This window comes from Staurois parvus, unplaced genomic scaffold (genome assembly GCF_062004578.1).
Source record: "Staurois parvus isolate SC_StPar_1 unplaced genomic scaffold, SC_StPar_1.0 ptg000025l, whole genome shotgun sequence".
Taxonomy (NCBI): Eukaryota; Metazoa; Chordata; class Amphibia; order Anura; family Ranidae; genus Staurois; species Staurois parvus.
In genome coordinates, this window is record NW_028317821.1 from 24,321,166 (window position 1) to 24,393,254 (window position 72,089).

Here is a 72,089-nt window from a genome sequence, read left to right on the forward strand (position 1 = left end):
TGTGTGCAGAATCCAGGACAGCAGCCTGTGTACTCATATCTGCAATAAGACTCTGCATCAGGGGTGGAACTGACTTCTCCTGAAGGCTAAACAACTCAGTAGTACTAACACCCACTGAGTCAAAATCTGCCGGCATCCTGTGAGTGGACTCAGCTGAGCTCCACATCACTCATTACCTAGGAGCTCTTACATCAGCTTAGACGCCAGAACACTCTCCGCTTCACCCTCCAATGGACCCGCCTCCTATGGTGTCATTGAAATTTTGTCGGCTGTTCAGTGATTCCCAGCTATCTTTGGCTCCCCTTGCCTGCAAGACAGAAGGGTTGTATGCACGATGCTGTCGACGATGCCTCTTCTCCAGACCAGGCAAATCACTGAGAGCTTGGGAAGTTCCACCTCTTCTCTTCCCCCGTTGACAATCAGCCAGTGCACTTCTGGGCCATCATCCACTTCTCCATCTTCTCCACTGACACACAAAGAAGCCTGCTCCTGGCATCCGCTTTCATCTTTGGCTGGTCCCTCCGCCACCTGTCCCGATGGCAAGGCACTGCCATCAAGCAGCTGCTGAAGCAAAGTCTTCATGTTGCCATGGAGGTCTCAGGGATCAACTATAAGTATTATATCTCCGATGCTGCTCCTCCATGGTCCACCTCCAATGGTGACTGGCAGAAAAACTACCACATGACCTCATTTATATAGCCCTGCTCAGAGCTTCCAGAATATTCCCCAGCCACCTGCCAGGTTTCAAGGCTCCCCTCTTTTGACAGTTACAAGACCCCCCAAATACCTCAGCTGTTCAGGGGATCTTGTAACTGCCTCTGCTACAATCCCATGTGGAAACGGAGAGCCTCAAAACCTGTTTTTCCCCCATTTTCCTTATATTTCATTTGTACTGGGGAGTCAGTCTACATTATAGCTGACAGGGTCTGCCATAGGGGAGTTGAGATCACATGAAATGTCATAAAATACTTCTTTCTTGTCTCCTCCTGAAACAGGATAAAAGATCAAGTGCTTTTATGCAGGATACTAACATGTCCTATATATTGTTTTGCTATAAATGTTCTATTTTATAAAAATATTGCTTTGCTGTAAATATAGAAATTGTGACACTAAGAACAAAAACTATTCCACAGTATCCAAGAAACAGCAGATCTTCATTTATCTTGAGTAAAAGGATAAAATGTAAATGTTACACCTTGTGACCTTGCTTATACTTTCCCCTTATGCTATAACACTGATGAAAAAGCTTTTATCATACAGAAGATTGATTTGACACATGAAGGTCAGGTCACATATATGAAGGCAGAAGCAGTAGATAGCAAATACTTTTTAAAAATGCTTAACCTTTAAAACATTCCTAAAAACAGCATTTTTAAAGACATGTCGTGATACATCTACAGTTTGTCCTTCTGAAATTATCCTTGATAAACTAAGAGGTTTAGTTTATTAGGCTTAAAAGAAATCTGTATACTGAATCGATGCCTGAATGCAAAACAAAAAAAAAATCAAGGTGTTTTTGCTTTTTTTGATCTTTGATATTTAGCAGCTAACTAAAAGATTTGTATTCAGGTTTACATAAATGGCATGTTCTCTACAATCCTTGGTAAACTTTTCCTGCAAAAATATAAGAATTATAAAGTGTATTGTCTTCATTCGGCAAACACTGATTTTTTTTCCTATGTTATTAAAATATTTGGAATAGTGAAAAGGTAGGTTTTTTATATTCATTTTAATACATTTTAGTCCTATTAGGTATTTGCGTCAGATACTTTTCTTAATATTTAAAGTGTTTAAATCTCAGGCATTTAACATTGGGGAATTTTATAAATTGTGGCCTGGAGCCACCTATGGTTAAAGACAATTTGTAGAAAATTGAACTTGCTGAATAGATGGCCCTTTTCATTTTATCTGTCGCCTAATACATAAGAGAAACTGAAAAGAAAAACACTTTCAAGTCTTTCTTTTTAGAAACTGCAACAAGATATTATACTGCAAAATGTAAATAATTCCACTAATTATTGTTGGGTAAATTTCACAAGCTGTGTAAAATGTTTTTGCACAATAATTTTATATTTTAGATGATACATTGTACAGTCCTTTTTTAGATAAACATGATTAACGTAATGTTAGCAATTACGTATATCAGTATAATTTAGGGTCCATTCACACTTGGTTTTTTTTTTCTTGTATAATATCTTTTTATTTTCCAATATAAATTTACAATATAAATTGACAAATACATATGTACAATATTATGTATGGATAAATGGGGAAGGAAAAAAGAAAAAGAAAAAAAGACACTTGTTTGCTTTGATGCAGCAAAACTCATGCATTTTGCTGCATGAACATGCATGTCAAGTAGAAATCCTATTCTTTATTATGTGGCTGGTTTACATCTGAGTGCTGCTGTTTAATGTAAAAAAGAGAGGGAAACTATATTGGCCTATTCACACTTAAGCACACGTGATACCATGTGCACTGCAAAGCACACATGAATCCAATCTTAATGTTTTAAAAGAATGTTTACGTGTATAATTTGTAATTTTAAATATACATGGAACTCATGCATACGCAAGCTCCACTTTATGCTTTACTTGCTTCTTTTTGGTGTATCAGGTCTTGTTTGCATAAGCTTTAGTTTGTATAAGAGTACTGGGTGCAATAAGCTTTGGCACAGCATTTGCAACGCTTTTGGCAAGCTGCTAGCAGGTTTCAGAAGGTTTCAAAACTACTTAAAGTGTTACTAAACCCAGGACCCTGCATTCACTACAGTGGCTCTAAAAAGTTTACACACCCCTGTTATAATGTCAGGTTTTTGTGATGTAAAAAAATGTGACAAAAATAAATAATTCAGAACTTTTTCCACCTTTAATGTGACCTATAAACTGTACAACTTAATTGAAAAACCAACTGAAATATTTTATGGGGAGGGGAGTAAACATAAAAAAATAAAATAATGTGGTTGCATAGGTGTGTACACCCTCTTATAACTGGGGATGTAGCTGTGTTCACAATTAAGCAATCACATTCAAAATCATGTTAAATAGGAGTCAGTACATACCTGCCATCGTTTAAAGTGCCTCTGATTAACCACAAATAAAGTTCAGCTGTTCTAGTAGGTCTTTACTGATATTTTCTTAGTCGCATCCTACAACAAAAGCCATGGTCCGCAGAGAGCTTCTAAAGCATCAGAGGGGTCTCATTGTTAAAAGGTATCAGTCAGGAGAAGGGTACAAAAGAATTTCCAAGGCATTAGATATACCATGGAACACAGTGAAGACAGACATCATCAAGTATAGAAAATATGTGACATTACCAAGAACTGAACGTCCCTCCAAAATTGATGAAAAGACGAGAATAAAACTGGTCTGGGAGGCTGCCAAGAGGCCCACAGAAACATTAAACGAGCTGCAGGAATATCTGGCAAGTACTGGCTGTGTGGTACATGTGACAACAATCTCCCATATTCTTCATATGTCTGGGCTATGGAGTAGAGTGGCAAGATGGAAGCCTTTTCTCATGAAGAAAAACATTCGTGCCCAGCTAAATTTTGCAAAAACACATCTGAAGTCTCACAAAATCAAGTGGGAAAATGTGTTATGGTCTGATGAAACCAAGGTTGAACTTTTAGGCCATAATTCCAAAATATATGTTTGGTGCAAAAACACTACACATCACCAAAAGAACACCATACCCACAGTGAAGCATGGTGGTGGCAGCATCATGCTTTGAGGCTGTTTTTCTTCAGCTGGAACTGGAGCCTTAGTTGAGGTAGAGGGAATTATGTACTGTTTCAAATACCAGTCAATACTGGCACAAAACTTTCAGGGTTTTGCTGGAAAGCTGGATATGAAGAGGACCTTCATATTTCAGCATGACAACGACCCAAAGTATAAATCCAAACCAACAAAGGACTGGCTTCACCAGAAGAAGATTAAAGTTTTGGAATGGCCCAGCCAGAGCCCAGACCTGAATCCGATCAAAAATTTGTGGAGTGATCTGAAGAGGGCTGTACACAGGAGATACCCTCGCAATCTGACAGATTTGGAGTGTTTTTGCAAGGCATATTGGCAAATACTGCCAAGTCAAGATGTGCCATGCTGATAGACTCATACCCAAAAAGACTGAGTGCTGTAATAAAATCAAAAGGTGCTTCAACAAATTATTAGTTTAAGGGTGTGCACACTTATGCAATCATATTATTTTATTTTTTTAATTTTTACTTCCCTCCACCTAAAAGATTTCAGTTTGTTGTTCATCTGAGTTGTACAGTTTATAAGATACATCAAAGGTGGAAAAAGTTCTGAAATTATTTATCTTTGTCTCCTTTTTTATACATCACAGAAACCGAACATTTTAACAAGGGTATGTAGACTTTTTATATCCATTGTATATCTGATCTCTCACAGTACACAGAGCATGGAAATGCAATTATTTTAGTAAATATAAACTCTTAAATACCTTTTCTCATCAGCAGTTAACAGTCTTGTGAGTTCTATCAGTGTGCAGCAGAGCACTGGTTAAAGCTTGTAGGGGGAGTTTTCATTCTGCTTTAGGAGGACGCAGAACCCCCGACCTCTGTCTGGACAGTGCTGATTGGTCCTGTGCTGATTACATGTACTCTTCCAAAAAACAAAAACTCTATAACAATACCCATCAAACTTAGCATGTGCAGAGTGTCTCCACACATCAGGAGATAAGAGGGGGGCACTGGAAGAAGGGGAGGATCAAAGAAGTCAGGATCAAACGGCATTTTTACACAATGCAGAGGATTAACCCTTTAGGTTCCACAGTGAGTATTACAAGCACGCTTTATTGCATATACAGATTGATTTCATTGTTGTGGGTTCAATAACACTTTAAAGCTTGTTGAAAGCCTACTGAAGCCATCTAGCTGCTTGTGTAAAGTGACAGTCACCATTCCCATTAATATGTTTTACCTCCCCATGATGAAAATGACATTTCTTTTAAAGGCTTCAAAAAGGCAGCTTGAAGCTGGCATAATGTTTTACAAATGCTTTGCAAAAGCTTGCTCTACACACTGCTCTCTAACAGGCTGAAACCTATATGAACAATACCTTACTGTTCCATCTCACTGTGCAAAGCTGGCTTCCTGAGTTGATGATATCTTATCTCAACAGGAAAAGAGATAGAGTGATTATAGTTAAGTGTATTTCCATATTTGCAGTGAAATTTGAGAAAACCTCACTGTGTTTGTTTTGTATTCCTATTCACAGAGCATACCTAAATATTATTATCAAGAAAAAATTCTTATTTTTCTAGGTGTTTATTTGGAGCAAACCACAGGCAGACTGCAAGCTACACTGGACAATTTGAAATGAGAGGAAACTCAATCTGTTCCCCCTCACAAAGAGGGAAATACAGAGTTTCCTCTTATAATCATATAGTGCAGAGGCCAATGCTCTAAATATGTAACCCTTTGTTAGTAGTGTTCAAATCTGGTCTGCAATGTATGAGATTTGCCAGCTTAGAACAGACCAGTTTAATTATCGTAAATCATAACTCCCCATCTCTCAATACAAAGCAGAGAAAACCTTCAAGTGATTATAAAGCCAAAAGCAAACATTTATTATATTTCAAGTTACCAATTCTTAGATGTGATGGCTGCATTCATTTTCTTTTTAGTCCTTCTTTTTTTAAAGTGGTAGTACACTTGTTAAAAAAAAAAAAAAAAAGTTTCCTGCTGCAAGGTAATAGCATCATATGCTAGTTATGCATTGCATAATAGCACATTATGAAAGACTTACCCTCGAGCAAAGCCTTCCAGCAGCACGCTCTCACTGCTACAGAAGGCTTACATCTTTGCCTGGTCTTCCTTCCAGGTTCATGGGCTGAGGCCGCTTAAATGGCCGAGCCACCAATGACTTCACACATGCTTGTAGGAGTTTCAGCCTTGGCACACAGCTCTGAAAGAATGGCTTGGGTATTCCATTCTTTCAGAGCGCTTGCTCTGGTAATGTCACTGGCTGCTGCTCCATAGAATATCTCCTAAATGGTGAATGTTTAGGAAATATCCATTTTACCTACAGGTAAGCATTAATATGAGCTTACCTGTAAGTACAAATATGCAAAGTGACTTTAGTACCACTTTAATTTTTACCTGGTGATCTGGCCAGTAATTCTGTTGTTTTTCAACAGAAGAAGCTGTTCTGCAGATGTAGCAGTTACACAATGCACTAAAATACTATTTTTTTTTATAACTAATTTAATTTGTGGCCATTTCAGAGTAGGCCCAAACTTGCAGGGAAACCATGACGGTGGTACAGATATACTAATGTGAATGAATAAGCCACCCATCATTGCATCAGTATTTCTAGGATTAGGAATTGTCATTTTGAGTATACAGCATTGTCACCTGCTAATGAAACTTGCTAATAAAACCTATATTTCAGTTTTATTGTTCATATGGAATACTGGTCTATGGGCTTCATGTCTGTATTAGTAAATAGTAGCAATGGTAATGGAGTCACCAGAATTTTGCAGGAGTGCTGATGACCTCATGAACAGAAGAGTTGAAACTGCTATAGCTGCAAGGGGTGGACCAAGTCAATATTGAACCCTACAGACTAAGACTGGGATGCCATTTAAAGTTCATGTGCATGTAAAGGCAGGAGTCCCAATGTTGAAATTTTGACATGATTGACACTTGTTAGTTATCTCTAGCATCCATCTGATTGTAACCATAAAGAGTGAAGGAAATATACATCCTAAATTTGTGATCAGCAGAACAAACAGTTCACAACTGCTAATAGCTGGAATAGGAAGGTTCTGTCTTTTTATCATAAATAGATTTACATTGAAACTAGAAATATTTCATTAAAAAGGCACACGGTAACTACTGCTACCAGTATGACTGCAATGTGTGTTGTCATTTAAAACGCCAAACATGTCTTTGCTAAATTTCATTAACATTATTTATGTTTGGTTCTTTCAGTGGGGATTGATGTATTTAAATTCAAATTAAAAAGTAATTAAATTAGTTGTCCAGAATCAGCATGTTAGTTTCTGTTTAGAAATGGAAAAAAAAGATTAAGTGTAATGGGAAATAGGAGAAATGTATCATTAAAGCAATGTTGGGTTAGGGTAATGTATTTGGCAAAAACCTTCAATTTGCCTTAATAAAGGCAAGTATTAATAAATTTTAATGAACCAATTTGAACACCCTTAAAACCTAAGAGTAAAAAAAATAAAATAAAACTTTGCCCAGTGGTAATTGCATTACTTTAACCAATTTGTGCAGATATGTCTAATACTGATGCAAATAACATGCAAACATTTTAAATGTAATTCCTTTAGGACAAGCAATTCAATGAAGGAATGAATGAAGGCATCTAGAGAGATTTTCAATTATATAAGGTGAGGTCCTTATATAAATAAATATATTAAAGCCTAAAATGTACTAGAAAGGATCTTTAAAGCTATCAATGATTTTGCATCAGAAAATAAAATCAATTTTGTATATTAATTAGAAAGGTTATTAGTTATATTACTTATTAGTTATTGACTAGCCTGAAAATGCATTGTTTAATTGGGCAACTATTTGGCAAATGAGGTTTAATGTTGATAAATGTAAGGTTCTGCACTTGGGGGCTAAGAATATGCATGCATCATACATACTAGGGGGAGTACAACTGGGGGGATCAATGGTGGAGAAGGATCTGGGAGTTCTGGTAGATCACAAGCTTAATAATGGCATGCAAAGCTACAGTTTCTAAAGCAAGCAAAATCCTCTCTTGTATTAAAAGAGGTATAGACTCCAGAGTGAGATATCATGCTACCCCTGTACAAATCATTAGTAACACCTCATCTGGAATACGCAGTTCAGTTTTGGGTACCAGTTCACAAAAGGAACATTGGGAACTGGAGAAAGTGCAGAGAAGGCAACCAAACTGACAAGAGGCATGGAGGAGATCAGCTATAAGGAAAGATTAGAGGAACTGAATTTATTCTCTCTTAAAGAGGAGATTAAGGGGGATATGATCAACATGTATAAATACATCAGTGGTAAATTTAGTTAACTTGGTGTAGAGTTATTCACCCTGAGGTCATCACAGAGGACAAGGGGGCATTCTTTACATCTGGAAGAAAAGAGATTTAATCTCCAAATACTGAAAGGTTTCTTCACAGTAAGAGCTGTGAAAATGTGGAATAGACTCCCTCAAGAGTAGGTTCTGGTCAGCTCAGTAGATTGCGTTAAAGACCTGGATTCTTTCTTGGATAAACATAATATAACTGGATACTAACAATTTATACATTTATCCAAATGCCTCTCGTGGGATCAGGAAGGAATTTTTTCCCCTGCAGGAGCAAATTTGATCATACTTTGCTGGGTTTTTTTGCCTTCCTCTGGATCAACTGTCAGTATAGGATTATAACTTGTGTTTTTTGGGGGGTTTTTTATGGTTGAACTGGATGGACTTTTGTCTCTTTTCAGCCAGACTAACTATGTAACTGTGAAAAGAGATTCAATGACAAAATAAATTCATAAATGTATCTATGCTATCATCCACTCCAAATCTACAATATATTAGGAGGTTTTTGGGTTTCCCTGCCCTGCCGTTTGCTTTTTTTGTAAGACTTTCTTCTTTTTCCTGCCCTTGCAGCAATCATTGGGTTATATTTCATTAAACACAAGCTTCTATATAAGTTCAAGGTACAGAATACAGTGTTATTTTATGCTGGATAATGTCAGACATCAATACTCATTGCCCCAAATTGTATTATCCTGCAAGAGAAAGACTGTGAGCAAAACAACAAGCTTACCCTCTTCTTCCTCTTACCAGTCTACGTCCCATACCCACACTTCATTATAATCATTTCCATTACTATAGAAAGGAGGTTTCACATCATATAACAATATCATTTTTTATGGTATAACCAAATGCCTTCCAATGCTCAAGTGTTATGCTCTATAATATATGTGAAGTGCTGTCATGCTGTATTCAGTCTAACAAGTTTGCAGAAAAGAAGGTGCAAGGCCAAAAAGAAGCTGGAGTATTCAACTAGACCAGCTGGCCTTTCCCAAATCAACAATGTGGTTACAGCATTAAGAACATCCCTGAGGTGACATACTGAGGAATCTGAGGAAGAAGGTATCTATTGCCTTTGAAATGCATCTCTGCAAGCCCCAGCACTCTTGACAGCTTCTGCTCGGAAGTGTACTGAAGGGAAGACGGCTGTTTCTCTAGTGGCCTGCAGATTGGCTACAGTGAGGGATCCCTGGCTGCAGAAGTTCTCATAGGTTTCTATCCATCCTCCTTTCTGGGCCCTGGATCCTGTGCACCTTCCTGACTGAGACATGCCCATGTACATTGAATGCGTGTGAGTGCAATTGTATTTGCTTTTATCCCATAATTAAATCAATTGTTACAGTATACTTCTGCCTGGTGCCCCCTCTCTCTCCTCTCTAAGTTTGCAGAAAAGTAGGTGAAAGGTCAACAAGAAGCTGGAGTATTTCCACTAGACCAGCTGGTTTTCCTTTTCCAAATAGGCAATGTAATTACAGCATTAAGAGCATCCCTGAGGTGCTATACTGAGGAAACTCATAAATGCACCTTGCTTTGTTTATATTCTGAATTTAGTGGTGCACACATTTCTAAAAAAAATAAACTACCAAATCTAGGGCTGGATAATATCTTGGGTGTGGCCAGAAGAGTCAGCATTCACTATAGGAATTTTTATTTTACCTAAAAAAAAAGCCAGAGAACAGTCTACTTGTTGAGAAGAAGACCTTCAACTGTCCAAACTAGAAAAATGTCACCATTCGCATGCTTGGTCTTCTGTAAGAGCAACAAAAAGAGGTTGATTTACTAAAGGGAAATTCATATTGAAAGAGAATTTACATTTGCATGGGGAATTTCCCTTTAGTTTAGTGAATGAAGTGAATCTCTGTTGACCATCATTCAGTCATGTGCAAACAAAAATATTGTTTTTTTTTTAAATATTTTCCTTGCACATGACTGGCTATTCTTTGCAAAGACTTTCACCAAGCTAAGGAAACATTTCCCCTACAAAGTGCAAATGCCCTTTAAAAGTGAATAGTCTATTTGCTTTTAGTAATCAACCCCAAAATTTTAATTTTCGACATAATCTACCAGCAAAATATACAGCGTGTATAACTTTCAACCTAAGCAACACAGCTGAATAAGGATTTGTGTCAAATGCTGAAGCCCATCAATAAGATAACCAAGTTCTTAGGTGCCCTCTGTTTCTTTAATAATTCTTATGTAAAAATGTAAATGAACATACCTCTGCAATAGCTGACATTTAGAGTCTATTTAATAAATATGTTGGATGAATGTTACAAGCCTTGGCCTAGCCCTGATGAATTTTGGCTGTATATTCTTTAATACTGTAGATTGAATTCCTATAATGGTCATCTCCATCTAGTAGCAATAATGTGATTTATTTCCGAAATATCTCAATCAGAAAAAACACCTCATTATGGCCAATAGATGGAGCCGATGTTCACAGGAAATCATACTAATTAAGGAAAATAAGGTCAGAATTTGTCAAGGCTGGGCAATGCTCATCAAATTCATCCAACATTTTATTTTATAAATAGACCCTTAAGTAATAATTGAAAAGCAACCTGATTAATGTTTTCAGTTACATACTGTAATTAATGGTCTTTCATTTACTTCAAAATTAAGCTCTTTTTTCCAGGCAGTGTTTTCATTATGTTGCCTACTCCTGTATTTTACATCCAAAAGAACAAAGCAGAATAAATATTTGCTACAGAAACTTATTCTAGACAGTTGTGTAATATGAAAGTATATTGTTATATGTTAGGGTTGTAGAAAGGCCAGCTAGTTCTGAATATCTACAGTTTATATTTTGATTGTGTGCCAGTAAATGGTATTAAATGTCTTTGTCTGTCTCTCCTGTATAGAAACAAAATGCCTTACTGAATATAGTAATTATTTCAAGTGAATAGACAATCTGTACTTCTACTTTTGTAGAAGTTGAACATACTGATGAAATTTATCAACTTTTTCTCACAGTGCAAAACAGGAGCTGTGAGATTATGAAACTGATTTACTATAAAATTTTTACCTATTTCCAATATGCTGCACACATTGAAAACATGCCAATCTAAAGAGGAACTCCAGGCAGAAAGCTACATTCACAGTTGTAAAATATATTGTATAGGTTTACTGTTTTATCTGTCAGAGGGTTTGTTACACCACCTTTGTTCACATACCCAAAGCCAGCTATAGATGGATTGAAATTCAGCTGGCTCAGCAGGGACTGGCCTATTTTCAATCCATCTATAGGCAGGCTGGAAGTCAACTTCTGTACAACCAGCCTGTCGGGGTTTTTTTCGCTTGAGCAGTGTTACCAGCTATAGCATCATTGCTAGATCGTTGTATTCTAACAGTGGGGAACTCTCCACTGTCAGAATACAATAGCTCAAAGGAAGGGATTCCCCCAGCAGCAGTAAGTGTGTTAATAGGGGAATCCAGTCTTTTTTTTTGTTCTGGTTGGAAAAAAAAAGATCAGCTATGGCCTTCCTTAGACAGGTGACATCCATATTTCCTGGTTCTGCCTTGCAGAACTATATTTCACCCCTCCACATTTTTTAAGATTTTTTGCACTCTCCATGTCCATGTGGCCATATTAGGTCAATTATGTCACCAGCATCCCCACCCCTACTGAGTTTGATCCGTACCTTAGCTCATCTTTATAATTGATCCTCAACTAGATCTGCCTGATTTCACTTCCTGTCACGTTTTGCACATATTTTTAAATGATAAAATCATTTAAAGTTTAATTGATTGGTTTTTGGGATATAGCCCTCCTTTAATACTTCATTATATCTTATAGAGTGATCAAATTACCTTCTCAGATTACACAGCACACAGATTACACAAAACATGAATTCTATTCAAAGAGGAGATGATGATGATGAGCTCTTGAAATGTATATCATTGACCAATAACTTCAGATTCTTAGTTGATTAGTGAATGCTCAAAAGGAGCCTAACGTACATTTCAAATTACTGCCATGGATACATTTTTAATGAAATAAATCTATTAAAATCATTTATATTGTTGATCAGTAGTCTGAAACTAATTGGAAAAAGATGAATGCTGGTGATTAAATGTATTAAATAGTGCTCAGCTTGGCCAAAAGGGCCTAGATAAATTAACAATGAGGCACAAATCTGTCTGGTTTACTTAATAAATATCCCTTGGTATTGGGTACTGATAACTACTAACTACCAATTTAGATAAAATACCCACGGTATGACATATTTTTACTCTACAAAATATCATCTACAGGCTTAAATTTAGTCAAAGTGGTTACTGAGGATTGGACTATTTAAAAACTGAAAACTGAAATGTATTTCAACTCAGTGTAGAAAACATTGAGACCCTACCTGCATCTGTTCTATTAAAATTTAAACCCTACCAATGTAGTTCCTATAAACTTATTGTAGGTTTCAGTGTTAAAAATAAGTATTTCTCTAGCGATGGTCAGTAATGGGGAATTGTCTGTTCACTATTTTTCATTTTCTCAAATATATGAGTGTTCATCTGTCCAATCTGAGTAGTAATATACAGACACATAATATAGTAATCCGGGAAAGCACAACATATGAATTTTATGAATTTCTGTAGACTGAAAAATATTGTACAGATGAGATGTATTAATGATTAAAAAAATGCGTGCCGGTCATTAATTTGTCTGGAATCCATAAAAATGAGTTTCATCCATAGATGAACTGCTCTGATTGTCATTAAACAATTAAAGGTAAACTAGATCAAGTGGGTAAAGTTCAGCTAGAGCTTTGGAGCCTGCAAATAACAGTTTTATGTTTTCTTAAAACTGGTTATAAATACACTATATTGCCAAAAGTATTGGGACACTCCACCAAATCATTGGATTCAGGTGTTCCTGAAGCGCACAGTATGTAGAAGTCTACAACTGTCTGCAGAGTCAATAGCTAAAGACCTCCAAACTTCATGTGGCCTTCAAATTAGCACAACAGTGTTTAGAGAGCTTCATGGAATGGGTTTCCATGGGCGAGCAGCTGCATCCAAGCCTTACATTACCCAGTGCAATGCAAAGGGTTGGATGCAATGGTGTAAAGCATACCGCCATTAGACTCTAGAGCAGAGGAGACATGTTCTCTGGAGTGACAAATCATACTTTTCTGTCTGGTAATCTGATGGATGTATCTGGGTTTGTCGGTTGCCGGAAGAACGGCATTGTGCCAAGTGTAAATTTTGGTGGATGGGGGTTTGGTGTGAGGTTGTTTTTCAAGTGTTAGGCTTTGCCCCTTAGTTCCAGTGAAGGGAACTCTTAAGGTGTCAGCATACCAAAACCGTTTGAACAATTTCATTCTCCCAACCAGGGGTGGACTGACAACTCATGGGGCCCCCGGGCAATAGGGGATCATGGGGCCCCTCTGTCCTTGCCCAAACTCAAAAAAGCCTATGAAAAAGGTACCAGGGGCATCTCATGGGGCCCCCTACTGACCCCGGGCCCTCGGGCAGTGCCCGAGTTTCCAAATGGTCAGTCCGCCCCTGCTCCCGACTTTATGACTGACTGCACACCAGCGTACAAAGCAAGGTCCATAAAGACAAGGATGAGACAGTTTGGGGTGGAGGAACTTGACTGGCCTGCACGGAGTCCTGACCTCCACCCGACAGAACACCTTTGGGATGAATTAGAGAGGTGACTGCAAGCCAGGCCTTCTCATCCAACATCAATGCCTGACCTTGCAAATGTGCTTCTGGAAAAATGGTCAAACATTCCCATAGACACACTCCTAAACCTTATGGACAGCCTTCCTAGAAGACTTGAAGTGGTTATAGCTGCAAAGGGTGGACCAACTCATTATTGAACCCTACAGACTAAGACTGGGATGCCATTAAAGTTCATGTGCGTGTAACAACAAGCGTCCCAATACTTTTGGAAAATATAGTGTAAATATATTTTTGTTAGCTTTTTTCATGATAATCATAAATTAAGATGCAAAATATGTACAAAATCACTAAACATTTCCATTAATGCTTACACCTAGATGTGGGAAAAGACTTTGTAAATTGCAACTGTCAGCATGTAGTTAGTACTGCAGTATGCTTTAGAAGAAAACAGCAGGAACATGTTACCTTATAATAATGAGCTTTTTATTCTGATTGTAGTTCTCATTTAAACCAACAATCTGATTTTTAATAGGCCCTAACCATCTATATTTTTGAAGAATAGTTCAAATTATTGGAACCCAAAATGGTTTGCTTTCTGCAAAATGTGATGGCGGTTGTAATTTCTGGCTTTTAGCCTCTGAGTTGATACCAATTTTACGTGGTAGGGTGAAAAACAATAAAACCAAAAGCACCATTCATTATTGTTTCCAATATTTGCAAACCTGTGGGTATAGCCCTAATAAAGGCAATGGGAATACTGAAAGTTTAGGATATATAAAATTATGTGGTGTAAAAGGTATGTGACCTTCATCCTTGTTATACTATTTCTGTATGACCTCTGAGAAAGCCTGGTGTTTTGGGTGTCCTATCTATATATAAGTTCCTAGCAATAGGCAGAGTTTAAAAAAGAAAATGGAAGGTGTAAAACAACTCTTAGTAATACAAAATGTTTGGTGACAGGTTTAAACTGGAGCATGGAGCTGGAGTTAGTAGGGTTTAGAAAGAGTTGGGGGCTTTTCACATGAAGGGTCCAATCAGGTCTGCCTGTCAGTTTTTCAGGCTCACTTGAACAGACCATCTATTCAGTCCTATGGATCTACAGGTGTAAACGGACTACATCCAATCCAATCTGGTTTAATGAAAAAAAAAAGAGGAAGGGGAAGGGGATCTGTTCCCCTCTGTCTAGGTGGATTGGAATGAAGGTCAGTCGGGTTGAAATGGAATGCTGTCTGTTTACACGCGGCTGCTCATAAAGCAGAGCGGATTCTGTTTCAGTCAGTTCCGCGTAAACTGAGTGGACATGGACCTGTCATCTGCCTGCTGTGCTCTGATCAGCAGGGGATCAATGGACAGATCCCCTGGTGATCATAATGGATCCCGCCACATGTGAAAGTGACCTTAATAGGAACACAGTCAGGTGTGGCATTAGTAAGAGCAGACAGATTGCAAAAGAGAGTAGGACACCCCCAAAAAATTTCTTCAAGTATATTAATAGTAAAAAGGTCAAGTCTGAGCATGTAGGCCCTTTACAAAATAATCTAGAGTGGCTGACTGGGGACAAAGAGAAGGCAAACTTAATGTATTAACCAGTTCTCACCCAGCTTATAACAGATTGACAACCAGGCGGAACTCTCCGCCTTCTGGATGAATTTTATATGATGTCCTCCCGGTCACGCCACTCATGCATGCCCTCAGGGGGACTCACAGCATGGCAACCGGTGGTAAGCTGCGTCCCCTGAACACAGTCACCAATAAGAGTAAAGAGCCAACGACATTGGCTCTTTACCATGTAATAAGCTGTGTCCAATCACAGATGATTACAAATGTACTGTAAACAAACAGCGGTAACTTCCTGTTACTAGCTTACCCTCCCCACACACTAATCCTGTGTGAGGAGGAGAACCCGGGAAAGTGAGTTACTGATTTTACTCCAACTGTACTGTGCCCACCCATACCCTGATTGCCCAGGATTAAAAGCGCACCTGTCACACCAGCCAGTCAGTGTACCTCTCAGTGTAGCCCATCAGTGTATCTATCACAGTAGCCCATCAGTGTACCTGGCAGTTCAGACCATCAGTGTTCCTGTCAGTGCATGCATCAGTGTAGCCTATCAGTGTACCTGTCAGCGCATGCATTAGTGCAGCCTATCAGTGTACCTGTTAGTGCATCTATCAGTGCAGCCTATCAGTGTACCTGTCAGTGCATCCATCGGTACAGACCATCAGTGTACCTGTCACCAGTGCAGCCAAATCAGTGTACCTGTCACAGAGCCACCATCACTGCCACCCATCACAGCTGTCCATCAGCAGATTACCCTTCATATACCTGCCATGTCCAAAAAATATTATACTAGTGAGGAGCCATTTCAAATCCTCAGCATGATAAAATTCCAATTTGGAATGTGAGCCCATCAAAAGTAGTAGATCAGTGACTGAATCGGAGGAGAAAGCAGTCCCTCCTAAAGAATAATATGCTCTGAAGACCAAGCAGCCACCAGCAATGGTGAATTGTAAACACCAATTGCCAGAACCCTGGATAAAAGGCCTAGTACCAGCACTGTAATATCACATGAGACCTCAAGAATCAGCGCTCAAACATATCTTCCAGAGAACCTGGAAAAACCATTATGGCTGCCTTCCAGCTCAGCATCAGCTACAATCCGGCTTTCACTGCACATCCAGGTGTGCAGGCCAACACTGACATTTTCAGAAATTGATTTTTTAAATGTATTTACTCTGACAATTTACTTCAACTCATTGTGGACAAGACTAACATTTTTTCCCAACAATATATTGAAAACAACCCCAATTCATGTTATTTGAATGGAGACGTCTCACAGTGGAGGAGTTTAAATTGTTTTTGAGCCTTATGATCAGCATGGGGCTTACAAAAAAAAATTAATTACATGCTTACTGGTCCACCCACCCTATTCATCACATCTCAATGTATTCAGTTGTAATGTCCAGGTCATACTATGGCATGATCATGATCTTCCTGCATTTTAATGATAATTTACAGCTCCCTCCCCGAGATCAGCCTGGCTATGACAAACTATACAAAATCCACCGACGAATTAATTTTTTTTTCTAAGAGAGCTTTATGTCCCTGACAAAACATCAATGTGGATGAGTCCATTTTGTCCACTGCTGGCTGAGAACACTGTTCAACAAATTTTTATTTTTTGCCAGTTTTGGAAACAAAAGGATCCATTTCTTAATGAATTTCACATTCTGAGTTCAAATATAACAATGAAATTTGTCAATTGGCTCTAGTTTTTCTGTAAACGGAAAGTTTTCTACTATAGGCGTAATGACTACATAATGCACAATAATTATATAGATAGATGTCTTTCCACAAATATAAAGCAAGTGATATTGACTACATAACAAAGCCTAAATGGCATAATATATTGCATAGGATTACCAAGAAAAATTATAGCCATAAGCTAAGTTGAATCATTTTAATACTTAGGATTCTCACTAGTTTTGTCTTCAGTTTGTGTCGGTTTTGCTTCTCTTGGCTTTTCTCTTGTATTCGAGGAAAGGGCTATCTCTTACAACTGTCCAGCAATAGTCAGCAAGCATTGATGGGCTCCATTTACCTTGATATCTTCTTTCCATAGCTGCAATGTCTTGATGGAAGCGCTCTCCGTGTTCATCACTCACTGCTCCACAGTTTGGTGGGAAAAAATCCAGATGCGAATGTAGAAAATGAATTTTTAGAGACATGTTGCAACCCAGATTTCTGTAAGTCTGGATGAGTTTTTCTACCACTTTCTTGTAGTCTGGTGTTTTATTGTTTCCAAGAAAATTTGATGTCACTGATACAAATGCTGTCCAGGCAGCCTTTTCCTTTCCACGCAACAGAGAAAGAAACTCATCATCATGAATAAGTTTACGAATCTGTGGCCCAACAAAGACTCCTTCATTTATTTTTGCAGCACTAAGTGCTGGAAATTTGCTAATCAGGTACTTGAAACCTGCTTTATTCTTGTCCATTGCCTTAACAAAGTTTTTCATTAATCCCAACTTGATGTGTAATGGAGGTAATAAGATCTTATTGCTGTCTACAAGTGCTGGATAGTTAACATTTTTTTCTCCAGGCTGCAATGACTGGCGTAATGGCCAGTCTCTTTTGGCATAGTGCATTTCTCTCGCACGACTGTCCCACTCACAGAGGAAGCAGCAGTACTTAGTATATCCACCTTGCAGTCCAAGTAGGATAGCAATCACCTTCAGGTCACCACAAATCGACCATTGATGTTCATCATAGTTGATGCACCTTAAAAGCTCTTTCAAGTTTTCATATGTTTCTTTCATTGAAACTGCGTAAGCAACTGGAACTGACGGCAGCTGATTGCCATTATGGAGCAAAACAGCTTTAAGACTCGCCTTTGAAGCATCAATGAACAGCCTCCACTCATCGGGATCATAGCATACGCCGATGGCTGAGATTAAACCATGAACATTGTTACATACAGCAATATCACCTTCCTGGACAAAGAATGGGATCAGATCTTTCTGACGATGACGGTAGAAAGACGTACGAACATCACTTGTTAGGAGATTCCACTGTTGTAGTCTTGACCCCAAAAGCTCTGCCTTGTTCTTCAGAAGATCCAGGTCTCTGATAAGATCGCTCAATTCCACTTGTGTAATGAGGTGTGGTTCAGTGGGTGTGGATGGAAGAAAGTCTGGGTCATGTGAGGTTGACGGTTGATGACTACACGCTTCAGGTTCTTCCTCACTTGACTCAACCACGAAGGATTCTGGTGCTTTAGGAATTGGTAGCCCCTCTCCATGAGGAACTGGACGTATTGCCGATGGAATATTTGGATAGTGCACAGATAACTTTTTCTTCTTATTTAGCCCTTTTGTTGGAGGCACCATACAAAAGTAACAATTACTAACATGATCTGTTGGCTCTCTCCAAATCATTGGCACAGCGAAAGGCATAGATGCCTTTTTTCCATTCAACCATTGCTCCAGTGCCGTCCCACAAGAATTGCAGCATATATGTGGTGCCCAGCTCTTGTCCTGGTCTCCTATCTTGCAGCCAAAATACAAGTTGTAGGCGTTCTTAATCATTCCTGTTATCCTCCTTTTTTGTGAGATAAAAGTTATTTCACCGCAGATATAGCAGAAATGATCTGCTTTATTCACACAAGTTCGAGGCATTACTGAGTAGCCTATATAAGCATAAAACGAAATGTAAAGACGCTGTCGAACTACAATCAGCTACAGATACTGCAGCTTTTATGCAGTGAAGTGATGCAATTAAAGGCTAATATTGCATCATCTCAGTATACATGCAATTTTCTATTGGTCACCAGTATCAATTGCGCAATATGCAGCTGAAGTTGCATCATAATTTTGAATGGCTTACGTCATTAGATGGGTGAATATATCATGGAAACTAGAGCCAATCAACATTTTTTATGGTCTTTTTCGTTTTCAGCACCCCAAAATTATGTAAGATTAGCTAATTTTATGCCCAAAACTTTTTACCTGTTGATCAGCATGGGGCTTACAAAAAAAATTAATTACATGCTTACTGGTCCACCCACCCTATTCATCACATCTCAATGTATTCAGTTGTAATGTCCAGGGCACACTATGGCATGATCATGATCTTCCTGCATTTTAATGATAATTCACAGCTCCCTCCCCGAGATCAGCCTGGCTATGACAAACTATACAAAATCCACCGACGAATTAATTTTTTTTCTAAGAGAGCTTTATGTCCCTGACAAAACATCAATGTGGATGAGTCCATTTTGTCCACTGCTGGCTGAGAATCAAGCAATACATTCCCAGTAAAAGCACCAGGTATGGTTTGAAGCTCAGCAAGCTCTGTGAAAGAGCCACAGGATATGTACATGCCCTCCTTGTGCACAAAAGGCAAAGGCGCCTGGCTCCAGCCCCCTGGGTGCCCAATCTCCATCGACACAAGTGGAAAAATTGTTTGGGACCTAGCATTTACACTGATCAAAAAGGGATATCACATCTACCAGGATAACTGCTATGCAAGCCTGCTCCTTTTCTACCACCTGTACCTTGAGAAAACCTTTGCCTTTACCCTTATTGGGTACCACCCGAAAAAATAAGAAGGGCTTCCCACAAAGTCTGGTAACCACAGGGTTACAAATCAGCAAGTCTGAGGAACATGGAAGTGTTGGCCATGAAGTGGTGGGATAAGAAATATGGATGCGTCCTGTCCACCATACACAATGACACCTCAGTGGAAATTCACGGAAGACTCAGTCCCATCCAAAAGCCTGAGTGTATCCATGATTATAATCGATTAATGGAGGGTGGATTTATGCAATCAGATGCTTAATCCCTCTTTATTAATAGGAAGGTCCTCTACTGGTATAAAAAATTAGCAATTTACCTTTTCCATTTGACAATTTATAATGCCTATGTCACCTATCAAAAGTCAATGAAAAGACCCACCACCTTCCTCAAATTTATAAAAGATGTCATCACTGCCCTGATCTGCCAGCAAGCATCTCCACCAGAAAGCATTTGCTCTGATTGTGTGAGCAGACTTCATGAGCAATATTTTTTAGAGAACATTCCACCCACAGAAACTGGTAGATGAGGCAAAAAAAATGTTGGGTATGCAGGGGAGTTAGGGAGTTTTCATTGTCCCCAATGTCTCTACCTATTTTTAACAGCCTGCCATTTCCATGTTTCTAATATCTGTGCAGATCATTTGCCTGCTTCCTCGTCTGATCATGCCTCTGCCTTCCACTTTAACCTCCCTGGCGGTATGATTATTTCCGATTTTTGGTGCTGAAAGCGGTACCATTATTTTGCATGGAAATATGTAATTTTTTTATTGTAGGCTGTAATATTTAGGAATAACTCACTGAAATCTGTCTGAACAAGAGTCTATTAAACATCCTGGGGATGATAAAATTTTAAACACAAAATCATAAATTATAATTTAATAAATAATCATAAAAAATAATAATATAATAATAATACATTTAATTCAATAATATAATCAAACCAAAAACACTGAAATTTGAATTATAGCGCCAAGTTCGCACATCGCTGAGCAAAGTCGCAGAATTGTTTTCAGTGTCTGATGACAAATTTCCCCCACGAATCATTATCACTCAATTCTGCAAGTGGTTCTGATTTACTATCGCTGTTCTCTAGCTGATCTAAACCGCTTTTGACCTAAAGGGACACTTTTTGGACGCCATGGACTTTTCTCAGTTTCCAGGCAGAAAGAACAGACAAAATGCAGGCGGGGCGCCGGACAAAGCACTCGGGACAAAATGTATGTGAAATTGGTTGAGACAGCAATGTTTTACTATGTAAAATGTAAAAAAAAAGAAATGACATTATTTAAAATTTTTAAATTTCCCACCGCCGGCGGCGCCCGTACGTCCCGACGTCACAGGGACAGGACACAGAAGCCGGATGCCGGCATCGGCCGGAGGAGATGGCCGGGGACGCTGCAGGGGACACATCGTGGGAGCGCAGGGTAAGGTAAGTGAAGAACACATGCCGGAGCAGTGCCACATGGTATTCCCGAGTGTAGCTCGGGGTTACCGCTCTTGGTACTGAAATGTTACCCCGAGCTACACTCGGGAATACCGCCAAGGAGGTTAACTGACCCTGGCCTGTTTACCTACGATGCCTCTGCCTGCAGTCTGGATTGTTTCTAAACCATGCTTCTGCCTTCCACCTGAACTGACCCTGGCCTGTTTATCGACAATGCCTTTGCCTGCTGTCTGGATGGTTTATCAATCACGTTTCTGCCTTCCACCTGCACTGAACTCAGCCTGTTAATCAACCATGTTCTTTTGCCTGCTGCTTAGACTGATCTTTTGTTCTGCTACTGTAGTAGTGGGATTCAAGATAACATAGGGTTCTCACATATGTGAGGGGCTTAAGAGTAGTGTTTTTAGTAGAGAAAAACAGTTTTTGGTTTTCACTGGGTTTTGTAATTTCTGGATCAGGATATAGTCTGGAGGCTTCAAGAGATTGGGTGGGAAGAAACCTCTGTTCCTGTGCCCAGATCTTACTTGACCGAGGCCCTAAGCCTGATGTTCCTGCCTGCTGTCTGGAGCAATACTTGGACTGTGCTGAACATATCTCTGCCTTCTGCCTGTAATGACCCAGAACTTTTTATAGACCATGTTCCAGCCTGCTGCCTAGACCAATACTTTGGCTGTGCTGACCATATCTCTGCCTGCTGCCTGTACTGACCTAAGACTTCTTATGGACCATGTTCCTGCCTGCTGCCTGTACTGACCCTAGCCTGTTTATCAACCATATTCCTGCCTGCTGCCTGGACGATTCATTTGGCTGTTGCTGATCCCATCTCTGCCTGCTTCCTGGACCAATGGTATCCTCTGCGAACACCTGCTCTACTAAAACCACAAGTAATCTTTTGTTTACCCTTTGTTCAGAAAGGGTGTGAAAAAAGTCTCAAACATGTGCTATTACCATACATTGTTGTGTGTTACAAATATCTTGTAAACTGTCAACTTTGTGTAAAAAAATGTACTTTTTTATTTTCAATCCACGTTTTTCAAAAACTTGTGGAAAAAAAGATATGTTCAAAAAACAGATTATGTCTTATAAAATATACGTTGGGGTGTTTTCTTTCCAAAATGGGGTCATTTTATGGATGTTTCCATTGTCCTAGTGCTCCAGGGCATTAAAAAATGTGATAGGTAGTCAGGAAATGTGATGTATAATTTATGTGCCTAGAACACCTAAAGGTGATCCTTGGATGTTGTACCTCTTTATGAGGCTGTGAAAAAGTCTCAAAAATATACATAGTTACATAGTTAGACTGGCTGAAAAAGACAAAGGTCCATCTAGTTCAACCATACAAGAAAAAAGTTATAATCATATACCCACAGTTGATCCAAAGGAAGGCTCCCGTGAGAGGCAATCAGATATTCCCTGGATCTGCATCTTTACCTATAAATGTTAGTATCAAGTTATATTATGAAATAATCCAGGCCTTTTTTAAAGCAATCTACTGAGCTGGCCAGAGCCAAATCTTGAGGGAGTCTATTCCACATTTTCACAGCTCTTACTGTGAAGAAACCTTTCCATATTTGGAGATTACATCTATTTTCTTCCAGACGTAAAGAGTGCCCTCTTGTCCTCTGTGATGGCCTCAGGGTGAATAGCTCTACACCGAGTTCACTATATGAACCACTGATGTATTTATACATGTTGATCATATCCCCCCTTAATCTCCTCTTCTCAAGAGAGAATAAATTCAGTCCCTCTAATCTTTCCTCATAGCTGAGCTCCTCCATGCCTCTTATCAGTTTGATTGCCCTTCTCTGCACTTTCTCCAGTTCCCCAATGTTCTTTTAGTGAATTGGTGCCCAAAACTGAACTGCATATTGCAGATGAGGTATTACTAATGATTTGTACAGGGGTAAAATTATTTCTCTCTCTCTATACCTGTTTTAATACAAGAGAGGATTTTTTCTCGCTTTAGAAACTACAGCTTGGCATTGCATGCCATTATTAACCTCCTCGGCGGTATGATTCTTTCCGATTTTTTGTGCTGAAAGCGGTACCATTTTTTTGCATGGAAATATGTCGTTTTTTATTGTAGGCTGTAATTTTTAGGAATAACTCACTGAAATCTGTCCGAACAAGAGTCTAGTAAACATTCCGGATATGATAAAACTTGAAACATGAAATCATAAATTATAATGTAATAAATAATCATAAAAAATAATAATATAATAATTATAATTTTAATTCAATAATATAATCAAACCAAAAACACTGAAATTTGAAATACAGAGGCAAATTCGCACATCGCTGAGCAAAGTCGCAAAATCATTTTCAGTGTCTGATGACGAATTTCCCCACGAATCATTATCACTCAATTCTGCAAGTGGTTCTGATTTACTATCGCTGTTCTAAAACCGCTTGATGTAAAGGGATGCTTTTTGGACGCCATGGACTTTTCTCAGTTTCCAGGCAGAAAGAACATTCAAAATGCAGGCAGGGCACAGGACAAAGCAGTAGGGACAAAATATATGTGAAATGCATTGAAACAGCAATGACAGCAAAAATGACATTTTTAAAAAATTTCAAATTTCCCGCCGGTTCCGGCACCCGTACGTCCCGAAGTCACAGGGACTGGAACACGGAAGCCGGATGCCAGCATCGGCCGGAGGAGATGGCCGGGGACGCTGCAGGGGACACATCACGGGAGCGAAGGACAAGGTAAGTGCTGCAGGGACCCCCTGAGCAACGCCGCATGGTAAGCCCGAGTGTAGCTTGGGGTTACCGCTCTTGGTATTGAAATTTTACCCCGAGCTACACTCAGGAATACTGCTAAGGAGGTTAAGCTTATGATCTACCAGAACTCCCAGATCCTTCTCCACCATTGATTCCCCCAGTTGTACTCCCCCTAGTATGTATGATGCATGTTCTTAGGCCCCAAGAATTACATTTATCAATATTAAACCTCATTTGCCACATAGTTGCCCAATTAAACAGTGCATTGAAGTTGGCTTGTAAGTTGTATACATCCTGTAAGGATGCTATTCCACTACACAGCTTGGTGTCATCTGCAAATACTGAAATGGTATTTTTAATCGCACACCCTATATCATTTATAAATATATTAAGAAGTAAGGGTCTAAACACTGAACCTTGGGGTACACCACTACCAGAGTATGAATCATTAACCACTACTCTTTGAATACAATCTTTTATCCAGTTTTCTATCCGTTTACATACGGATTTTTCCAAGCCCATAGACTTTACCTTACACATTAGCCGTGTGGGGGGAACTGTGTCAAAAGCTTTTGCAAAATCCAAGTGTACCATGTCCACAGCCATCCCTCTGTCCAAGGTTTTACTCACCTCAAATCAGAATTGTTTGACAACTTCTATCTTTCATGAATCCATGCTGTTGCTTAAAATATTTTTTTTCCAGCAAGAACTCATCCATGTGGTCTTTTATTAAACTCTCCAGTAGCTTCCCATCTATAGAAATTAAACTGACAGGTCCATGTGGTATTACCATACTCATACATACATACAGGGGGAATAACATAATGTTTTTTAGGGGGCAATTTCAAGTATGCCTATGCCATGTGAGAGAAATAACTTGTTAATATGACAATTTTGTGACATACCCGTAGATTGCGGTGCCCATGCACACTGGCACACTCCCTGGGGTGTTCAGCAGTGCAATCCAGTGACCACTGTATCCAAGCTGTGAGTGGCCAGGGTATCTAGTAATCACTATGACTAATCATAGCAATCACATGATTACAATGTAAGCAAAACTCTATTCATGACAGCTTGCTTACTATTGTGAGGCTGTACCATGTGATTAGTTGTAGCCAATTATAGCACCACAATAGTAAGCAAGCTGTCATGAGTGAAAGCCATTCATGACAGTTAAAACTATTGCTTTTAACAGTAGTCATCACTGTTATAGCAATAATTGTGTAAAATAAAGTAAAAAAAAAAACCCTGCCATGGTCCCCCCCCCAAAAGTAGTACAGTGTCACTATGGTGACACTGAACTATTCTGATGACAATATGCAAAATAAAACAAAAAAAAAATGAATACAACAATATTGATTTTTTTTACATACTGTCACCAGTCAGTATCCTTTATCACCACCACACTATGATGACACTGAACTACTCTGATGACAACATTTAAAATAAAATATTTAAAAAAAAAAAATTTACAAAATTTTATAAAAAATTTTTTTTTTTACATTCACCAGTCAGTATCACTGATCACCACCACACTAGTCATAACATGATGCTGCACTGCACTGGTGACAGTATAAAAAAAATGTAAAAAAAATTATTGCTTATCAAAAATTGTGACAAAATTTACAACTTCAAAAAATTAGCCATGCCTTCTACTAAATACCTGGGGTTGCCTACTGTTGACTAGGTTACATGTATTTGTAAATACACCCCAATCCTTGTAGGAGTAATTACATATATCCAGCTATATCTGAGAGATCCTACACAAAAGAGGTAGTTCCATCTGCAACATACATTTTTGATAGAGGTACATAATATACAGTATACAAATTACACGCTAAGCAGTGTTTACAACACAATGTACAGTTTAAGTCTCTTGACTTATACGATATTTACAATTTACCCACACAACCATGTTTAACCACCTCCCACCTGCCATATAGTGTAATGACGGGCGTAAGGCGGTTCTCTCATTTTGGGAGGACGTCATATGACGTCATCCCATTCTAACCGCGCATGTGTGGCTCCAGGAGCGTGCAGTGCAGTGATCGGCGTTGCGCTGTGTCCCTCAGACACAGCGGATCACAGATCAACGGAAAGAGCCGTAGATGTCGGCTCGGTCATGTGATCAGCTGTGTCCAATAACAGCTGATCGCATGCAAATAGGGAAATGTCGGTTATCGGCATTTCTCTCCTCACGATCTGTCACGCTGACAGCTTGAGAGGAGAGGAGAGCCGGTAATCAGCATTCCTCGGAGGGGACATGTGCACTGATCATCAGGGCACTGATGATCAGTGTGCCCTGATGATTAGTGTAGCCCCAGCAGTGCCATCTGTCAGTGTCCATCAGTGCCAGCTGTCAGTGCTCATCCATGCCACCTGCCAGTGCCCATCAGTGCCACATTAATGCCACATATCAGTGCCTACCAGTGCACATCAATGCCACATATCAGTGCCCATCTGAGCTGCCTTTCAGTGTCACCCATCAGTGCCACCTATCAATGCCAGTCAGTGCCACCTATCAGTGCTACCAACCAGTGCCACCTATCAGTGCCAGTCAGTGCCGCCCAGGGGCGGACTGACCATTTGGAAACTCGGGCACTGCCCGAGGGCCCGGGGTCAGTAGGGGAGCCCCATGATATGCCCCTGGTACCTTTTTCATAGGCTTTTTTGAGTTTGGGCAAGGACACAGGGGCCCCATGATCCCCTATTGCCCGGGGGCCCTATGAGTTGCCAGTCCGCCCCTGTTGCCACCTATCAGTGTGCATCAGTGTCGCCTACCAGTGCCCGTCAGTGCTGCCTATCAGTGCCGCCTAACAGTGCCAGTCAGTGCCACATAACAGTGCCAGTCAGTGCTGCCTATCAGTGCGAGTCAGTGCCACCTATCAGTGCCATATATGAGTGCTGCCTTTCAGTGCCCATCAGTGATGCCTGTCAAAGCTGGAAATTGGCCTGGGCAGGAAGGGGGTATAAGTGCCCTGTAGGCTAGTGGTTAAAATACAATGTAAATGTAATACAGGTATGAAGTTAGTTTTACCTCTCAACTTCAGGTCTAGTCATCCTGCCTGCTGTGTGTCACAAAGGGACCCCCAGCTGGGTGACCAGGCATTATATCCCTCCCCTCCTTTCTGTACTGTGGCTAATATAATGCTCACTAATTGAACACTGTACCTAGCTAATGTATATTGGGCGCAGCCTGATTGGAAGCTCACAGAAGGCTGCTGTTTACCATTCATGTGAGATATGCTAAGGGAACAACAAAAGGCCAGAACTTGTATAGTGGAAAACTCTATATATTAATTTACACCAGTATGGAAGCTAGAAAGTTTGATGCTGCAAAACACTCAATGGTTAATTCTCAGACCCCATGGATCAAATTTGAATCTCAGTCTATACGCCCATTCTACTTACCGGGTATTCTGTGGTCCAAAATCTCTCCGCAATCTCTTACTTTCTACAACTCCATAGTGACCCATTCACTGACGTTTTGGTCCAAATACAAACTTAAATTGAATCTAGTCTCTCTTATTCCCCCAGGTGTTTCATTTTTTGGTGATCCTACTTTTGTCGCAGCTTTCTCCTCCCCTCAAACATTTCGTTGGTGGTACGATTGTTCCCTTATCAGATTATCTGATTTCCAAAGAGGAGGATTGTATATTACTAGAGATGAGCGAAGTATTCAAAAATTCGATTCGACTGATTCGGCGAATTCGTGGAAAAATTTTGATTCGAGTCGAATATATTCGCTGTGAATTTAACTTAAAAAAGGGTGTTTCTAGGCTTCAGAGAGACTTAATATTAGTGCTGAACACTGTACCTTTAATTTAAATGCCCTTGGAGTCTGCTGGGGAAGAGAAATAATACTGTCAGGCAGTATGACATGCAGATGAGTGCCGTCGATCTTAGAATCACCGCACACTTCACTCATTTGGCCAGTCACGGGGCCAAAACCAGAGTGTGGAGCCACAGTGTGGCGGTGGAGGCAGCAGCAATGGGAGGCCATACAGCACCCTATGACAAAAATGGAAACCACCAGCAGTGTGAGGAGACCTGAAAGTGGCACATGGCAGAGTGTGGCGATAGAGACAGCAGCAATGGGAGGCCGTACAGGGACCCATGACAGACTCTGGACCTGGCAGCAGCATGAGGAGGCGGTACAGGGGCCCATGGCAGATTACGGGCCTGGCAGCAGCATGAGGAGTCGGTACGGGGGCCCATGGCAGATTACAGGCCTGGCAGCAGCAATGGGAGGCGGTACAGGGGCCCATGACAGATTACGGGCCTGGCAGCAGCATTTGGAGTCGGTACGGGGGCCCATGACACACTCTGGACCTGGCAGCAGCATGAGGAGGCGGTACAGGGGCGCATGACAGATTACGAGCCTGGCAGCAGCAACTTGGACAGGAGGACGTTCAGTTTCTGCACCGTCTGGTGCGTGCTCGCAAACTGTTGTCTCTTGGAAACGGATTCCAAGAAAGACTGCTGACGGAATCCGTGAAGAGGAGTAGCAGGAGAAGGAGCATCTGAACGAGCGGAATATGCCAACAAGCGACAACAGGGGCCCATGACAGATTACGGGCCTGGCAGCAGCATGAGGAGTCGGTACGGGTGCCCATGGCAGATTAGGGGCCTGGCAGCAGCTATGGGAGGCCCGTAATCTGCCAGCACCCTATGACAAAAAATGGAACCCACCAGCAGTGTGAGGAGACCTGAAAGTGGCACATGGCAGAGTGTGGCGATGGAGACAGCAGCAATGGGAGGCCGTACAGGGACCCATGAGAGACTCTGGACCTGGCAGCAGCATGAGGAGGCGGTATAGGGGCCCATGGCAGATTAGGGGCCTGGCAGCAGCTATGGGAGGCCCGTAATCTGCCAGCACCCTATGACAAAAAATGGAATACACCAGCAGTGTGAGGAGACCTGAAAGTGGCACATGGCAGAGTGTGGCGATGGAGACAGCAGCAATGGGAGGCCGTACAGGGACCCATGAGAGACTCTGGACTTGGCAGCAGCATGAGGAGGCGGTATAGGGGCCCATGGCAGATTAGGGGCCTGGCAGCAGCTATGGGAGGCCCGTAATCTGCCAGCACCCTATGACAAAAAATGGAACACACCAGCAGTGTGAGGAGACCTGAAAGTGGCACATGTTTGGGGCATGATTCATGGCGGATTTAGTCAGTTGTGTCAGGAACTGGTGGTTTGAAATCCAGACTAATCCACGCCTGATTCATTTTCACAAACGTCAGTCTCTCCACACTTTGGGTGGACAGTCGTGTCCTCCGCGGAGTTGCAATACCTCCTGCCGCACTAAACACGCGCTCCGATGCCACGCTACTGGCCGGGCATGACAGCCTTTCAAGGGCAAATTCAGCTAGTTGGGGCCAAAGGTCAAGTTTCGTTGCCCAGTAGTCAAGGGGATTGTCTACCTCGGTTGGCAGGGTGCTGTCCAAGTAGGCCTAAGCCTGTTGTTTGAGGTCCTGCTCCAGGTCCACCTGATGCTGCTGCTGCTGCTGCGGCTGGTTAGTAGTTTCCTCACTGCGCTGGTGAAGAAAGCTACTCATCATCGACTGCAGACTGAGGCAGCCGCTGCTGGTGGAGCTGCCACTGCTCCTACCACCCCACCCCTCCCCTGCTGCCATGGCAGCGGAACGCGAGCGCACAGGGCCCACAGTGTCTGAGGATGGACGTTGGCGCAGACAGGCAGAGACCAGCTGACTACATAGGTGGTTTTTATAGTACGTTATTTTGGCCTCCCTCTCAGCAGGTGTGAAAAAGGCCACCATTTTTGAACGGTAGCGAGGGTCCAACAAGGTGGACAGCCAAAAGTCATCCCTCTGTCTGATGGTTATTATTCGGCTGTCGCTACGCAAGCAAGCGAGCATGCTATGGGCCATTTGTGCCAAGGAATGCGAGGGACTCCCTGCCTCCATCTCCACAGCATACTGCCACGGTGCGTCTGGGTCCTCTGTCTCCTCCTCCTCTACCAGATGCTCCTGCTCCTCCACTCCTGTCCGCTGAGTGGAAAAACCACCCATTTCACTCAATAATTCCTGAGCACCAATGTCCTCCTCTACCTCCTCCTCTTCTTCCTGTCCTGCCCCCACAGGGGTCATGTGGCATTGAGATCTGTGCGCCACGTCTACCGCACCCTGACCAGCCATTGTTAACAGCATTTGTTCCAGGACGTGCAACAGAGGAATGACGTCGTTCATCCCATAGTCCTGGCGACTCACGAATAGCGTGGCCTCCTCAAAGGGCCTGAGCAAGCGCAGGTGTCACGCATGAGCTGCCAATGGCTGACATCTAAGTTACACAGGGAGTACCTTTATCCGCTTTTAACATCAGGAAATCGGTGATGGCCTTTCGCTGTTCGTAAAGGCGGTCTAACATATGTAGGGTTGAATTCCACCTTGTTGCAACGTCACAGCATGAGGAGTCGGTACGGGGGCCCATGGCAGATTACGTGCCTGGCAGCAGCAATGGGAGGCCCGTAATCTGCCAGCACCCTATGTCAAAAAATTCTACACACCAGCAGTGTGAGGAGACCTGAAAGTGGCACATGGCAGAGTGTGGCGATGGAGACAGCAGCAATGGGAGGCCGTACAGGGAACCATGAGAGACTCTGGACCTGGCAGCAGCATGAGGAGGCGGTATATAGGGGCCTATGGCAGATTAGGGGCCTGGCAGCAGCTATAGGAGGCCCGTAATCTGCCAGCACACTATGTCAAAAAATTCTACACACCAGCAGTGTGAGGAGTCCTGAAAGTGGCACATGGCAGAGTGTGGCGATGGAGACAGCAGCAATGGGAGGCCGTACAGGGACCCATGAGAGACTCTGGACCTGGCAGCAGCATGAGGAGGCGGTATATAGGGGCCTATGGCAGATTAGGGGCCTGGCAGCAGCTATGGGAGGCCCGTAATCTGCCAGCACCCTATGTCAAAAAATTCTACACACCAGCAGTGTGAGGAGACCTGAAAGTGGCACATGGCAGAGTGTGGCGATGGAGACAGCAGCAATGGGAGGCCGTACAGGGACCCATGAGAGACTCTGGACCTGGCAGCAGCATGAGGAGGCGGTATATAGGGGCCTATGGCAGATTAGGGGCCTGGCAGCAGCTATAGGAGGCCCATAATCTGCCAGCACCCTATGTCAAAAAATTCAACACACCAGCAGTGTGAGGAGACCTGAAAGTGGCACATGGCATGAGACACTGTGGACCTGGCAGCAGCATGAGGAGGCGGTATATAGGGGCCCATGGCAGATTAGGGGCCTGGCAGCAGCTATGGGAGGCCCGTAATCTGCCAGCACCCTATGTCAAAAAATTCAACACACCAGCAGTGTGTGAGGAGACCTGAAAGTGGCACATGGCATGAGACACTGTGGACCTGGCAGCAGCATGAGGAGGCGGTATATAGGGGCCCATGGCAGATTAGGGGCCTGGCAGCAGCTATGGGAGGCCCGTAATCTGCCAGCACCCTATGTCAAAAAATTCAACACACCAGCAGTGTGTGAGGAGACCTGAAAGTGGCACATGGCAGAGTGTGGCGATGGAGACAGCAGCAATGGGAGGCCGTACAGGGACCCATGACAGACTCTGGACCTGGCAGCAGCATGAGGAGGCGGTATATAGGGGCCTATGGCAGATTAGGGGCCTGGCAGCAGCTATGGGAGGCCCGTAATCTGCCAGCACCCTATGTCAAAAAATTCTACACACCAGCAGTGTGAGGAGACCTGAAAGTGGCACATGGCAGAGTGTGGCGATGGAGACAGCAGCAATGGGAGGCCGTACAGGGACCCATGAGAGACTCTGGACCTGGCAGCAGCATGAGGAGGCGGTATATAGGGGCCTATGGCAGATTAGGGGTCTGGCAGCAGCTATGGGAGGCCCGTAATCTGCCAGCACCCTATGTCAAAAAATTCTACACACCAGCAGTGTGTGAGGAGACCTGAAAGTGGCACATGGCAGAGTGTGGCGATGGAGACAGCAGCAATGGGAGGCCGTACAGGGAACCATGAGAGACTCTGGACCTGGCAGCAGCATGAGGAGGCGGTATATAGGGGCCTATGGCAGATTAGGGGCCTGGCAGCAGCTATGGGAGGCCCGTAATCTGCCAGCACCCTATGTCAAAAAATTCTACACACCAGCAGTGTGAGGAGACCTGAAAGTGGCACATGGCAGAGTGTGGCGATGGAGACAGCAGCAATGGGAGGCCGTACAGGGACCCATGAGAGACTCTGGACCTGGCAGCAGCATGAGGAGGCGGTATATAGGGGCCTATGGCAGATTAGGGGCCTGGCAGCAGCTATAGGAGGCCCATAATCTGCCAGCACCCTATGTCAAAAAATTCAACACACCAGCAGTGTGAGGAGACCTGAAAGTGGCACATGGCATGAGACACTGTGGACCTGGCAGCAGCATGAGGAGGCGGTATATAGGGGCCCATGGCAGATTAGGGGCCTGGCAGCAGCTATGGGAGGCCCGTAATCTGCCAGCACCCTATGTCAAAAAATTCAACACACCAGCAGTGTGTGAGGAGACCTGAAAGTGGCACATGGCAGAGTGTGGCGATGGAGACAGCAGCAATGGGAGGCCGTACAGGGACCCATGACAGACTCTGGACCTGGCAGCAGCATGAGGAGGCGGTATATAGGGGCCTATGGCAGATTAGGGGCCTGGCAGCAGCTATGGGAGGCCCGTAATATGCCAGCACCCTATGTCAAAAAATTCTACACACCAGCAGTGTGAGGAGACCTGAAAGTGGCACATGGCAGAGTGTGGCGATGGAGACAGCAGCAATGGGAGGCCGTACAGGGACCCATGAGAGACTCTGGACCTGGCAGCAGCATGAGGAGGCGGTATATAGGGGCCTATGGCAGATTAGGGGCCTGGCAGCAGCTATGGGAGGCCCGTAATCTGCCAGCACCCTATGTCAAAAAATTCTACACACCAGCAGTGTGAGGAGACCTGAAAGTGGCACATGGCAGAGTGTGGCGATGGAGACAGCAGCAATGGGAGGCCGTACAGGGACCCATGAGAGACTCTGGACCTGGCAGCAGCATGAGGAGGCGGTATATAGGGGCCTATGGCAGATTAGGGGCCTGGCAGCAGCTATAGGAGACCCATAATCTGCCAGCACCCTATGTCAAAAAATTCAACACACCAGCAGTGTGAGGAGACCTGAAAGTGGCACATGGCATGAGACACTGTGGACCTGGCAGCAGCATGAGGAGGCGGTATATAGGGGCCCATGGCAGATTAGGGGCCTGGCAGCAGCTATGGGAGGCCCGTAATCTGCCAGCACCCTATATCAAAAAATTCAACACACCAGCAGTGTGTGAGGAGACCTGAAAGTGGCACATGGCATGAGACACTGTGGACCTGGCAGCAGCATGAGGAGGCGGTATATAGGGGCCCATGGCAGATTAGGGGCCTGGCAGCAGCTATGGGAGGCCCGTAATCTGCCAGCACCCTATGTCAAAAAATTCAACACACCAGCAGTGTGTGAGGAGACCTGAAAGTGGCACATGGCAGAGTGTGGCGATGGAGACAGCAGCAATGGGAGGCCGTACAGGGACCCATGACAGACTCTGGACCTGGCAGCAGCATGAGGAGGCGGTATATAGGGGCCTATGGCAGATTAGGGGCCTGGCAGCAGCTATGGGAGGCCCGTAATCTGCCAGCACCCTATGTCAAAAAATTCTACACACCAGCAGTGTGAGGAGACCTGAAAGTGGCACATGGCAGAGTGTGGCGATGGAGACAGCAGCAATGGGAGGCCGTACAGGGAACCATGAGAGACTCTGGACCTGGCAGCAGCATGAGGAGGCGGTATAAAGGGGCCTATGGCAGATTAGGGGCCTGGCAGCAGCTATGGGAGGCCCGTAATCTGCCAGCACCCTATGTCAAAAAATTCTACACACCAGCAGTGTGAGGAGACCTGAAAGTGGCACATGGCAGAGTGTGGCGATGGAGACAGCACCAATGGGAGGCCGTACAGGGACCCATGAGAGACTCTGGACCTGGCAGCAGCATGAGGAGGCGGTATATAGGGGCCTATGGCAGATTAGGGGCCTGGCAGCAGCTATGGGAGGCCCGTAATCTGCCAGCACCCTATGTCAAAAAATTCTACACACCAGCAGTGTGAGGAGACCTGAAAGTGGCACATGGCAGAGTGTGGCCATGGAGACAGCAGCAATGGGAGGCCGTACAGGGACCCATGAGAGACTCTGGACCTGGCAGCAGCATGAGGAGGCGGTATATAGGGGCCTATGGCAGATTAGGGGCCTGGCAGCAGCTATAGGAGGCCCATAATCTGCCAGCACCCTATGTCAAAAAATTCAACACACCAGCAGTGTGAGGAGACCTGAAAGTGGCACATGGCATGAGACACTGTGGACCTGGCAGCAGCATGAGGAGGCGGTATATAGGGGCCTATGGCAGATTAGGGGCCTGGCAGCAGCTATGGGAGGCCCGTAATCTGCCAGCACCCTATGTCAAAAAATTCTACACACCAGCAGTGTGTGAGGAGACCTGAAAGTGGCACATGGCAGAGTGTGGCGATGGAGACAGCAGCAATGGGAGGCCGTACAGGGAACCATGAGAGACTCTGGACCTGGCAGCAGCATGAGGAGGCGGTATATAGGGGCCTATGGCAGATTAGGGGCCTGGCAGCAGCTATGGGAGGCCCGTAATCTGCCAGCACCCTATGTCAAAAAATTCAACACACCAGCAGTGTGTGAGGAGACCTGAAAGTGGCACATGGCATGAGACACTGTGGACCTGGCAGCAGCATGAGGAGGCGGTATATAGGGGCCCATGGCAGATTAGGGGCCTGGCAGCAGCTATGGGAGGCCCGTAATCTGCCAGCACCCTATGTCAAAAAATTCTACACACCAGCAGTGTGTGAGGAGACCTGAAAGTGGCACATGGCAGAGTGTGGCGATGGAGACAGCAGCAATGGGAGGCCGTACAGGGACCCATGAGAGACTCTGGACCTGGCAGCAGCATGAGGAGGCGGTATATAGGGGCCCATGGCAGATTAGGGGCCTGGCAGCAGCAATGGGAGGCCCGTAATCTGCCAACACCCTATGTCAAAAAATTCTACACACCAGCAGTGTGTGAGGAGACCTGAAAGTGGCACATGGCAGAGTGTGGCGATGGAGACAGCAGCAATGGGAGGCCGTACAGGGACCCATGAGAGACTCTGGACCTGGCAGCAGCATGAGGAGGCGGTATATAGGGGCCTATGGCAGATTAGGGGCCTGGCAGCAGCTATGGGAGGCCCGTAATCTGCCAGCACCCTATGTCAAAAAATTCTACACACCAGCAGTGTGTGAGGAGACCTCAAAGTGGCACATGTTTGAGGCATGATTCATGGCGGATTTAGTCAGTTGTGTCAGGAACTGGTGGTTTGAAATCCAGACTAATCCACGCCTGATTCATTTTCACAAACGTGAGTCTCTCCACACTTTGGGTGGACAGTCGTGTCCTCCGCGGAGTTACAATACCTCCTGCCGCACTAAACACGCGCTCCGATGCCACGCTACTGGCCGGGCATGACAGCCTTTCAAGGGCAAATTCAGCTAGTTGGGGCCAAAGGTCAAGTTTCCTTGCCCAGTAGTCAAGGGGATTGTCTACCTCGGTTGGCAGGGTGCTGTCCAAGTAGGCCCAAGCCTGTTGTTTGAGGTCCTGCTCCAGGTCCACCTGATGCTGCTGCTGCTGCTGCGGCTGGTTAGTAGTTTCCTCACTGCGCTGGTGAAGAAAGCTACTCATCATCGACTGCAGACTGAGGCAGCCGCTGCTGGTGGAGCTGCCACTGCTCCTACCACCCCACCCCTCCCCTGCTGCCATGGCAGCGGAACGCGAGCGCACAGGGCCCACAGTGTCTGAGGATGGACGTTGGCGCACAAAGGCAGAGACCAACTGACTACATAGGTGGTTTTTATAGTACGTTATTTTGGCCTCCCTCTCAGCAGGTGTGAAAAAGGCCACCATTTTGGAACGGTAGCGAGGGTCCAACAAGGTGGACAGCCAAAAGTCATCCCTCTGTCTGATGGTTATTATTTGGCTGTCGCTACGCAAGCAACCGAGCATGCTATGGGCCATTTGTGCCAAGGAATGCGAGGGACTCCCTGCCTCCATCTCCACAGCATACTGCCACGGTGCGTCTGGGTCCTCTGTCTCCTCCTCCTCCTCCTCTACCAGATGCTCCTGCTCCTCCACTCCTGTCCGCTGAGTGGAAAAACCACCCATTTCACTCAATAATTCCTGAGCACAAATGTCCTCCTCTACCTCCTCCTCTTCTTCCTGTCCTGCCCCCACAGGGGTCATGTGGCGTTGAGATCTGTGCGCCACGTCTACCGCACCCTGACCAGCCATTGTTAACAGCATTTGTTCAAGGACGTGCAACAGAGGAATGACGTCGTTCATCCCATAGTCCTGCCGACTCACGAATAGCGTGGCCTCCTCAAAGGGCCTGAGCAAGCGGCAGGTGTCACGCATGAGCTGCCAATGGCTGACATCGAAGTTACACAGGGGAGTACCTTTATCCGCTTGTAACATCAGGAAATCGGTGATGGCCTTTCGCTGTTCGTAAAGGCGGTCTAACATGTGTAGGGTTGAATTCCACCTTGTTGCAACGTCGCAGATCAGGCGATGCTGTGGAATTCCGTTCTGCCGCTGCAGCTCAAGGAGGGTGTGCTTTGCGGTGTAGGAATGGCTGAAATGCATGCAAAGTTTACGTGACATTTTAAGGATGTCTTGCAGTGGGATGGTGGATTTTAAGAAACGCTTGACAACCAGATTGAACACGTGAGCCATGCATGGCGCATGGCACAACCTTCCTTGACGCAGAGCAGACACCATGTTCTTTCCGTTGTCGGTCAACATGGTTCCGATTTTCAGTTTGCGCGGAGACAGCCATCTGTCGATTTCTCTGTTCATTACACTCAGAAGTTCCTCCCCTGTGTGACTACGTTCGCCAAGGCATACCAGGTGCAGAACAGCGTGACACCGTTGCGCCCTGCACATGTGATATGCCGGTCGGGTAATGGGACTTGGCACGGGGGTGGCGGCTGAGGACACGGCGGAAGAAGAGGTGGTAGAGGCGGACATCTTTGCCGGACCAAGGACGTGCAAACGTGGAGGCAAAAGCGGCGTGACCTGTCCAAGTTGCTGGTGCGGCTGTGATGGCACCACGTTCACCCAGTGGGCCGTAAATGACATGTACTGTCCCTGACCATAGTTACAGCTCCACACGTCGGCGCTGCCGTGCACTTTGGCAGAGACCGACATGCTCAAAGACTGGCCCACCATGTCTTCTACATGTGAATGCAGGGCTGGCACTGCCTTTTTGGCGAAGAAATGACGGCTTTGCACTCTCCACCGCGGCGCGGCACAAGCCATCATTTCTCGGAAAGGTGCTGAGTCCACCACTTGGAAAGGGAGGGACTGCAGCACCAGCAACTTGGACAGGAGGACGTTCAGCTTTTGCACCGTCGGGTGCGTGCTCGCAAACTGTTGTCTCTTGGAAACGGATTCCAAGAAAGACTGCTGACGGAATCCGTGAAGAGGAGTAGCAGGAGAAGGAGCATCTGAACGAGCGGAAGATGCCAACGAGTGACAACTCCCCTCAGCAGAGGTGTTGGAGCCTTGACTGGCTGATGGAGGGCGATTGACGTCGGGTGACGGAGCAAGTAACGGAGCGGGTGATGGAGCGGGGGCTGGGGCGGGCAGAACCGCCGTATCTTTATCACGGTTTTCCCAGGCCACCAAATGGCGACGCTGCATATGCTGCCGCAACGCTGTAGTCCCAACATGGGCCCCCTGGCCACGCTTGACTTTCTGGCCACATAGTCGACATACGGCTACGTTTACTTCCTCGGGCGGCTTGACGAAAAATTGCCACACCGCCGAGTAGGAAACTTTGCCCCCGATACTCCTCACTGGCTGACTGCTGCTTCCTCCGTGCACACCGGCACCACTACTGGCCGTGGTGGTAGGCTGCAGTGGAGCTGGTGCTCTACTCCGTGGCCGTTTGGCTCCACTGACACTGCTGCGACCCTGCTGCTGTCTCCTGGGCAACCCACCGACTGTTTTGCTCGCTGCCAAGCTGCCACCCTCTTCTCCTGATGATGTGGAAGAAATTGCCTGATGACGACGAGGCTGCCAAGTGCGATCAACCTCCTCATCATCAAGTAGGGTCTCCGCCTCACTACTAGCCCCCTCGGCTGCTTCTGGGTCAGGAGACAGACCTGTCTCTAGACCGGCTACCGAGCCACTCTCCTCGCCACTACTTCTTCGCCTGGCTGCTGAAAAGGCGGATGTCTCCCCCCGTTCCTGACCGCCCTCTGTTAGCTCTTCCTCACTGTACAGTGGGGCTGAGCCCACAGCATGCGATACTTCGCTTGGTGAGGGAACACCAAAGGACAGGGGCAGGTAGAGGACACGTGATTTCAGTGGGCTTGGTCCCGGGCCATGCCAACTAACGGTTGTGTCTGACGTACCCACCGACCGTTGGCTGTAGGTGTCAGAGGTGACCTGGGAAGAGGAAGACGACCGAGCCAACCAATCGACGACGGCAGGGTTGTCGGTGGAGACACGACCGCTGGATGACACCGGGAGCACTGGCCTCTGGCTGCGAATAGTGCTGCCTCGACCCCTTCCTCTGCTGCCACGTCTGCTCGCTCCTAAAACATTGCCTCCTCTGCCACTCCTCTGCATGTTGTCTGACATACTCTTTAATTAAACGATTATGTGTCCCTGAGTAACAATTCTGTGTCCCTGAGTAACAATTCTGTGTCTGTGCGAGTAACAATTCTGTGGCCCTAAGTAACAGTTCTGTGGCCCTCAGTAACAATTCTGTGTCCCTGATTAACGTTTCTGTGGCCCCAAGTAACAGTTCTGTGGCCCTCAGTAACAATTCTGTGTCTGTGCGAGTAACAATTCTGTGTCTGTGCGAGAAACAATTCTGTGGCCCTAAGTAACAGTTCTGTGGCCCTCAGTAACAGTTCTGTTTCCCTGAGTAACAATTCTGTGTCTGTGCGAGTAAGAATTCTGTGTCTGTGCGAGTAACAATTCTGTGGCCCTAAGTAACAGTTCTGTGGCCCTCAGTAACAGTTCTGTGGCCCTGAGTAACAATTCTGTGTCTGTGCGAGTAACAATTCTGTGTCTGTGCGAGTAACAATTCTGTCTGTGCGAGTAACAATTCTGTGGCCCTAAGTAACGGTTCTGTGGCCCTCAGTAACAGTTCTGTGTCCCTGTGTAACAATTCTGTGTCTGTGTGAGTAACAATTCTGTGGCCCTAAGTAACAGTTCTGTGGCCCTCAGTAACAATTCTGTGTCCCTGATTAACGTTTCTGTGGCCCCAAGTAACAGTTCTGTGGCCCTCAGTAACAATTCTGTGTCTGTGCGAGTAACAATTCTGTGTCTGTGCGAGTAACAATTCTGTGGCCCTAAGTAACGGTTCTGTGGCCCTCAGTAACAGTTCTGTGTCCCTGTGTAACAATTCTGTGTCTGTGCGAGTAACAATTCTGTGGCCCTAAGTAACAGTTCTGTGGCCCTCAGTAACAGTTCTGTGTCTGTGCGAGTAACAATTCTGTGTCTGTGCGAGTAACAATTCTGTGGCCCTAAGTAACAGTTCTGTGGCCTTCAGTAACAATTCTGTGTCTGTGCGAGTAACAATTCTGTGTCTGTGTGAGTAACAATTCTGTGGCCCTAAGTAAAGTTTCTGTGGCCCTAAGTAACAATTCTCTGGCACTCAGTAACAATTCTGTCTGTCCCTGAGTAACAATTCTCTGGCACTCAGTAACAATTCTGTCTGTCCCTGAGTAAAAATTCTGTGGCCCTAAGTAAAGTTTCTGGGGCCCTGAGTAACAATTATCTGGCACTCAGTAACAATTCTGTCTGTCCCTGAGTAACAATTCTCTGGCACTCAGTAACAATTCTGTCTGTCCCTGAGTAAAATTTCTCTGGCCCTAAGTAAAGTTTCTGTGGCCCTGAGTAACAATTCTCTGGCACTCCGTAACAATTCTGTCTGTCCCTGAGTAACAATTCTCTGGCACTCAGTAACAATTCTGTCTGTCCCTGAGTAAAAATTCTGTGGCCCTAATTAAAGTTTCTGTGGCCCTAAGTAACAATTCTCTGGCACTCAGTAACAATTCTGTCTGTCCCTGAGTAACAATTCTCTGGCACTCAGTAACAATTCTGTCTGTCCCTGAGTAACAATTCTCTGGCACTCAGTAACAATTCTGTCTGTCCCTGAGTAAAAATTCTGTGGCCCTAAGTAAAGTTTCTGTGGCCCTGATGAACAATTCTCTGGCACTCCGTAACAATTCTGTCTGTCCCTGAGTATGAATTCCGTGGCCCTAACTAGCGTTTCTTTGTCCCTAAGTAACAGTTCTGTGGCCCTGAGTAACAATTCTGTGTCTGTGCGAGTAACAATTCTGTGGCCCTAAGTAACAGTTCTGTGGCCCTCAGTAACAGTTCTGTGTCTGTGCGAGTAACAATTCTGTGTCTGTGCGAGTAACAATTCTGTGGCCCTAAGTAAAGTTTCTGTGGCCCTCAGTAACAGTTCTGTGTCTGTGCGAGTAACAATTCTGTGTCTGTGCGAGTAACAATTCTGTGGCCCTAAGTAAAGTTTCTGTGGCCCTAAGTAACAATTCTCTGGCACTCCGTAACAATTCTGTCTGTCCCTGAGTAACAATTCTCTGGCACTCAGTAACAATTCTGTCTGTCCCTGAGTAAAAATTCTGTGGCCCTAAGTAAAGTTTCTGTGGCCCTGAGTAACAATTCTCTGGCACTCCGTAACAATTCTGTCTGTCCCTGAGTATGAATTCCGTGGCCCTAACTAGCGTTTCTTTGTCCCTTAGTAACAGTTCTGTGGCCCTGAGTAACAATTCTGTGTCTGTGCGAGTAACAATTCTGTGGCCCTAAGTAACAGTTCTGTGGCCCTCAGTAACAGTTCTGTGTCTGTGCGAGTAACAATTCTGTGTCTGTGCGAGTAACAATTCTGTGGCCCTAAGTAAAGTTTCTGTGGCCCTCAGTAACAGTTCTGTGTCTGTGCGAGTAACAATTCTGTGTCTGTGCGAGTAACAATTCTGTGGCCCTAAGTAAAGTTTCTGTGGCCCTAAGTAACAATTCTCTGGCACTCAGTAACAATTCTGTCTGTCCCTGAGTAACAATTCTCTGGCACTCAGTAACAATTCTGTCTGTCCCTGAGTAAAAATTCTGTGGCCCTAAGTAAAGTTTCTGTGGCCCTGAGTAACAATTCTCTGGCACTCCGTAACAATTCTGTCTGTCCCTGAGTAACAATTCTCTGGCACTCAGTAACAATTCTGTCTGTCCCTGAGTAAAAATTCTGTGGCCCTAAGTAAAGTTTCTGTGGCCCAGAGTAACAATTCTCTGGCACTCCGTAACAATTCTGTCTGTCCCTGAGTATGAATTCTGTGGCCCTAACTAGCGTTTCTTTGTCCCTAAGTAACAGTTCTGTGGCCCTGAGTAACAATTCTGTGTCTGTGCGAGTAACAATTCTGTGGCCCTAAGTAACAGTTCTGTGGCCCTCAGTAACAGTTCTGTGTCTGTGCGAGTAACAATTCTGTGTCTGTGCGAGTAACAATTCTGTGGCCCTAAGTAACAGTTCTGTGGCCTTCAGTAACAATTCTGTGTCTGTGCGAGTAACAATTCTGTGTCTGTGCGAGTAACAATTCTGTGGCCCTAAGTAAAGTTTCTGTGGCCCTAAGTAACAATTCTCTGGCACTCAGTAACAATTCTGTCTGTCCCTGAGTAACAATTCTCTGGCACTCAGTAACAATTCTGTCTGTCCCTGAGTATAAATTCTGTGGCCCTAAGTAAAGTTTCTGGGGCCCTGAGTAACAATTCTCTGGCACTCAGTAACAATTCTGTCTGTCCCTGAGTAACAATTCTCTGGCACTCAGTAACAATTCTGTCTGTCCCTGAGTAAAAATTCTGTGGCCCTAAGTAAAGTTTCTGTGGCCCTAAGTAACAATTCTCTGGCACTCAGTAACAATTCTGTCTGTCCCTGAGTAACAATTCTCTGGCACTCAGTAACAATTCTGTCTGTCCCTGAGTAAAAATTCTGTGGCCCTAATTAAAGTTTCTGTGGCCCTAAGTAACAATTCTCTGGCACTCAGTAACAATTCTGTCTGTCCCTGAGTAACAATTCTCTGGCACTCAGTAACAATTCTGTCTGTCCCTGAGTAAAAATTCTGTGGCCCTAATAACGTTTCTGTGGCCCTAAGTAACAATTCTCTGGCACTGAGTAACAATTCTGTCTGTCCCTGATTATGAATTCTGTGGCCCTAACTAGCGTTTCTTTGTCCCTAAATAACGATTCTGTGGCCCTCATTAACAAGTCTGTGTCCCTGAGTAATGGTTCTCTGTCCCTAAGTAACTTTTCTCTGTCCCCAATTATCGTTTCTGTGGCCCTAACTCTGTCCCTGTCCCTAGTACAGAGCGGTCTGCCTTTGTTCAATAACTGCAGGCAAATGAAGAATTCCAAAATGGCCGCTATTTATAGCTCGACCATTACACAGTGCTGGCTGGCTGGCTGCTGATTGGCTGATGCGATCACATGTAGTTGAGGAATGCATTATGGGTCAGCGCGCCTTGTCTGCGCGCCTTCCCAGACATCCCCGCTCCGTCGCCGCACATGTCAGCCGCCATTTTCTGAAAAATTTCGATTCGCGCGAAATTTTTCCGATATTCGACTCGAATTCCACTTCGGATACTTCGATTCGCTCATCTCTATATATTACCTTTGATATGCTGCGCGAGTTTTTTGATATCCCTCTTTGTGAGTACCATCGTTACCGACAGATTAGACACTTTTTGTAATTCACATTTTGGCCTTATACCATCCTCCCTGATTTCCTTTTTTGAACGTATCAGCCGTGACTCTCCCAGAGGTAGGGTCTTATTTCTGATCTTTATCATCAATCTTTGACCTGTCTTTCTCATACACCCCCCCTATATAGACAAAAATGGGAGGAGGATAGTGGTATCACCTTTTCGGATGAGGATTGGGATTCCATGGTGGATAACATATGTATGTGCTCTAGATCTCTTTCTGTTCGTGAGACGGCCCTTAAGGTTTTAACCAGATAGTATTACACCCCATCAAGACTACATGTACTGTTCCCACAAACATCCCCCTTCTGTTTCCAGGGCTGTGGCCTTACAGGAACTTTGGTTCATATATTTTGAGATTGCCCGACCATATCTTTGATTTGGTGCAAGATATCTGAGGTGGCTACCTCACTGGCGGGTACCCAGGTACGATTGTCTATGCAGACCTGTTTATTGGGGGCTTATATCCCGGGGTCTCTGATGCCATTATGAGATTGATACATACTATATGTATTGCCACTTTATGGTCTATTGCCTTACATTGGAAGTCTAATACTGTACCCTTGACCTCCGTTTTACACAGAATTGATACTGTAATGCTCATGGAACGCATTCATTATACCCTACTGGATAAGATGCACTTATTTGATAAAAAAATGGGAGTCATGGAGGGATTATAGACATTTATTGCATGATTAATTACATTCCCAGTGAAAGTTGAATGGCATATACTGTTGACAGATGTATCATTTAACCTACCTCATCGTTTACACATTTCATGTGCTTGCTGTCTATTTTTTTTCTATTCCTTTTCTTTTTTATGTTAATATACTTTTCTGTAATGTACTATTCAAAACTGCCTTGTTTTTGCTGAAAGTTCTATTTGAAAATGTACTGTTGTTCTACAGTCTACTTTTACACAATAAAATCGTTTGTAAACAAAAAAAAACACTCAATGGTTTAAATACTGTATATTTCCATCTAACTAAAATATACTGTAATTATAACATTATTTACATCCATTAATGGAGATTTCACATAAAATCATTATCTAACACTACTTTCCAAAACATGCCATTTGGGTGGTTATTTGTACTGTCCTGGCGTTTTAAAGCCCCACAAAATGGAATAGCCCATCAGTACATCAGGATTGATCAGTTTTCCAATACATACTGTATATCATACAGTAGGTTCACACAGACAAACTAATATACACTGATTTGGATTATTTCTTACCAAATAAATGTAGAAAACATTTGGCCTACATTTATAAAGAAAGATCTTTTGTTTGAAAACTTTTATAACAAACTAATAAAAACCTTTCAGACTTTTTTTGTTTATATAGCAAAAAATAAATAAACCAGTACTGATTAAATGCCATCGAAAGCAATCTCAATTTGTGTGAAAAACATTATATATAGTAAATTTTATTTGGGTACAGTGTTGCATGATGAAACAGTTGCCGGTTAAAGTAGCACAGTGCTGCATAGCAAAAAATGGCCTGGTCATCAGGTTGCTGATAATTTGTCATGCTGTGTTGACATTTGTAAGTATAAACTAATCAAAGTACTTGTTGTGGGTATTGTCAGTGTTTCTATATTGTGTTTATACTGTTTAAATATTGATTGTCTTAATTTTTTATATCATTTTTCAGGTTGTCAGTAAAAAATGTGCTCTGCCAGTAAATTCTATGTTTTGTCAGTAAAAACCTTCCAGAGGCCAAATGGTTAACAATATTTGCCTAGTACAGTAAGAAGTACAATTACAAAAAAATCTAACTTATGACCAATAAGGCAACTGGAGCAAATGCCATACAATGCCAAGTAATAAAGGATTTAAGCACAGATTTTTGATAGCTGTGTCCGCTTGTGTATCTCCCTTTGTCATCAGGCTTTTGAGTGCTGCAGATGGGTTTTGCATTTCTATACAAGTCTATGAAAATAAAAAACCCACTTCAAGCTGGACAATGCACATCAGGAGAAGATAAACTGCAGGTCTAAGGCTGGCCATACACTATACAATTTTCTCTCCAATTTCTGCCCAATTTCCTTTAGATTTGCCTTCAACTATGTAGTGCAAGGGCCTGCCTAATTGGATACAATTGAAAGTGTTGTTTAAGTTTGACCTATTATATGGTTTTTGGTAAATCTAAAGCACAATTCTCGAGAAAATTGTATAGTGTATGGCCAAACTAATGCACCTGTTAATGGATTTTGAAAGAGCTCATAAGAGTCTCAAACTTCTATCAAACTTATGTCCTCTACCCAAGCCCAAAACCTATTGAGACAGGCGCTTAGGTTGTTTTTAACTTGGTCTACTTTAAAATGCTGGCTCATGCAATACCGATGGGTTCACGAAACATGGGGCAGTATTTAGGTATAGAGAAAAGAAGAATTTGCCACTACTATGGGAAGGGGCTATTTACACATTAGTGATTATGCTGTGGATTGTAGGAGATAACTATGAGCTGAAAACGATTTCAAATTATTTTCTTTAATGTAAATATATCCATTATAATTTCTATAGATAGTTTTTGTTTTCAAATTCATGGACCTAATATCTTGTGTCAAAAACTTTTTTCACCCCTAAGAGGCAAAATTGGTCATAGCTAAAATTATTTTTAATTTTACACATATATGTTTGTTCTCTTTCAAATGCCATGTAAGGCATTGACATACCTTCATAAATCCAGATCTGTGCAGATAATGTGGTCCTCTGCTGATTTGGCACCATCCACAGATAGCTTAACTCTTAAATAACAAACAAAACATGCCTGTGCTCAAATCCCAATAGCTAGTATATGCATTTATCTATCAGGTGCTAAAGGGGTGTAACCACATATTAACATTAAAAATTCTGAAGGAAACCTCTGCACACTGGTATATACCCTTTCCAGCAAACTTTGCAATAAAAAATAGGGATCTTTAGTTCACACATGCAATACATGTCTAAGCTGGCCAACTGCGTCAAAGTAATCCCTCTGTGGCCAGTCCTACTCTGCTCTGTCTATGCAAACGCTTCTGTGGACACAATGTCAATATAGGGGAAAAGACAGAGTGGGAGAGAGCTATTAGGTTTAGGTCTGGCTACTGACCCACAATACAACAAACAAGACATACCTGGCCAACTGCGTCAAAGTAATCCCTCTGTGGCCAGTCCTACTCTGCTCTGCCAATGCAAACGCTTCTGTGGACACAATGTCAATATAGGGGAAAAGACAGAGTGGGAGAGAGCTATTAGGTTTAGGTCTGGCTACTGACCCACAATACAACAAACAAGACATACCTGGCCAACTGCGTCAAAGTAATCCCTCTGTGGCCAGTCCTACTCTGCTCTGCCTATGCAAACGCTTCTGTGGACACAATGTCAATATAGGGGAAAAGACAGAGTGGGAGAGAGCTATTAGGTTTAGGTCTGGCTACTGACCCACAATACAACAAACAAGACATACCTGGCCAACTGCGTCAAAGTAATCCCTCTGTGGCCAGTCCTACTCTGCTCTGCCTATGCAAACGCTTCTGTGGACACAATGTCAATATAGAGGAAAATACAGAGTGGGAGAGAGCTACTAGGTTTAGGTCTGGCTATTGACCCACAACACAACGAACAAGACGTACCTGGCCAACTGCGTCAAAGTAATCCCTCTATGGCCAGTCCTACTCTGCTCTGCCTATGCAAACGCTTCTGTGGACACAATGTCAATATAGGGGAAAAGACAGAGTGGGAGAGAGCTATTAGGTTTAGGTCTGGCTACTGACCCACAATACAACAAACAAGACACACCTGGCCAACTGCGTCAAAGTAATCCCTCTATGGCCAGTCCTACTCTGCTCTGCCAATGCAAATGCTACTGTGTACAGAGTAGGACTGGCCATAAAGGGATTACTTTGATGCAGTTGGCCAGCTTAAACATTTATTGCAATATGTGTGCACTAAATATCCCTAGTTTTTATTGCAAAATTTACAGGGAAGGGTATATACCAGTGTGCAGAGGGCTCCCTATAGTGTTAATATGTAGTTACACCCCACACAGTCAGAACAATAATAACCAGATACAGTGCAATGCAATAACAGAAAAATACATCCCACCCACATGGGTGGGAAAGAACAACAGAATAGTATGGCTATTGGAGACACATGGACCTGATAAACAGTGTTTATATATACAGTTACAGTGGGGTTATGCTATGCTACTAGCATTAAATAAACCATGTATATTATGTGATTGAGTGTCTCTGCTTCCTGCTGCCCGAGAAACAGGAGCACAAAACTAACAGAGCTTCTCATTTTTCAGGTCAACGAAAATCAAGGACATCGTGTATCAAGAAAAATGTTAGGTGGTGTTAGGGGATTGTTTGTGGTATAACCGCATAGAACAGTATATCAGCATCTTCACATAATGAAGATGAGAAATAAATCAAGGATGATTGATGATATGACAATTTTCCTTTTGGTGTATTATGTAAAGAGAATGTTTGTCATGCCAAAGTTGAGTAAGAGTATTTTTTAATGTCAGTGCAGAACTTGGTGACATTTTTTAAATGGAAATATTGAAAGTAAGGTGTGTACTCACTTTAAAAGTTTTAAGAAGAAAACAAAAGTATTTAAATGCATGTGTTTTTCCAATTAAATTCTGTGAGTTTTAATTTCTATTTTGATATAGTTTATTCTCTTGTTTTAAATCAAATAACTTATATCTTCCAAGATCAGACACCACAAGATGTCTGGTTTCCTAGAGTAAATGGAAAGCTAGGACTAAACAATTTTCAGTAGCTTACACTACAAAAATATCATGAGATTGATTTTCTTTGTATCACATTATCTTAATGTGAGCTACTGCATAAGAGATTTTCAGAAGTATAAATGATCTATCTTGAACATGATCACACAGTGCTGCAATTTAATCGCAATAATCGATCGCTTCTGCTCTAGACTTGAATGGGAGCAAGAGTGACCTCTCAACAACCTCTCATTTAGGAGATTCTTGGGAGAATTTTTGCACTCAAAATGAAGTACACTCATACAAGATTGATTTTTCAGAAGACTGAAGCTAATCTCCTTGTAACTGTTCTTGCACTGAGATTTTTTCAGTCTCTGAGATTAAAAATCACCAATTTAGCCATAACGTAAGCCCTAAGAAATCATACAAGATCCTTTCTAAGTTACATAGTCAGAATTTTTTTTAAATCACTCCAATTTATTAACAAAGTACCCCATTTTATTCTTTTACTATAAGTAAGGCAACCATAAACTGATCACTAATATGAAAGTTATCTAAAAACATGTGTATATATATATATATATATATATATATATATATATATATCACTTATATACAAAAAACAATTTAAGTACACTTCCTTGGTCTCACTTATTCCTCCTGCTAACCCTCTACACTACTATTATATTGTTTTGAATGTCAGCAGTAGGAAAACGAAAGCTGTGAGAAGACCAGGAAGATTGACACTGGTGGAAGTGTCAATTTCCAAATAAAATTTAGAGGACTTTTCCTCTAGAACAAAGCACTTTATGGACACCTTAGGGACATAATTATTATGTCTATGACATTCAGCATATGTTCTCTGCAGGTGAGTCTTCCTGGTGCATGTATTTGAAATAATGGTAACTGATTCTCCACCAGAGAATTTTTGGTGAAAATCACTTTCAGTAATGTACAATTAGACTACCTGTGGTTGATTTAATAAAGCAAATATACTGTACACTTTAAAGATGCAAAGTGCAGCACTCAAACAATTATATATGAATAAAAGGTATAATTGAATGTACATATAAATGCCTGAGGCTCAAATAATAAAACTTTAAAATTGTAGAGACACTAAATATATATTGTCCAAATATAATATAATAAAAGTTCTAATATGCGTATGTGGAGATTTGATCAGGATGGTGACTCAAATAATCCCAGTGAGACATATAATTCGGTGACGTGCAGGAAATAGTAAAATTACGTACTCACCAGATGCGCAATTCATAAGCGCAATAATCAAAAACTAGAGGTCCCCTCTGTCCTGGAAAGGATGCAGCTCAAAATGGGTGGACTCTTCCCTGTATATAAGGAATAAGATCTCTCCTAATATTATTGATCCACCTCCTAAGACTATGTTATTTTCCAATCTAAAGGGTTTTTATCCATGCAAAAAATGCATAATATTTAAACAAGGCAGCACATTAGAGAAAAAAGTAGAATCATTTACATCATCCAAGACAGGGAGGAAATATGATATCTCAACATTTCTAACATGTAATAGTTGGTATGCGGTATACCTTTTAGAGTGCCCTTGTCATAAACAATACATCGGTCGCAGTACAAGAAGACTTCGAGATCGATTCAGGGAACACGCTAATAATATTAAAAAAGGTTTCAAAGAGCATTCACTCTCGAAGCATTTCAGATATCAACACAACAGGGACCCGTCAACTCTGAAGTTTACTGGCATAGACATTATTATTAATATTATACAGTATTTATATAGCACCAATGGTTTGCTCAGCGCTGTACATTATAATGGGAGACAGTACACGAGACAGTACAGTCACAATACAATACAATACACGAGGGGTTACGAGGGCCCTGCTCCTTGGAGCTTACAATCTAGGAGGGAGGGGAGAGTGGTACAGGAGGAAATAGCTGTGGGGGATGGAGTGGTGGGAAGAGCGGAGGAGATCAGCAAATTAGGTGAGGGCAGGGTAGGCTTCTCTGAAGAGATGGGTTTTCAGGGTGCGCCTGAAGGTGAGGAGGGAAGGTGACAGTCTAATGGATTGGGATAGTGAGTTCCAGAGGATGGGAGAAACCCTGGAGAAGTCCTGGAGATGGGCATGGGAGGAGGAGAGCAGGGAACTGGAGAGAAGGAGGTCTTGTGAGGAGCGGAGAGTGCGTTTTGGATGGTACTTGGATATCAGGTCGGTGATGTAGTTTGGGGCAGTGTTATGAACAGCTTTGCACATTAATGTTAATATTTTGAATTTTTCTTGCGCAATCGGAAGTCAGTCGAGGGATTGGCAGAGGGGGGTGGCAGATACAGAGCGGTTGGTAAGGTGGATGAGTCTGGCCGCAGAATTCAGAATAGACTGAAGCTAGGGTAGCCTGTGTTGGGGTAGGCCGGCGAGGAGGGAGTTGCAATAATCAAGTCGGAGATGATAAGGGAGTGAATGAGTTGCTTTGTAGTTTCTGGAGTTAGGAACATGCGTATTTTGGAGATGTTGCGGAGGTGGAGTCTGCATGAATTTGTCAGCGATTGGATCTGGGGCTGGAAAGACAGATTGGAGTCTAGAATGACACCTAGTACTCTGGCTTGCGTAGTGGGGCTGATGGTGGCGTTGTTGGTCGTGATGGAGAGGTCGGGGGGGCGCGGGCTGGTGGGAAAATTAGGAGCTCAGTTTTGGGAAGGTTTAATTTGAGGAAGTGGAGTGACATCCAGTCTGATATGTCGTTCAGAAGGCTAGTGATTCGGACAGAGACTGAAGGAGTGAGGCAAGGGGTAGAGAGATAGATTTGAGTGTTATCAGGATAGAGATGATAGTTGAAGCTGTGAGAGTGTATCAGTTGGCCAAGGGAGGAGGTATAGATGGAGAAGAGAAGGGGTCCAAGGACAGAGCCTTGGTGGACCCCAACAGAGAGGGGGAGTGAGGGGGAGGTGGCAGCATTATAGCTAACACTGAAAGAGTGTTGGGATAGATAGGACGAGAGCCAGGAGAGAGCGGAGTCTCTGAGGCCAAAAGAGTATAGTTTTTTATTTGAGGAAGGGGTGGTCGACCGTGTCGAAAGCCTCGGAAAGGTCGAGGAGTAGTAGCACTGAGTAGTGGCCATTGGCTTTGGCGGTTAGCATGTCATTGGTGAGTTTGAGTAGGGTGGTTTCGGTGGAGTGTAGGGGGCAGAAGCCAGATTGTAGAGGATCAAGGAGGTTGTTGTCAGTGAGGTAGGAGCTTAGGCGATTATAGGCTAAGCGCTCAAGGAGTTTGGATGAAAATGGCAGCAGGGAGACATAGTTCAGAGTCACTGGCAAGGCACAAATAAAAGTAGACTGGTCTCACAAATGGAGACCAGGTGGATCTATGAAATGAAAACTTTGACCTCTGCTGGCCACAACATGGAAGTCGATATAAATTGCTTCATAGATAATAGTTGAGTCCTTACAATATATTCATTCCTTGACATGTATATTGCACCTTATAGACTGACTTATCCGTTCCCCTCTGTTTTATTTGTTTTGTTTTATTTGTATTGTTTGTACTTTTTTAGTTTTTTTATAGCTATTCTGGTCCTTTTATAGCTATCCCAGTCTTTATGAGATTGTCCCATGGCATGCACATTATACCTCACATGTTGACTTATCCTGACCCTTTTATATTGTTTTTTTAACCGTGTTTTATTGCTATCCTGGTCCTCTTATAGCTATTCTAGTCTAAATAAGTTTTTTACTATTATTTTTCTTATTGGCTTATATTAGTTTAGATTATTCTTGTTGTTGGATTTACCTATTTCATTCATCTATTTCAGTTTTTATATCACATTTTTGCATTTTTATGTGATTCATAACATTTTTGTAATCTGGCCCATCAGGTTTTGGCTCAGATTCTTATATGTTAACGTTTTATGTCTTCACCATGTTTATATGATTCATCATTTATGATTTATATGATATTATAGGATTTTATATGTCATATTTGATGCACTGAGTGGCTCACAGCTTTTAAATTTTATATGATTACCGCACAAACACCAATTTTTATTGTATGATCATTTTATTATGATTTTACAATTTGTGTTTATTTCAAAATTTTTAAGTATGGTCTCTTAACCTAATTTTATTTTCATATTTTAGCCATGATTTCATAATTATTCATATTTTTTTTTACCAATGTCAGCAATTTTTACTGTTGTGACTATAATTTGTTCACAACAGTAAACATTAGGTGCTGGTCATAATTACACATCTTTGGGAACATTAGGAACACGTCAGGCTCCAGTCAATGTTCTTATCTGCTTAAGCTCAGGGAAAATGGCGCCTGGAGCTTCCCGCGCATGCGCACTTCACTGCATGTAAGCCCACAATAGCATGACGCCTGTATTTTCCACGCATGCGCACTTTTACCGTCATTGTATAGACATATTTATCTACATCTCATTATGAGTTATATTCTTAATTATTTCCTTATTATCTCTATTATCTGAACTATGTACACATTAAGTATCGGGAACACGCCAGGCTCCAGCCGATGTTCCTATCTGTAAAGTTCAGGAAAAATGGCTTCCGAAACCTCTCGCGCATGCGCACTACATCACAAACACGTTTGTGACCCTTAATCACCTTTTTATGACCATACCTATAGTATACCTCGATTCTTTTAGCCCATGCTAATAATACCTAAGATGACAATGGGATATACGTTCTCCTTAATGTGTTTTTCCCAATGAACTCGAGCTGTTAGCTGCTGGTGCATGATGATCCACGGGAAAATGGCGCCCATGCTTCCGCACATGCGCAGTTCACGCGGATTGAGCGGATGGCGCCCGCTCAATTGAAAGCGTCTACTGTAACTATAAATAGCACTGCATTGATGTCCAGGCTGCTATGGCAACACCCCTTTTGGCAATGTACTAGGTGTATGAAATGCGTTAAGGCGGAGCCACAAACGCCTGTGACGGCCATCTTATATATCCAGCTGGTTAGTGCTCAGAGCAGCTTTGGGCTGCAACTTTTGCATACCACAGTTTATACCTATTGGTGAAGGCTTTTGAATTTGAATGTGTGTTCATATTTTATCGACATTTACTTATTAATAAAATTATTCATTTTTTTGATATACTACACTATGGGCACCATTTGTTGCTCCGTACCAAGCATTTAATCCCCCAGGACCCAAGGTGACCATCCCAAGGCCCAGAGGAGAGTGATCCATTGCTGACCCCCACCAAAGCCTACCATTTAAGAAGACCTCTAGAGGCGTCATCTTACTGCCCATATCCAGGGAAAAGTCTATCCATTTTGAGCTGCATCCTTTCCAGGAAAGAGGAGACCTCTGGTTTTTAATTATTACGCTTATGAATTGCGCATCTGGTGAGTGCATAATTTTACTATTTCCTGCATGTCACCGAATATATGCCTCACTGGGATTATTTGAGTCACCATCCTGATCAAATCTCCACATACGCATATTAGAACTTTTATTATATTATATTTGGACAATATATATTTAGTGTCTCTACAATTTTAAAGTTTTATTATTTGAGCCTCAGGCATTTATATGTACATTCATTGATACCTTTTATTCATATATAATTGTTTGAGCGCTGCAGTTTGTGTCTTTAGTATTTTAGAAGGTTTTTTGGTTTCCTTTTAGTGCATTTGCTGCTCCATCCCCCTTTCGGTTGAGTGCTCGCTGAATTCTTACTCTTTACAAGACTGTTCACTTTGCAGGGGAAGTTGCACTTTGCAGGATAATTTTCCCCAGAGCTTAGTGATTGTGGTGAAGTTTCACTATACAAAGAAAACCCAGACATGTGTGTCAGTGATGTTTAAATGATTAATTGAGTTAGATATATCGACCGTTTACTTGACCAATGAACAACAGTGCCTCCAATACAAAAATAATTTATTAAAAATAAATAAGTTGAATAATTAAATATTCCCAAGATACTTTGTTGCATGCAGATATTCTTTGTTTAACCACAAAATTGGGTGAAAGTATGGACTGGCAACTATAAAAATAATGAAAAGTTAATTTACTAAAGTCAATTTACAAACACTATAAATAACAGTGAAATTGAAATATGACACAGACATCAAGATTTGACTCACAATGAAAAGACTAAAATTTACTCCGTTACAGCAAATTTCTATATTATCTCAAACAATTATTTCCCCCTTATAGATACACTAACAAGTTTTATTAAATTTGGCAAACAATAATCCACATTTGACTACGTGGCTCTTTAATTCACTGCAGTTGAATTCCTGGGTGGAGTCTGCCTAAATTATGCAAATACGGCAAATTAAAATAACCAAATCTCAGGGTGTTAGGGTATCTAGCCCAAGATATTGCCACCAGAAAATGAACAAAATCATCAAGGAAAACAGAAACCATAGTTACCCTCAAAAAGCGAACATAGGTAATCACTAGGTAAAACATGTAGGCTTTAAAATGACTGCTGAACAGACCCCAAAAGATGGCTGGTGATCAATAGGTGGAGTTTGTCTTCCCAAAATGTCATTTAAGTGAAAGATGTGTGTTCCAGGATGTCTGATGATGGATGAGATGATGTCCTCCCCTGTAGATGACAGATGTGAGTGATGGGTGATATCCCTTTTAAATGTGTCTTAAATCTGTTCCTTCCGCAATGAGGTGTCCCCCCCCCCCACCCATCTACCTGAGGTTGGTATTTATTCCATAAAAGCATTACAACACAGAAACCCCCGCCCAGTGGGCATGGTCTTAATTCTTATTTGTTGCTCAGTTTATTGATTAACATTTTGCTTATGTAATCAGTTACTGATTTGATCACTAGATGGCACTCTGGGACTAGAAATGTCCATCTTCCGGTTTCCAGGGAGAATATATATCTTATAGTAACTAATCTTTATAGGATAAATTAATATTTTTCTATAAAGAATTAACTATGTTATTGTAGCTAGATGGCATAAAATGTCTTTGAGGGTCTGGCGGCCTTTTAATTTGTAATATTTACCGTGATCTTTTGGGTGTAACAGCATTTAACTGGGAAATCTTAGCTACACAGAAGTTTAATTTCCTTCCTAGCAATTCATACATAAAATATTAATTATACACAGAAAATAATTTGTATACTTAAACTACTACTTAAGCATGTCTAAATTATGAAGCACATATTGCTAACAATAATGATTGCAAATAAACAAACATATGTTAAGATTATGACTGAAATCTTTTTAGATAATATGATATTTCATTTTTTAACTTTTTACCTTCAATAAATGAGTCCCAACAGTGTCAATGGTTTCATTTTATCAGATAACGAAATGCAAATCTTTTGTACTGTATACATTAAAAAGTGTCCACATATTTTTATATTTAACTTTTGTAATATAATCCATGAGGTTTGAATTATTCTGTTTTAATAATGACAAATAAAACTCATCTTCCCTTCAACTGTGATACTCTCAGATTATAATGGTCTTTTTCATGTTGACTTTTGGTTAAAGTCCTCCAATTGTTTAGTTTTCAGTAGGTTGAACAACTGCAGACACTATGATTGAATTAAGGAGTGTTGACTCTTGATCAACTGTGAGCATGGAAATTTAGTGAATAGTATCATCTACTCTTCAAATTGTTGATTTTTTTTCATTACTCAAAACAATGCAGTCTCAGCTACACTATGGCACTTTTATACTGGGACTTTAAGATGTGCCTTTTTAGATTTTGGCCTAAATGACTTCTAAACCAGTTCATATTTAAACTCAAAAATCATATGTCATACTTTTAATTCATAGATGCTCTGAAAGGAAAAAAAACATTTTGTTTGCACCTGATTGGATGAGAGATATCAACAGAGCTCCACCTCATTTCATTAAGCTATGGGGCAAATTACCTTGTTAAGTGCAAAGTTAACAGCCTATTTCCCTTTAGCAAATTACATCTTTGTGTTCATAAACAATTTTTCATAGCAATTTATAGAAATCCTCTCATCTGCTCCATTGTCATAGAAGCATAAACCAGACAAAGTAGAAAGCACATCAAACAAAACAGTATTTATAGACATCAACAATATGATTGATCTTGTATTGTTGTTTGTTGTGTTTTATGTCTGTGAAACATTAATAGATTCTACAGCTGCATATCACTGAATCACAAGATTTTACAAATTGCAAAATTACTTTACATACAGCTTAGAACAAGTACAAATGCCACTGACCAAATATGTGTCTGTGGAAATGACAAGCTTAATATTGCTAAATTGCACTAAGTGTCTTTTTTCATAAGTTTCAGTAAGTAACAGTAAAACCATCTTAATACTGTCTTTAAATCCCTTGCATTGACTAATTCAATCATTTAATTGGCTTTGTTGGGTAATTTTAGGAACATCTGTGATCTTGTGTTATAATAATTCTATTCTAACCTCTAATTACTAGCAAAGAACGTATATTTTAGCTTCATGACATAAAATATTATCTTTTAAAGTAAAACATTTGAATAAATGACCTTAACCTCAACAGCTTTTTAATATTAATAGGCAGAAAAGGCTATATCTGCATGATTAAACTTTAAAATGCACTGCAGTGATGCAGTGAAACAAGAAGAGCGCTCCCACTTTTTGCACAGTCATCAGTGTAATGATTGCTAAATGCTAATGTTACAAATTAAGAAAGAAATTGTCCATGGAACATGCTTAGTCATCATAAAATAACTGATATGTCCGTATTACAAGTAGCTGACAAATGCTAGCACCTGTTCACTTAGGTGTTTGACTTTTATTGAGTTAGCAAACATAAATAGATTGCACATGGGTAGAATTTGCTTTTTGTTTTTAAGTAAATTATATTTAAATGTTGAAAGCCAATGTTTATCATAGATTGCCTTTTAAAATCATAAACAAATATTTTATTTCAGCAGACACCTCAAAGTACCTGGAAACTATTTATAAAGTTGTATTTACAATAATTATTATCAAATGTCCATAACTTTTATAAATGGCTTATTTGCATTTTTTAAAGTTACGCTCAACTCCAGGCAAAACTTTTCTTTGTAGTTTGGGACCGTGGGAAGGGGGATGGAATCCCTGTCAAGTTGCAATTGCAATATATGTATGTTATCATTAGGGAAATTTCCCCTTTCTCCCTGTTGGAAGTGATGGCGAATGTGTCCAGTGGGAAACAGACTACAACAAGACTTTTTTTTCGTTCATGGAAAACACATCTTTAAAGCTAGGAAGTGTTACAACTTCGGTCAAATTATTATTTCTGTTTATGTCTTCCTGTTCTAGTGACAACCACTCCCCTCATTTCTTTCACAGGATCTATCAAAACATATACTCTTTCTGGCATTATCCAAAACTAAAAAAAAGAGGTTAGAGTTGAGCTAGCTTGAAGGTCACCTGCATTGTGACAGTTGCCTCTCCATCAACTTCCCAGCCTCAGTTAATGTCTCTCAATTGTGCCTAACTATGTCAATTAATAGCCCCATAATTGTTCATTGTTAACATGTACACACTTCAGTAATTGGTGTGTGAGCTCAGGTGATCTCTGACCCCTCAAAATATTGTATGTAGTGCTGCCCCCATAGGGGCCACTCAATGGTGCTTGTCCTCAGTGGCTGCCCTGACCTTACAAGCCTACCGACACTTCTGACACTCTGGGTTCAGACATATTTCAGCAATAGAGGATAATAATGCAAGAGACACAATTCTTTAGTAGCACCTCTATATTAGTTTTTTCTTAAAAGAGTAGACCAAAGGGATAATGGGATAATCACGCACAGCACAAATTAAAGCATGAAAGAAAAAACATTAGTGCAACAGAAACAGTCAATTAGCAAAGTTTTACTGATTTATGCAGTTATGTACAGTAAACTTCAACCATCTAAATGCAACCCTGGCAGCAAGAGTGGGAAGAGAAGGCTTGTTGGCTTGTAAGCTCCCTCTGGGCCATCTGCATTACAAGGGGCATGCAGAAAATCCTATAGAAATGGATACTTGTGTATAAATATATGTAGGTAACCTTGTTTGAGTAACAAGGGCTTTAGAAAGGAAGAAGTCCCTTTAACTAAAAACTGCAGCTTGAGTCCTAGGATTCTGAAAGTTCTTAATTTGATGGCATCCGTTGTCTTCTGTTAGCAATGGCGGGGCCCATAAATATGAAGAAAATACAAGAAGCCAAATGGAGCTAATGTTTCTCCTTAGCTCCAGCCTCTTATATGGTTTGCATCTCCAAAATAAAACAGTACAAGTATGAACATTTAAAGTAGGCACAGTTAAATCCTGCTCTAGTACTGCATATAAACACAATAATCCCCTAAATAAAATACAATATATGTATTTGTTAGACTTCAGGTATATGGTGCTGTCTACATGCATGTACAATTTGAGTTTTCCAGCACAATGGCAGCCATACTAGTAGAATTTATGGGGGAAGACCAGACATGTGCAGGGTAGTGACATCTGAAGGGCAGAAAGTTGTGGGTGGGCTTGGCAGTATCACACCTACTCCTAGCTTTGGCTTCTGATTTCTTCATCTATAGCAGCACCCTTTCCCATAAGGCAAGCAGGCCTACCAATACTCATGCCGGGCTACCATGAACAGGTACTTGCAGTTAGCAGACAGTCAGAGCAGTCCAGTGACAGTCCAGATCCAAGGCAGGCAGCATTCAAAGAGTAGTTAGGATCAAATCCATGGTCAAAATGCAGGCTGAGTTCTGAGAATAGTCAAAATCCAATCCAAGGTCATCAACAAGGGAATCCAAACTAGCTGGCTGTGGTCAAGATGAAAATCAAGGCACAGGAGCAAGGCAGGAAAACAGGGAGCTTGAAACACATGTTGTAAACACCATCACAAGCATGACACTGAAGGCTTGGCAGGCTTAAAACAGGTTTGAACACACCCTAAGGCTGTGTCTAGCAGATGGACAGTCAGACAGGGAGAGCCAAAACCAGATGAGCTACTACTGCTGCTCAAGGTAAGCCCGCAATTTACATCCACTTTCCATAGACAGGAGGGGTGCCAATCCAGCTTGCTGCTGTACATGCACAAGTATATGCACAAGTTAAAAAATCCAGGTGGCTGCACTTCCTTGTTCTTCAGAGCAACACTTTACTTTTTCAAAAACAATCCATAAAAGCAGCTCAATGGTACCAGAGTACATCAATTATTCATATACATGCAGACCAAACAGGTGCCGCATACCTATCAGAAAGCAATTTTTCTCTGACAATGTTTCTACTTAAATTATAACAAATAAATATATCTGGTACACTACAATGAAAAGAAAAAGAATATACATTGTAATCAAAATAAGCATACTGTATAAACAAAACATCTTATAAAAACATGTTGCATAGTATCAAAAGCCTGGTGGGACATTGTTTAGATATGTTTATATTACTTTATACATCTCTATATTTTAAAAATATAGAATCATTATACCAGGACCCTCACTTATAAAAATGTGTGAGGTGCCACTAAAAATTCAAACCTGATTAGATCCCAGTTTGTAAAGAAAAAATAAAAACAAAAACCTCTTGCTTACACAAAAGTTTAAAGGTGTCATCTCCTCTTTTGGTATTCACCACTAACTCAGTTGAATTTGTGAGGCTGTAAAATCCTCCCCATGCATCTCAATAAAGAGTCATATTAGAGTTTTTTCTCTATATTATAGAGATGGTCAATGAGGCAATCCCACAGCATTCTTATGGTTCTTCCTACATACTGGATAAGCAAGTGTTACAAGCAGGGGCGGACTGACCATTTGGAAACTGCCCGAGGGCCCGGGGTCAGTAGGGGGCCCCATGAGATGCCCCTAGTACCTTTTTCATAGGCTTTTTTGAGTTTGGGCAAGGACACAGGGGCCCCATGATTCCCTATTGCCCGGGGGCCCCATGAAATGTCAGTCCGCCCCTGGTTACAAGTAAACAAATACACTACATTCCGTGTATTAAAATCAACAAAAGACTTGATCTCGAACTCTCGTCCATTGGATGTTGTTGTAAAACAATCCCCCTTACACATCCATGGACAACAGGGGCAATTACAATTCCCCACATCTCAAGTTGCCCACAAAATCAAGCCAAGAACTCCTCTGTGCTCTACCAGAGGTGAAAAAACTAGATGACAGATGATAACTACCCAGGGAGGGAGCCCACCAGGAAACAGCTCTAATACCTTTAGTATGAATCTACATGAATCTCATCCTCATATAGTAGTGGAATAAATCATTCCACTATCCTCTTCACTTTCTTCTACTTTAGGCTGTATGCTGTAGTAAAAACCGGTAGGCTCACAGTATTGTCTCTGCATGTTTTATCTTATAACAATTGACCTCTCTGTATTGTATTCGTTTTTTTATTGCCCTTTTCAAAGTGGTTTCAGAATATCTCCACTGAAGGAACTGCTCATACATGCATATTGCTTTACTATCAAAATCTCCTTTGTCGCAACAGCCAAAACCAGGATGCTGGAATCAGATCAAAAGCTACCATGGGTCAGGGGTGTTACACGCTGACCCCTGTTTTCCTGATTACTCTGACCTGGGCCTGTTTACTGGACTTGCCTTTGCCTGCTGTTTCTATACTGCTTTGCCTGGCTGTTACTGATTTTGGCCTGCCTCCTGGACTTGCTCTACCTGTCGATTTGGTTCCTCGTTGCCTGGTCTTTGCTGACTGCTGAATACTTCCTGTCTCCTGGTCCTATGCGGTCTTCTGCTTTGGTGCTAAGCTGCTCCTGTGTTCCATTCCAAGGACTCCAACTACCAGCTCTACCCACCTACAGAGTGGACACCACCAGCCAACTACTCCGGCACTTGTGCCGCTCTTTGCCCTCACACTCTCTGTCTCCATCTTCAGGGGTGATGGACAGGAGGTGCAAGAGAAGCCTCCATAACTTTTCAGTCTTCACCAGGTACATGATAGTACCATTTAGCCATGACTAAGACTGGAGACTGGAGGAGGTACCTCTCTATTTCAGGCTTTATGCCAGAAAATCTCAACCCTAATCCAAGTGGTGACAGGACTCCAGGAGGGTTATTTCCAGCTTGAAGATCGTATGCGCTCTCTGCCCACTACATTCCCAGCTTCCACTCCAGCTTCAGCTCTTGCACCTACAGTAGTGATTCCTCCCCTGGAACTTCTGGTGCCTACCCCAGAGCTTTTCTCAGGAAATCTACACAAATTTCGGGCCTTCCGCAATGCTTGACAGCTGTATTTTGAGTTACAACCATGAACTTTTTCTCTTGAATTTACTAAGATGAGTTTTGTCATTTCTCTGAACCACAGTCATGTCCCCATCATCTTCTGGAACAGACCAACCCATCCTTACATCAGTCTCTTCCTTCTTTGAGACCATGGCTCAGATTTATGATGATCCCCAACAAACCTCTACAGCACATTCTATCCTGCATACGCTCCATCAAGGACTTCAGCCCATGGAGGTCTATGTGATTAAATTCTGCAAATGGAGTTCTGAGACAGCCTAGATGCAGTCTTGCGGTACCAATTCTGTTTGTGACCTTCAGAGGCTCTCAAAGATGTACTTGCCAGACTGGATCCACCAACAACACTCTCAGACCTGATCCAGCTTGCTATTCAGCTTGATCGCAGAATACAAGAGAGAAGGGCAGAGAGGTCTGGCAATACTCAACCTATCTGGACACCAGCAGCTCATGTGCACCCAGATCCAGCTCTGCAACATCCTCCTCCATGGTGGAATCTATTCAATTGGGACTCACCTCAGTCATCCAAAGAAAGTCTGTGACGGCAGCAGAACAACTTATGCCTCTGCTGCAGCGGCATTGGTCACTATCTGCGCAACTGCCCAGTAAGGCCACGGATTCCCTGCTGACAGCTGAATGTGAAAAGAATTGCCGGCAATTAAACATTTAGCAAAAAAATGGCATGGGCCCCCCCCCCATCCATACCAAGCCCTTCAGGTCTGACCTATGGTCAGGTGCATTGCTCTGGCCAATCATAATGCGCTGTCAGAGCACAGTGCACTGGAGGGAGCAGAGGGCAACCCCCCCCAAATTCCTCTACTGTTCGTGCGTTCACTGAACACATGTACGGCCGATGTTCAAGTCGAACTTATGTTCGACTCAAACATCAAGCCCAACACTAAGTATGAGTAAGTAATCACTGGAATAGGGTTGTGGAGGTATGTTTTACCCCTGCATGCAGCACATTTTATAACTAAATTCTACTAGCCTACATCATTCAGTCTTGAGTAAAGCTACATGACTAGATCTTGCTTATTATTTGTTAGTGATAAAACTTACCATATAAAACAATAAGTATATTGGATTGTATGACAAACAGGGATTTACCTGTATTCATGAAGACTCGGAAAACTACTGAGCACAAAATAAAGGGAAAATACTTCAACCTTTAAAAGTAATCTTGCACAAGTATTATAATGGAGGCTACATATTTAGACTTTTGCTTGAGCCTACTTATAACAAGCTTTCTTTTGCATCTAAATTGTGACTGTAATTACAAGATGTGGCATCTTAATATTTCTACCTAACCTCAAAGCAAAATTCAAGACTTGCTGTTAAAAATTTACAATAAGTGTCTGGGCATGTAGCTGTAGACTAATTAGATACACTGTCCAGATTCATGTTATAACTAATGGTGTAATGTGTTTCTATCTCCAAACATTTGGAATAATAATTTACAGTGTCCAAACAAGGGTCAGTGTCGACAAGTTTTACTTGTGCATCATTTAAAAAAGTCAATATATTAATAAAAAAACACAGCTAATTCAGAAACTTGGCAGCATCTTGAATGTAAAAGTGATCGTTTTTTAATCTAGATAAATTGTACCTATCTTCATCGAATGCTATATAATCCATGTTCTTTCACCTCATATTGCAAGGACTTAGGGCCCATTTAGACAGTTTGTTGCAATAATACAATGCACCATCATGCTTTAACCGCTTCCCGACCGCCCTATATCAGATATACTGCTACAGGGTGGCACAAGTGCGCAAAATCACGTACATATACGTTATTTTGCATTTCTGGATAGGGGGCGTGCATGAGGTGTGTGTGCGCCATACCCTTGCTGCCATTCACGGCCGTCAATCACCAGGTCCCGGCAGATGATTACTCGCCAGCGCCCGGTGATTGCCGAGCATCTCTAACTATACCTATCTCTACCTATCTCTATCACTATCTATACCTCCATTTGTAAATGCTAAAACTTTCACGTAAATCATTTAATTTACATGTATTAGGACTTTTTTAGCAAAGACATGTAGGTGAATACATTTTGGCCTAAATGTATGACGAAATTTGATTTTTTTATTTTTTGTACTGAACATGTTTAATAACAAAAAGTCAAAAATATTGTTTATTTCTCAAAATTGTCGGTCTTTTTTTTATAGCACAAAAAATAAAAATGCACAGGCAATCAATACCACCAAAAGAAAGGAGTAGAGAATATGCAATTTTGTAAAGTGAATCTTCATTTATTTACAATTAAAAAGACTATATTCACATTATTCATCCAATCAAGGCAAAATCCTGTATTTTTATTTTTAATTTCTCATGTACAAAATTGGGTGCTCAAAGTAAACATAAATTACATTTTATTACATTTGCTAAATAAACATCAATCCCAGTGAGTGTAAAAGCAATAGAAATATAGGACACTTCAGGAAAGGTAACTAGTTTTATTTTATTGTCTGTTTATTTTTTCCTAAGTTCTTGCAAAATGGTTCACTTTAGAGGAATTAAAAAATGCAGTTTAAAAAGTCAGCCATTATAAAGTTGTATTTATTAATCTAAAGACCAGAGTTTAGATTTCAGTGGATGTAATTAGCATGTTTAATATCCAGCCATCTGTTTTAAAGAGAAAGCAATGTGTGACAATTTGTATTTCAGGAAGTGAAATAGTACATTTTATTAGCCCTTTGTAGAAAGTGTGTGTAATGGTGTAATCAATTATATATAATTCTTCAACCTAAAAGCTTTAAACATTTGTTTGCTTTGTGACTTATTTATTTATAACAAAACATATTTTTTCAAACTACAAAGAAAGCTTACAATTCTGATGAGTGTTCCTCATTACTTACTCATTATTAAATGCATAAATAACAATTACATTTTCTACAGATACAAGTGAAAAGGAAAATTTCATTGAAAGCTTATGTTGCTAAAGAACGTCATTAGTATGTTATAATTATCTTTGTCACTTGCTGTTTTGCATATACAATAGAGGTGGAGTAGGAATTATAGGCATTGTAGGGCGCAGACGATGTGTATGTATATGCCCAACCAAAACTTTTTCTTTCTTAGTTTTCGACAGAGTGAGGTAGGAATAGGAATCCTGTTAGGGTTCTACTGCTATTCAGGGCTCTGTTAGAAAGACTGACCTTCAATCCCTTTCCTGCTGACAAGCTTTTATAAGGCAAAAAGTAACAGGGCCTCGTCAACAGAAACACAGACAGTAATCAGATAATTTTCTTTGGTATGCTAAAAGAAAGATAAAACTTATATTATATATATGGAAAATATGAGTTTGAAGCAAAACAGTCTTTCATGGTATTTCCACAGACTTACAATCAATAAATTTAAAAGCAATGAATTTTATCACAAAAAATATATTCAAAACATACAATTCTCATGCTCAAAATATCATATATACTGCTTGCTCAAGACTGGACTACTAATGTCATGAGAAGGATTCTTATAGGGCATTTCAAAACAGATGGTATAAACTCAAATACAATGTGTTTCACGATGCAGTAACTTCCTCAGGAGTATTTGAGAGAGTATATTATCTGAAAAAACAACACGTGTAAAAATAATACACATATAATAATAATAATACATGACAATATCAGGTAAAACATCCAGTTACCGATGGGAGAGATTGGCTTACCAAGTGAACCCAAATTAGCTAACACACGAAGCAACACCAAGGTCAGATTTCTTAGTACATTCTGTTTTTAAACTTATGTTAGATTTGTATTGCTTTATTAAGGGGTGTGTATGTGACTTTCTATATATGAGATACAGATTTATCAGTATATAATCATTTCACCAAAATGATGGAGAGTATTACTTTAGTAAATACAAAATTTTAATTGTTTGATGTTTTTTGTCCTTTCCAATATCTTGCAATGTATTACTCTATTGAATGTTAAATGAGTGTTTGGATCCATATGTAAAATATTAGGTGACTGAACAATCATTGATGGGCACTGAAAGGCAGCACTGATGGGCACTGATATGCAGCACTGATGGGAACTGATAGGTGGCACTGACTGGCACAGATAGGTGGCACTGACTGGCACTGATAGGCGGCACTGATTGGCTCTGACAGTCACTGATAGGCAGCACTGACTGACACTGATAGGTGGTATGATTGTCACTGATAGATGCCACTGATGGGCACTGATATGCAGCACTGACTGGCTGTTTGGCACTGATAGGTTACACTGATTGGCACTGATAGGCGGCACCAGTGGGCACTGATAGGTGGCACCGATGGGCACTGATAGGCAGCACTGACTGGCATTGATAGGTGGAACTGATTGGCACTGATAGGTGGCACTTATGGGTACTGATAAACTGCACTGATGAGAAGGCACTGACGAGCATTGACAGGCATCACTAATGGGCACAGAAAGGCAGGTCTGATGGGCACTGATATGTGGCATTGATGGGCACTGATATTTGGCATTGATGGGCACTGATCTGCGGCAATGGGCACTGAAAGTCAGCACTGATGGGGCTGCAATAATAATCAGGGCTCTGATGATCAGTGCCATGATTATCAGTGTAGATGTCCCCTCCGAAGAATGCCACTTACCAGCTCTCCTCTCCTCACGTGCTGTCAGGAGAGGACTGTTGATAACCGGCATTTCCTGTTTCCATGTGATCAGCTATGATTGGACACAGCTGATCACATGGTAGAGCCCATGTCATTTTTACCATGATCGGTGATCCTCTGTGTCCTAGGGACACAGCTCTCCACTGTTCTTCACACCGTGTGGCCCAGGGGCATGCATGCACAGCAAGAGTGGGAGGACGTTATATGACATCTTCCCAGAACAAGAGAACTCGCCCATCCATCATTTCCCTACACGGTGGGCAGGAGATGGTTAAAGGCAGGTAAACAAATGTGCATTTACAATTTTTTTACATTGTAGCTTGCAAAATATTGCACCCTTGATCAGTGGATCGAGGGTGCAATGTCAGGTTCCTGCAGATACTCAATACAGCTGTCTGCTCCTACCCCCATACAAGCAAACAGTTACTAAAGTGTTGGAAAAATCTGCAAGAAATGTCAAGGAACTATGAGGGTGCCCATCAGCATTCTCGTAGTTCATTGAGAACTACAAGACATCTGCTGTGGTGGAAGGTGGTACTTGTAGTTCATTACTTCACATAACTCTGTGAATGAATGACACAGCTTTTTAAAACATGACAGCGGGTGTGGGGGGGGTTTTGGAGGACTCTTCCAAAGTACACCCTAAACATGTTACAAAAGTAAACATATCCTGTATCATCTTTTCCCAACCACACTATAGCAGATATACTGCTACAGGGTGGCATGGGTGAACAAAATCATGTATATCTATGTGATTTCGTATTTCAGGGTAGGGGGCACGCCCTACCCACGCTGCCATTTCCGGCCACAGCTGTCAATCACCGGGATAACTCGCTGGCGCCCGGTGATTACTGAGCATCTCCGAAGGGGGGGAGAACTGTTTGTAAACAAAACAGTTCTCCTCCCTGTCAGCTCATGCACACTGCTTTGGATGGCTGTGCACAGCACAGCCATGCAAAGCAGTGTGCTTACAGCAGGGGCGAACTGACAACTCATTGTTCCCCCGGGCAATAGGGGATCATGGGGCCCCTGTGTCCTTGCCCACACCCAAAAAAGCCTATGAAAAAGCCAATGAAAGGTACCAGGGACATCTCATGGGGCCCCCTACTGACCCCGGTCCCTCGGGCAGTGCCCTAGTGCTTGAATGGTCAGTCCACCCCTGGCTTACAGTGAAGCACAAGGACACAGCACTATGTAAAACAGGACACCACACAAAGTTAACCCTTTGATCGCCCCCTCATGTTAACCCCTTCCTGTCCACTGCCATTAGTACAGTGTTAGTGCATTTTTTATCACTGATTACTGTATTGGTGTCACTGGGGATGTCAGTGGCACCAAGTCAGTTCCCCCCAGTCTCAGAATGCCGGCCGCAGTCCCGCAGTCCCGCTATAAGTCGCTGATCACCGCCATTAATAGTAAAAATCCTAGTATATATACCACCATTTGTAAATGCTATAACTTTCATGTAAACCAATTAATTTACACATATTGGGATTTTTTTTAGCAAAGACATGTAGCAGAATACATTTTGGCCTAAATTTATAATGAAATTTGATTTTTTTTTAATTTTTTACTGAACATGTTTAATATCAAAAAGTAAAAAAATATTGTTTTTTTTCTCAAAATTGGTGGTATTTTTTTTATAGCGCAAAAAATAAAAAACGCACAGGCGATCAAATGCCACCAAAAGGAAGCTCAATTTGTGGAAAAAAGGATGTAAATTTAATTTGGGTGCAGTGTTGCATGACTGCGCAATTATCATTTAAAGTAAAGCAGCACCGTAACGTAAAATGGCCTGGTCAGGAAGGGGGGTAAATCCTCTGGAGGGCAAGTGGTTAAAGTGGTTGTAAGCTCAGGCATGAAATACGAACAAAGTATATCCCTGTATAGTTTTGTACTATATTTCTCAATTAAGAGCACTACATGTCATTTCTATCCACTGCTTCATTCCCCTGCTATCAGTATCAGTCAATTCTGCCACGTTTTCCTGACAACAAGAGAAACATGGTGACAGGGGAGGGACCTCCAGCAGATTGACAGCCTCAGTTCTGTTTCTGTATGCTGTGTGTGTGTAGGGGGGGTGTATCTTCCTTCCAAACAGCTCTCCTCACTGTGCTCTGCAGTGTGCAATGTCAGCTCTACACCCCCTTTTTTCTGAACTCTCAGAAAAGCTTGATAAATTCTGACCTTTGAAGTGATGTAGAGAAGAGAAGTCTGCAGATAAACAGGTAAAAAACTGTAGGATGATTTGTTACTTCTCTGTGTTGATACGACTGGGGCCAGTCACTTCACTGGATATATATAAGGGTTAACAACCACTTTAAGTAAATACCCCCAATTACAGACAAGATTTGAACATAATACATAATCCTTTTATATGGTCTTTGGATAAATTCTTGAAATCAATGAGTGGCTCTAAGCTCTCAGGATGGCTTCCTGTGACTTTAGATATTTGATTTTATCTGAGAAATCAATAAACCTGTATAATATTTTAATGACATTAGGTGGGTCGCTATATAAACCCTTATTGAATTATTCCCTATAATAAGTTTTTACTTTTGTCTGTGTCCGTGTTGCATATTTTCCCTCCCTTGCTGTCAATTTAAACCACTGTTAGCAGGACAGAAAGTGAGGATAAACCTCTCAAATGGAGCTGCAATTAGAGAAAAAACCCACAGGGGTTCTAAATTTCTCCCTTTAAAGCTAGAAAAAAAGTATTTCTGCCTGACATACACTTGAAAGGTGAATATATATATATATATATATATATATATATATATATATATATATATTCACTCCCTTATTATCTCACGACTCAACTACTGCAACTCCATCCTCACTGGCCTCATCACAGACTATCCCCGCTTCAGTCTATCCTGAACTCAGCAGCCAGACTCATCCACCTCACCAACCGCTCCGCTTCTGCCACCCCCTCTGTCATTCCCTCCACTGGCTTCCGATTGCCCAACGCATTAAATTCAAACTACTAACACTAACCTACAAAGCCTCTTACTTTCTAGCTCCCTGGTCTCCTCCTCCCATGCCCGACTGCAGGACTTCTCCAGGACTTCCCCCATCCTCTGGAACTCACTACCCCAATCCATCAGACTGTCACCTTCCCTCCTCACCTTTAGGCGCACCCTGAAAACCCATCTCTTCAGGGAAGCCTACCCCACCCTGACCTAACAGCCGATCTACACTCTACACTCCTCCTACCACTCCATCCCCCTCAGCCACTTCCTCCTGTACCACTATCCCCTCCCTCCTAGATTGTAAGCTCGAAAGAGTAGGGCCCTCGAACCCCATGTGTTTTGTCTTGTTACTGTATTGTCTCATGTACTGTCCCCCACTATAATGTACAACGCTGAGCAAACATTTTGGCTCTATATAAATAATGTATAATAATATATATATATTTATATATATATATATATATATATATATATATAATCTGCAATACTACTTTTGATTATTTTTATATTTTTATTCATTCTTGTAATTCACATACTCCTACCAAATTGGATGGCCAAGGAGTAACAGCACTTTTTTTCTGTTACAGTTAACAATTCATAAATGTATCTCCCTTCTTATAAATATCTTCCCTGTGCTAATTTGACAGGACTGTGCAAAGTTTTATTGCCTGACACTGTTTCCCCCCCCTCTCCCAAATGATTACTGCTATGTAGGGGGATAAAAGAAAGCTGATATAAAGATGAATTCAGGTACTTACCAGATGTATTTTAATGATTTTTTAATGAATGCATAACCGCATTGAAAGGTGTTCTTATATTGCTTGATATTCAGGTTTAGCACCTGCAATAGAAATGTTTAATGCATTAGGAAAAATGCAGTCCTTTTAAAAAATATTTACCACCTTGGAAGTTTTCATATTTTATTGTAATTGAAAATTGAATCATCATGAATTAAATTTTGGTTTTTTTTCTGACAGTGATAAACAGAACTATGATGCCACCTGAATGCCAAAGTAAAATCATATCTCTACAAGATTGTAGTGAGTTACAAAAGAAATATAATTACACGCTACTTGTACTGTAGCTTATTTATAAGAGATTGGGAACCCTTTTTTATGTAAATATTTCCTTAGAGTCCAATACGCAGTCTCTGATGGTAATAAAGGGCCAGCCCTGCCTATTTATGATATATTGCTTCATGCCGCTGTTGACTCTGGTGGCCTTCACTCCTCTTTTGAGTCCTTCGTGCTATATATGACTACGTGTAGGTAAGTTTTTTTAAATTATATTACCATTTTGGGGAGTGATATTTACTATATATTATATGTGGCTTTGGTAATTTTTATCCTAGGGTCCCCTCCAGGGCAGCTGAGCCTAACCCTCCTAGGAGGCATTAGTAAGGTTTTTACCAATGGTGAGAGGTGGTAGGTTATGATATTTGGTGGAACCTTTCATCTATCTTAAAGTGATTCTAAAGCCAAAAGGGTTTTTTTTTTACCTTAATGCTTTCTGTGCATTAAGGTAAAAAATCTTTTGTAACTGGGATCCCCCCCCCACTCCCCCCCCCCCTCATACTTACCTGAGTCCCAGCGCCGTCCAGCGCTTTTCATGGGTGCAGCGGCTCTCTCTGTTCTGTCCCTCCTCACAGGGTAGATCCATAACAGCAGGAACCATTGGTTCCCACTGCTATTAATCAAACTCTGAGAAAAGAGAGTGTGGGGTGGAGCTGTGCTCCATTGTCTGTGTCTATGGACACAGTGAACCTGCACAAGTGCCAACATAAAAAATGGCTTCCTATGGGGCAGTGGCTAAAGAGGAGTAGTCATGAGCACCAGCAGGGCACCTGAGAATTGGGGAATGTGGGCTGCTCTGTGCAAAATCATTACACAGAGCAGGTAAGTATGACATGTTTGTTATTTTAAATTTAAAAAGCCGAAGCTTTAAAATCACTTCAAGGTACTATTATTTCTAATTGGTATATGGGGTTGGACACTCCTTTAAAACTACAATGAAGTTGTATGTGACAGGTATGCAGTATCAGTAACACCTACTTGCTGATGTGACATACTACCAGTCTTCATGTACAGGGCCCAGGTCTGCAGGGGGGCACAGGCAGCTAGGTAAATCGTATATGGACAGAGAGGGTGATCGGCCCAGCGCGGGGGGGGGGGGTGCATTACTGGAACCGATCCCCTTTATGGCTCTTTTTGCAGCAGCTGGCTTCTTCTTCTCTCTCTCCCACTGGCTTTCCACTGCTGCAGAGGGAGCCATGCAGGGGACTGGTTCCAGTAATTGCTCCCTCTCCCACTGCACCCACCCCCCTCCCTGTGCACCATACATTTCCCCCTGCTGCCTCTCCTTCCCACTGGCAACTGCAAGCACACAATAGCATCCTTCAAGATTGAGAGTGGAGGAAGTGTCCAGGAAATATATCACATCTATCAGCCCCTTTCATTTCTGAATGAACACAATGAGTGATCAATACCAATCACTGTGTTCATTCATTACTGAAGCATAATAAACTAGCAGTAATTTTGTTGTCAGGTTGGCTGTATGGGGTTGTCAGGTTGGCTGTATGGGGCCCCGTAGTTTCTAACAGCAGCCCTGATTACATTTATATGATTACCACATTTTGGTTTATATTGTATACTGTATATGTTATGTATATACATTGTATTATGATAATGTTGTTTTTTTCATAGATGGATTAAACTTTTGTGTATTGAAAATTTCATATATACCCTAGTGCTGAAGAAGAGGTAAATCCATTAAATGTGTTGACTTAATAATGGCCACGAATCAATATGAGTGCTAATTGTTTATTGAATGTACTGTATTTTATATGTTTTTTGGATAGTTGATCTCTGTTATGAAATTTTTATGTGATATATGTATAATAAAAATACAATTAATTGTACCTAATATTTTTGATGTTTATGACAGTTCCATATATTTTTTTGCTGCACATTTAATATCATCATTTTTTGTGTAGGCAAAGTTTTTTTGTCTGTTTATGGATGGTTGCTCCCAAAAAGAAATATCTGTTGTTTTTGTTTTTTACATATGGGGATACTATGCATACAGCTTTTTTCCTGGGGGCTTCTGTATAATAAAAATACAATTAATTGTACCTAATATTTTTGATGTTTATGACAGTTCCATATATTTTTTTGCTGCACATTTAATATCATCATTTTTTGTGTAGGCAAAGTTTTTTTGTCTGTTTATGGATGGTTGCTCCCAAAAAGAAATATCTGTTGTTTTTGTTTTTTACATATGGGGATACTATGCATACAGCTTTTTTCCTGGGGCTTCACTAGTCGCAGATTTTTAGGATTGTGTAAAAAAGCCAACTAAACTCAAACTGGTATCTAAAACTCACATGACATCTCACCTACAGTTTACTAGAACACATGTGGGAAACTCTGAAGTAAGCCAGAAAAAGGCTTGTATGGGCACAGGGTATAATACGTGCAACAGAATGCAGAAAACCTGTCAGTCAGCAAGAAGCCTGAGTCTTGAGAAAAGATTTGTTTTCCAACAAGACAATTGCCCCAAACAAAAATCAGAAAGTGTTAATGTAATGTGGAAATCTTAATCCTATAGAGAATGTATGACTGGACATTGTAGTTTCCAATGCTTTTTATTAAGTAATTTTTACAACAACAATAACAACATGTAGTACAAGCAAATAGTGTACCATCATACATACAAACATAAGGCACTAGGAACAACAAATTGTACCATGAACAACTGACAGTTTAAGGCAAAACTCTTAGTACAACCAAAATTGAGA